The 60,145-nt window shown below is 41.4% G+C and overlaps 3 protein-coding genes across 4 annotated transcripts in view; 1 reads left to right on the top strand and 2 right to left on the bottom strand.

Annotated features, from left to right (window-relative positions):
• The window catches only part of LOC130250821 (cell surface glycoprotein CD200 receptor 1-B-like), a 12,023-nt gene extending 1,372 nt beyond the window's left edge, over positions 1-10,651 (bottom strand). Inside the window, exons 1-7 of the mRNA XM_056486919.1 lie at positions 10,195-10,651; positions 7,975-8,056; positions 6,956-7,264; positions 5,861-6,109; positions 4,744-4,839; positions 3,963-4,000; positions 1-2,740 (exon numbers count right to left, since the gene is read on the bottom strand). The exon at positions 1-2,740 is cut by the window's left edge and continues 1,372 nt beyond it. Coding sequence (XP_056342894.1) covers positions 2,624-2,740; positions 3,963-4,000; positions 4,744-4,839; positions 5,861-6,109; positions 6,956-7,264; positions 7,975-8,035 — 870 coding nt within the window. The 5' untranslated portion in view covers positions 8,036-8,056; positions 10,195-10,651 and the 3' untranslated portion in view covers positions 1-2,623. The remainder of the gene's footprint in view (positions 2,741-3,962; positions 4,001-4,743; positions 4,840-5,860; positions 6,110-6,955; positions 7,265-7,974; positions 8,057-10,194) is intronic.
• An 18,202-nt stretch (positions 10,652-28,853) lies between these two features.
• PDZK1 (PDZ domain containing 1) lies at positions 28,854-38,215 on the top strand. Of its 2 annotated transcripts, none has more exons than XM_056486884.1 (9): positions 28,854-28,940; positions 30,645-30,881; positions 31,653-31,905; positions 32,868-33,004; positions 34,165-34,360; positions 34,581-34,777; positions 35,246-35,440; positions 36,194-36,487; positions 37,445-38,215. In XM_056486884.1, the coding sequence occupies exons 1-9, from the start codon at positions 28,875-28,877 to the stop codon at positions 37,520-37,522; spliced, it is 1,653 nt and encodes a 550-aa protein (XP_056342859.1). In that variant the 5' UTR covers positions 28,854-28,874; the 3' UTR covers positions 37,523-38,215. The 2 variants fall into 2 exon arrangements, with proteins under 2 accessions (XP_056342859.1, XP_056342870.1); XM_056486895.1 differs by having other exon boundaries at positions 28,862-28,940; positions 30,670-30,881.
• GPR89B (G protein-coupled receptor 89B) lies at positions 36,661-55,019 on the bottom strand. Its single transcript, XM_056486908.1, has 14 exons — positions 54,901-55,019; positions 52,531-52,590; positions 51,666-51,769; positions 50,055-50,161; positions 49,198-49,299; positions 46,333-46,453; positions 45,995-46,075; positions 42,867-42,976; positions 41,813-41,901; positions 41,331-41,423; positions 40,894-40,989; positions 40,257-40,346; positions 39,543-39,608; positions 36,661-39,390 (listed from the first exon to the last, which is right to left on the bottom strand). The coding sequence occupies exons 1-14, from the start codon at positions 54,940-54,942 to the stop codon at positions 39,184-39,186; spliced, it is 1,368 nt and encodes a 455-aa protein (XP_056342883.1). The 5' UTR covers positions 54,943-55,019; the 3' UTR covers positions 36,661-39,183.
• Between the last annotated feature and the right edge of the window lie 5,126 nt (positions 55,020-60,145).

Genomic DNA, 60,145 nt, shown 5'->3' with positions numbered 1-60,145 from the left:
CACAAAATCAAGGAGCTGACAACTTATCATTAACAGCAAAGACTACAAAGTCAGAAAGACCAGGTCACAAAGACATCACAGGTGTTACAGTTGCTCGAGGAGAAGCAAGGAAAGCATTATTTTCTCATCAGAGAAGAAAAGCTGTGACAAATTGATGCCAGGAAGGTTAGATAAAATTTATAGCTGCAACTTCAAATTTAGGAACCCTGAGCTTTTCACTGAACTGGCAAATACCCTTTGGACATCTGCTTCATTTCCAGAGTCTGTAGGAAATTTGTTTACTTTCATTTCAATGCTGGTGTTGAAATTTGTTATTTTAAACAAATATTGCTCATAATCTCAAGTCACATTCCAGTTTATGAGGCTCTAAACATAACGCTTTGTCACCATTTTTTTCCATATTCAATGAAGAGAAAGAGGCATCACAACACCTGCTATTTCCAGAAGACAAATTGTTCATAGATTAATCAGAAAGCAGACATCATCATTATAACAAAGAGTGTCCTATGAACAATGTGAGTGAAAATCCACACAATAAACAGGAGCATTTTCATCTATAATCACATCTGGTGCTAAAAAGCTCAAGTGACATTCAGTCAACTGTGCATTTGACTAACAGTCAATCTGAAACAGCAGTGTCATGCTCCCAGGCTTTTAAATATTTTTTTTTCTTGTCACAATGTGCAAATAGTTCACTCCAATTTCCATCACTTTTTAGTAGCTCTCTCACAATGATTATTCAACAAACAGTCAGCATTTTCCTACACATTTTGTCAGTCTAAAATACCTGCCTTGATTAAATTACATTTCAGTGCAAATAAAAAGAGTATAGGGTCACCAAAAGTGTACTTAAAATTAAAGGGGGAGAGGATCATGATAAATATACTCAATAAAAAAATTCAAGTTGTTTATTTTTGAGACACCAAATGCACAATTTGCGTTATTCTTTCAGTTGCAACAAGCCTATTCCATACAAAAGCAGCATGACAGAAAATATTTAAGTGACTTATTTCTGATTCTCAAATATTCAACAGATCAGTTCATCAGCCCAAGGAGCAGGGCACACACAGCTCTGGTCATGGCAGGCAGAGAGAAGCCACCATAGCCCACAGCAGGAGTTCCACATTTGACAAAACCCTGCCCTTCATCACAGCCAACAGTGAAAGGACCTATAGAAGCTTTATTGATGTCCCAGCCTTTCTTACAACCACATTAATTCTCTTTGGCCTGATACTTTTATTAATCATACACAACAAGTCTAAAAAGCATAAGATCCAATTTTATTCTGGGATAGTCCATGTCATTGCCAGAGAACCTTGTTTCAGTACCAAGTCTGCTCAGAATTTCTACATTAATGAAGTGCTGACACATTTTAGGTGACTGGACCAATTCCACCAAACACAAATTAAAAGTGAAAATAAAAGTTTTGAGTGTGAAAACCATAATTTTCAGCCAGGACAAATTATCACAGATAGCTTCAGAGAATTTTCCCCCACACATACCATATCTCCCTGTCTAGGTTCTGTCTTTTCTGTCTCCATTAGATCTCACCCTTCAACATTTCACTTGTTGCAAAGGAATTAAGAAAAGGTCCCACATTACACCCTAATCATCACAGCACACATGCACTGTGATTCCCAGAAGCAGACTGCTCCACAGCCTACCTCTCTTGATTTTAACAGCCCTGTCATCCTTTGGTCTGGCTGCAGTGATTCATCTTCTAACAAAGGCACAGATTGCTGTAGCTGTCCATAAAAACAATCCACGCTCACCACACTAAGAAACACCAGCCCAGAAATCCAAGTTTAGACCTGACTGGGCAGTTCCTTAAGCAACAAGAGATCTTCCCTCTATTTCAGAAGCTTCAAGTCACAAGTGACCCTCAACAGCACCTTGGACTAAGGCACTGCTGCAGATTTCACTAGAGCTACAAAATACTTTCAACCTTTACTTAAAGAGTGTCCAAAAATTGTCCATGATATTTCTCATTTCCATATCCAGTATAATATCAAATTGGTTTTATTTTCCATCAATTATCAATGCAAACAGAGGATTAATTGAAAAATAAATATGTTAAAAATTAAAAAATAAAGATGTCAAATACTAGATCATCATCTGTCATGTGCAACCATCTACCCAGAAAATAAAACAACAAAAAAACTCCTAAAACTCTCCTGGTTTTGCATTTCTGCTAGATGTATTGCTTTGACCTTCTGTGTTTTGAGGTCACTCATGCCACTTTCCAGTTTCCAACACACAACTTTAAAGAGAATTCAGTTGCCAAAATGGAAAGAAAAGTGCTGTCTTTACACCAGCAGTCTTTTACTCTGGCATAGAAATATGTCCATTATTTTTCTGAGGAAAGGCAACACATACATCAGAGTCACTTTCAAACAAAATTAAGGTATTTCCCTAATTCAATCTTTAAAAGTTCCAACTTTTTCTAGAGCTGTACTGATATTTAGAGAAAAAAAACTTACTAAATGGTCCTTTGTGCCCCACCACTGTCAGGTCAGGAAAGACAAAGGCTTTTGTGGGTTAGTTCTGAGGCTTCAGAGTTGAAATACAAGTTCAAGTAGCTGAGCATCATTGGTAGCTGAGCTGGCTACTTGTGCCTACACTGTTATAAGCACATGTAAACAGATCTTGGGCTGTAATTCTCATAGATTTTCTCTGGAAATTGAGGAGGTTGGACTGCTTCTCTTCTCACACGTGAAGGTGGGCACTGGTAGGTTCTAATCTGCAACAGGAAGAAAAACATGTACTGTTGTATTGCATTGTAGAATTTCATGGGACGATCATTCCTGCAAATCCCAAACAAAAAGCAAGAGCAGAAGTAACCTGGTATGTAACATTACTGTTGCTAAAGAAATGTGAAGTGATTTCTCTGAGGAAAAGGGCAGAACACAGAGGATGAAACATGACCTGGCAGGCAGATGCAAGAAAAACCTTCATAAAGCCTCAACAGGACAGCATTTGAAATTTTTTTCTTAATATGATTGAAAACAAATTTTGAAGTGCTGGTATCTACAGCAAAATAGATGAAAATGAGCAACTCTAGCTTCTCTGAGAACAAAAAACCAAAACAAAACAAAAACAAAACAGACAGGCCACAAACAATCCAATTTAGGCAGCTAAAGTCATTGGAAGCCTTTGATCTCTGCAACTCCCCCTCTCATCAGTGAAATTGTCCTGAATGCCACACAAGAGCACATCAGGAAATACAACATTCTAACTTCAGAGCACTCTGACTTGTTTGCAACAAACAAGGCACACAACATTAATTAATTCATGAGCAGAAACCAAAATAGGAAATAATTGGTCTTTCCATGTGCATTACGAGAGGCAGAAGCCCTGAGGAAAAGCAGCACATTTTCATTTTGTTAAATATATATCACAACACACTGGAACTACAGAGTAAGTAAAAGTTGTGGTGGCAGATTTATCACTGCTGACTTCCAAATATATGAACTGCCATGTAAAAAATAGAAGTTTCATAGCTATGTTTGTCTCCAATACAGCTAAACAGAGTGGACCTTTTTCCCTCTTTGTAAAAGGCATGTCTGGTTCCATCCAATCTTTATCAGGCAGGCTTCTGCCATTAAGAATACACATTCTTAAATAAAACATCTCAGTAAAGACTACTCTGTGAAGCAGGAGTATGAAAATATTAAGTTTTGGGAGAGTTAAAATTCAGCATTGTAAATGTAACTTATATACAAGAAATGCACTACTCCACTCTCTATCCAGTGCTTAAACAATTGCTTAAATACTCTGATTATACACAAAGATAGGGCCATCCAAACAACAGACATTCTCACAGATTGTGTGCCCTCATTCCCTCCTCCAAGTGCTCACAGAGTTAAATGGGAGGTTTGTCAGAGGAGATACATTGCAAAGAAATTAAAAGTTTTAGTGAAGAATACACCAAAACCTGCCAAGCACACACACAGCTCACTTACTGTCATGCTCTGCCGTGTCCATTTGCATAACCAGCAAGCTGAAAGGAGAATTTCAGGCAGTTAGAGTTTGATGGTGCAGAGTACACAACTGTTATATCTGGGGTTCTCCTCTAGCTGCCCCCAGCTCTTGAAAGACTTTCCTCAAAATACAGTTAAGTACATGTTAAGTTCTTATTTTTTTACATCCTGCTCTTTAATGGACTCTTGTTTTATTTTCCCTTCACTGAAAATTTTGGTCATGCTAGGTGTTCTGGTTTCTGATAGGGTAGAGTTCTTTTTTTTTATAGTAGCTGTGTTTTGCATTTAGCATGAGAAATGAAAGAAATCAGCTATCTAATATGCCTAATGCACAATTATCTGAAAGATATCAAAGTATGTACATTTGGCCTATTCTTACACTTGCTCAAGGGAAAACTTTTCACTGCTCATGGAAACAGGTAATTTGTGTTCAGTAATGAACAAAATAATAACAAACAAAATAATTCTAAAAACTCAAAGCCTGCCCTATTCTCAGAAAGAACACTTTTCATCCTGAATGAATCTCTGACATGTCTGTAATGCATTAATACCACAATACCTGTGGCTCTTTCCAAACCCCAGATTTATTTTAAATTGCCACGCCTTATTTTATTAGGACTTCTCCAAAAGGACAGTGCATGTATGAACATTCTCCTCAACCCTTGCCTCCCACCTCAGTCTCAGCAGTAAAGTGCATGTCCTTGTACCTGCACATAGCCAGCTAAGGAAATGTAATGTATTTTAGGTTCATCAAAGGACTCACCTCTGCACCTGAAAATCAAGCATAAAGTGACACCAGTGACAGCACTGACACCTGCAGCTGCTCCTATCAGGATGTAGAGAAGCCTATGGGAAGTGTCTGAGAATGAGAAAAGAGAACAAGTTACAGAGCTAGATGTCAGTGTCCATGAATTTGTGACATAACTGCCTACCTTAACTGGAGGAAAAAGCAAATCCTCTGCTTCCAAACAGAGGAACAGATGAGTTGTCTGCATGCCAACCAGCTGTAAGAAGCTGCCTCACACCCCCAGTCATTTGTGTGTACAAACACATTTTCATTTTCAACTCATCTGACTTTTCTTCAAGTATTGTTAGCTCTGAACAACAAAACTGAGCAGCCATCCCTGCAAATGTTGTTATTAATGACTGGTCTACACTGATTCCTGTTCTTCATGCCTTTACTGAGATATTTTGGGGATATGAGCATTTGTTTAGCTGTTCATAGAAATCCTACTGCAATAGATTTCCAATAGGACCACCACAGCCAGAGGAGAAGCTGAATTTTAACCTTTACTACCTTTGGAACACTTGCAAGTGTTACAGACAGACATATTCCAAGGAAATCTTCTCCAGATCTCACTACTGTGGAAAAGATGGACAAAATATTGTAGGGAAGGTCCTTTTAGATTCTCTCTCATTTCTCACTATCCTACTCTGATTGGACTGGCAAGAAATTACTTTCTCTCAAGTCTCTTTTGCCTGTAACAGAAACTGGTGAATGATCTCTCCCTGTCTTCACCTTGACCCACAAGCTGTCCATTGCCTTTTTCTCCATGTCTTGTTGAAGAGGGGGGAGCAATAGGGCAGCTTGGAGGGCACGATGCAGCCAGCCAAGGTGAACCCACTGAAAGCAGAATAAGGAATTCTTGTAAAGCAGAACAGGAATTGAAAGAAAAACACACTGAGAGCTTCTCCATGCAGTTCCACAAAGCATTTGGTTTCAAAATTATCAATTTCTTTCTCAACATGCACTAAGATTTCACCCTACAACCACGTTAACCCAGTTCCAGGGCCCTGGCATTTAGTGGGAACAGCTGCACAGAACAGCAGAGAGGAGCCCAAAGCATGATTAAAAGCAATCACAAAATAACATTATTTACATCTCAGGTCCATCACCAGAGTCTGGTTCACGGCTGGGTGAGTCACCAGGCAGGTGACAGAGGGAAATGAGCTGCTGGTCCAGCCAAAATAGCTCACTCTGGTGACTGTTCCATTGGGGTGATGGAATTCTTCCTCAGAGCTGTGATTGCTTGCAGGGATCCAGGAGATGTCAGCAGCTGGCTTTCCTGCAGATGCCTGACAGACAGCCACCCTGCTCTTGTCATGGGTCAGAGTCACCGTAGGAGGGACTGCAGAAGAAATTTTTAAAAGCCACAACCATTATTTCTATTCATATTTTATATTTCTACTTAATTTTTAGTGTAAAATCACCAACTGAAAAACTGACAAACAGGTGGTATTTTTTAGACTGTATAACCAATTAGTGAGGTTTTAAAATAATTTGAAATATTAGTACATTTTTAAGAAAAACAATACATCAAAAAGTCCAAGGTAGACACCTCAAAAACTATCTGGCTGCATCTAAAGTACTGCTTCCTCCTCTTTTCCAAAAGGTATGACAGGAGATGGGATGACAGAGAGGGATGGATTAAGTAAAGATTTGCAGCTTGACTGCTGAAAAGCAGGTTGCTGAAGCTTCAGGTACAATATTTAGGAAATTCAATATGTAGAATCAAAAATCTGATAGCAGGGAAATAGAAGAAGAATTGGACAAAACTGTTCTGCTTAAAGTCAAAAAACTCATATTCTGCATTTAGCAAAGCAGGGAAAGGCTTGCACAACACTATGTCTTTATCAGAAAGGCAAGATTCTGCAGGGAACAACAAAACCAAAACAAACTAATAAAAAAATCCAACCAAAAAAACCAAAAAATTCAAGTGACTAAAATTAGTAAGAGCAATCATAGACTTGAAAATCTATTTCTTATAAATTTTAGTTATATTGAGATGATTTAACTAATATAGCCAAAACACAAAGTCTTCCTGTGTTTGGTTTGTTGGTTTTTTTTATTTTATGGAAACCTGACTACATGAGGAAGGTGATTTGACGTATTCACTATGCTTCCTAATATTCTTTTACTCCTACCTATGTTGCAAATAAATAATTTAATTTTTACTTTAGTGATGCAGCCTTACCTATCACAGTCAGAGAAGAGAAAAAATGAAAAGTCCCTTCACTGTTGACAGTTTCACAGGTGTAATTTCCCTCATCCTTGAGGTTCACAGGGTAAATACGAAGCACAGGGTCACCATCAGGTGAATATTCCCACATGATCCTCTCACTGCAGTTCTGCCTGCTTGTCTTGTTCTGATCACTTCTGTAGGACAACAGGCAGCAACTGCTGCAATTCCTCTTCCATGTCACCAGCAGAAAATGCACCTTGGAGATGTTGGAGCAACTCAGCACAGCTTCATGGCCAGCCTCTACACTCAGCCTGTTGAGGGCTACGTAAGATTAAAAAAAAAAGACATTAAAAAGACGCTACAGTTGTTGTAAAAGCACAGGAAACTCTTGGCTCCATCACCCTTAAAAATATACTTCCTGACTGTACCAGCAGCTTTGAGGCACATATTAGTATTCAGCTTCCAGATCCAACTTCCTGAAGTTTCTCCTGCAGTGGAGATGGTGCCTTTCTGCTGTGGACAGTGATGCTGATGAGCTGCAAGTCCTCCACCTTTATTTCTATCACTTTAAGACAGGCTTTGAAAAATTAATGGGGTGGGCAAAATTGACTCCTAAGGGACAGGAAACTACTTTTAAAAAAATATATTGTGTTACTAAATTAGATGCCTTGCTTCAAGTGCCAGTAAAACCCGGGATAGCTGTGGAACACACACCTGTGGCACATTGAAACCAACACCACTTGGAGCACAGTTTAGTAAGAAACATATGTGGATCTCTTTTATTCCAGAAATCATAGCTCTCCTGCCATTGTCCCAGCTGAACAGATGTGTGTTTAGATGACCAGTTTTGGATTCCTATCAAATTTATTCTGCGCCACTCAGCAAGGCACTCGATTATTTTACCAGCTGAGGTGACATTACTCTTTCCACTCCCACTAAACAGCAGGCAAAATTTGCTCTGCTGTATAATGAAGTTGGAAATACAGAGTACCAAACAGTGCTACATGTAGTTTTGGATCTTTCTCACTTACCTTCAACCAGATTGATTGGCAAGAAAAGAAGCACAGCCAGAACTGCCCATTTCTGAGCCATCTTTAGCAGAAGGAACCAGCACTGCAGAAAATGAAGGCAAAGAAAATCGCACGCAGTCACAAATTGTTGTGCTCATCCCCTTCAGAGAGAACATGCAGTAAAACCTCTATTTCCTTTGAAAGCAGGAGCTCTAAACAAGACCCCATGCCAACTGTCATTCTTATACTGAAGAAAGTAAGGCAAAAACAGAGTTGAAAAGAAAAAAAAATTTAAGAAGAAAAGACTTTAAAAAATACCAAACAAACCAAAACAAGCTACTATTTACAGTTTTCGAAATTCCTGGATCTCTGGTACTATTCAGGATCTAGACTTCATCAACTATTTGGCAAATAAATTATTCCTAGCCTTTGCATGTTTTTAATTTCTTGAAGAGTAACTTCTCTTTTGGGGCAGAACAAAAAGAGCAACCTTCCTATTGCAAGGGAGCAAAACCATATGAGTTTGTTTCTTGCTTTCATAGGCAGGGTGAACTAAAGAGGCATCTAGTAACTGCTGCTATTCTACAACTGTGTAAACTTTTAAACAAACCATGTCTTACAAATGCTGCCATTTCTACCTCTTTAATAATTTACTTTCTGAATCAGGCACCCACAGCTAGAGATGATTGGAAATCTGTGCTTCCATCCCAAGGGAAATACTGACATGATGTTTATATTCCCAAGTCAAAACCCAAGATGCAGTAGACAAGCAAACATCTCTGTGCAATGGCTGATTCAAAAATATCATATTTGTAGTAACAGGACTTTCCTTGTGGGTTGTTTGGATCACAAACTGCTCACACCCTTACCCAAACACAACCAAGTTTCCAAGCATGTGCTGGGAGGAGAAGGAAAGTGTTCACTCTGCACCCAGTGACCTGAATCCTCATCTGGTACCAAATGCCATGAAAGTAAGAGGCTTCAATTATGCAGCATTAAAGATTTCATTTTAAATGTGAAACAAACCACGTGAGGATCTTGGTGTAGAGGAGAGAAGCCACAGCACTGCCACACGTGTGGCACAGGAAGAACAAACGTTGCCACAGTCACGAGCCAAATGCAAGAGCTGGTGTTTTCCTTAACCCAGTGTGATACAAGTGATATTCAAGTCACTGACTCACAGAATGGTTTGGGTTGGAAGGAACCTTAAAGACCTTCCAGTTCCAACCCCCTGCCATGGACACTTCCACCAGTGCTGCTCAGAGCTCCATCCAACCTGACCCTGAACACTTCCAGGGATGGAGCATCCACAACTTTTCTGGGCAGCCTGTGCCAGCACCTTGCCACCCTCAATAGAATTGTTTTCCTGAAAGAATTGTTTTGCTCACAACTCTAACAAAGAAATGTGATGCATCTGGATGAAAAGCTTTCATGACAACCTGGTAAAAATGCCAATAAAATCACATTGATGGATATTCTGTTACTAATGTGCAAAAAGCAAAGCAACTCTTACATTAAAAACATCTCAAATTTCATTTTCATTCACATAAAATCTTTGCCAGAAAGGAAATATTTAGTCTTGTTTCATTTTATTCAGTGTTGTCAGAAGTTTTGGGATTTTTTTTTTCTTTCCAATTACGCATGCAAAAATTGCTTTCAATCAAAAAAGTTTGAAACTTTAAAGGCTGACATTTTTTTAACAAAAAAAAAAAATACATTTTGACCAGTACGTACTGAACTTGACCCAATTTGCAAAGGATTTCTCCATCTCTTTGAAAAGGAAAGTAAAAGAAAAAACAGCAAAACTTCCACAACTTCTACCAACAAATTCAGCATTCACCAATTTTGATGGGTCCATAAATATTCATAATAGAATATTATCATATTGGAACTTATCCCAGAGAAGTATCTATTTTTTTTTTTAATGCATAACAATCTCATATATGGGGTTTATTTGCTCAAAAGAACAGGCATTAATGATTTTAAAATGGGACCATACAGAAAGAAGAGAATATATGACTCTGTTTAAATATTAATGCATAAAACACAGAATTTAATCTGCAATTTTTAAAACTCACAACCCTTGAACAGTTGCGTCTCTGAGCGAGAAGGAACTCTCAAAATCCAAAAAGGAGAGATGAAGCAAACCCATTTAAAAGCAACAAACTCATACTTGTGTTATTGCCTTTGATGGAATTAAAGTGCCTCAATAGCTGCATTAAAATAAATAAAAATTTTTACTCAGCCTCGGTGGCGGCGGCTGGCACATGTGTCACTCCTCCAGCTGGGGAATGGCATTGCTGCTGCTCAGATTCATCCCAAGGAGCGCTGAGCTGGGGAGATTCACTCAGTTATCCTGCTCAAGAGGAGCCTGGGAGGGAAGCAGCAGCAGCTCCAGCTGCTCTGGGGCTCTGATTCTCCTTCTGGGTGAGCAGGGAGACTTCAGCACATGGTCCCAACGGGGATCCCAGTCCTGGTGGCTGATCCTGCACACCAGGGAACTGCAGGGATGCACCTGGAGCTCCCCTCCCTCTCTGTCCCCAAGAAGGGCCCAAATAGAACTGCAGTGGAACTATCTCAGTTTAGGAGATTCCATCCCAGGCAGCCCCTGTGTTCAGCTGTATGATCCTTCAGTTTCTTTTCGTTGTTGGTTCTGAGACTTGACATGCAGCTGATTTTTTCACAGACAGATAAAGCCTCCACCCCCTCCTCCCAATGACTCAAAAAACCCACTGGTGGAAGTACACTGCCCTGAAGAGGATGTGGCAGAGTTAAATTGAGAGAAACAAGCAGCTTTGTGACACAATGATCTAGTTGCAACCTTAGCTGTCTGTTGTTACACATCACACAGCAGTCGCAAGCCTTGAGCTATGCAAAGCACCAACTTAAAATCAGGCAAATACATGCAAAGTTCAACATGATTTAAATATTTTCTAACACAACCTGAAGGAGGAAAAGGTCAGGTATCCATCAGTGCATCGGTTGTCACCACCAACTTTTTAAAGGATATGCAGTGTGGCACAGAGCCATTCCTGTGTTTAACTCAGCAAAATATGGCTCTGTTTTGAAGTGAAAGCACATTTTAAAGGGTACACAAGACCCTGCATTAGAAATCTGTTCTGTGTAAGAGGTATCTTTAGGCAAGGAAGGGCTGGCAAAAAGGGGAAGCAGTGGCACACATCCATATCAACTCTCTTGCTTCCTCTTATAAGGATAAGGTAACTGCTCTGCAAATGGAGGCTACATTATTTAAAATCCAAACCCACACTTTTGGCAGTCAGAGCAGCACCAGCATCTTCTATGCAGTATTTGATGTTTCTTCCTCATCAACAAGACCACACAGCACCCAACTCAGAAGCCTGCAGCTTTTCTGAAGTGAGAGATGGTGGTTATGCTGTATTTTCAACATCCTCAGGTCAGCCTCTTCTGCTCCCATTTCTCTCTTGCAATGGTCCTCTGCTGGGAATTCCTCAAGTGCCTCCACTGAAAATGAAGAAACAAAATATAGACTTTGAATGCCCTGGGTGGAAGACAAAACATATCAAAAGGGGCAGCAGGTAGATATTCCCAAAGTTGAAACTGAAAAGCTCTGGGGAGAGGAGAGGCTGTGTTCTTTCTCTGTTCTTTGCATCTGCAGCTGGGTCCTGACAGTGCTGCTGGGTCATGGACCTTTGCTTTGCCTTTAGAGCCTCCTGGTGTTTTTATTCTCTGAAAGATATCCTAGACTTGAAAATGGATTCCTGAATTCCTGTACTGGCACAGCAGAAGACTGTTGCACAGTCAGGGACTGATGGATCAGAACCTCCACAGTGCATTTTCTTCTCAGACTCCCTGTTTGTCTCACAGTTGCTGGCATCAGTTGAAGCCAAAGATGATTTGAAATTTAATCCATCCAGTTTTTGAGCTAGTTTCATTCAGCTCCAAACCACAAATATTTTTTTGCAAAATGGGAAATAGAGGGTGGATGGCTTTCTGATAGAGAGAATTAGACTAATAGAACAAGTTCTCAAAGCAATCACAAGCTAGTTATACAAAATAAATGTCAAATTACAGTGTTTAGGTAAATATACCTAAAGGTAAATAGGTTTGAAATTTCCTCCACAGCAAGGCAGAGATTTGTGCTATCTATTGAATTCATCAATATACCAATATTTAGAGTAATACCAACATTACCAAGTGTGGATTTTTCCCCAGGGGAAAGAAGTTTATTATATATAGTAGCTGTAATTCCAGAAAGCAGTTGAGCATCTCCCCTCTTCTCAGATATATTTACCTTTTTATCACTAGCTCATCTGGAAAACAGCTTAGTCCCATGAAGTTCTTGCACAAGCCAAGGCATATTCCTCACATCTGTAGCTGCCTTGCAGCCAGTCCCCTCAGAGAGTAACCCAGTGTTGAGGAAAGGCAGCAGGAGCAAAGGATGAATGAGAACAACACCACCCTGGTAGCTCATTCTCTTCCTCAGAAAGAGAGAAGACATTTTCTTTATATTTTCCATTTTAGATGGAAAAAAAGCCCCAGTTCTTGTACCTAACACCTTGACTTTCCCAGGTATAAACCATCTGTGGCTCTCACCAATGTCAGCAAACAGATGGGGGAAAGCCCTGCTGATAATGAAGGCTGTAAAACCTGACACTTCCATGTTCAAATATCCAGAGGCAATTCTATCACAATTTGCAGAGATCAAGAAAATGTATTTCTTTATTAACTGTAGCTGATTGCACTGGGCCAGCAGGGCCATGCTCAGCCACTTCTACTCCTGGTCCTTGAGAATTCCCTCATCACTTGTAGGCCATTAACCTCAGGAGCTTGTCACTCAATCCCAATATTGCAGCAGACACATCTACCACACATATGTTCATGATCTTAGCTGCTTTAACTCCTGCCCCTTGTGGGCCTACTGCTTTTTGCTCTGATTTCCCAGGGAAAAAAACTGGGAATTAGCAACCCACAAGTGCAATTACTGCTTTCAGGGCTGTGGATAACCAGAGACAAAGTCTTCCATACAAGTGATGTATATTCTTCCATTCAAAGATGAACAGAGAGGAGTTGGTTTATAGCTTGCTGCTGAACTCCTAAAACACTCTGGTAAGCATCACAATGTATCTCAGGTCCCCCAGATGAAAGTTTCCTCCCCATCTTTCAGTCAGAGGTACTGGCCTCAACCTCCACAGCCAAACATGATGGAATTGCACCACAACTACACATAAAGAAGCTACAAACCTCAAGTAACTCCTCCTTTAAAAAGAACAAAAATAGCAGAAGACCTGATGTATAGCAGAAATTAAACCCCAGGTAGTCCTTCCTCACCTGTCAGTCTTGCCTGTAGCATCACTAACCATGGTTTAGGCAGTGCTAAGCAGGGATTGAGACACAGCACTTACCCAGCTTCTCTCCTTCAGATCTTCACTGCTCCTTCTCCTTCACACTTCAGGGAACATAATTTTCTCTGAAATTTACAGTTTCCTCATTCCATGGACAGCTGTGAAGATCCTGCAAGAAGCCCCCATCAGCTGGGAGGCAGCTTCTCCAGCCTCAAGGAGCTGCATTCTCTGCCCTCATTGGAGTCATCACATAGAAGAAGATATGTATTTTACTTATTTATGTATTTAAGGAAGGTAAAAAACTGTCCCCTGTGCTTACAGAGCATTTAGATTAACACTTACAAACATGAAATACATACTGCCATTGTATGGCAAAGGAGGAATAGTTTTCTCTCTTTCTGGGATTTTTTTTTTTACAAGTGGAAGAAACTGGTTGTATAACAAAATGTACCTAAAATAGAAAACCACATCTCTATTGGAAAAAAGCCACACATCCCACCTCTCAACTGCCAAGTAAAGTCATGTCACCAGGGTCAGGATGCCATTTATCACTGCCTACACTCTCTTGGTGCAGCATAATACAACAAAGGGGATGTTTGTCCTTTTTCCTTCCTCACCCTGTAGGTTTCTTTGCTGTCATAGACTCCCTTTCTCAGGAGCCAGTTAGCACCTACAGCTCTGTGTCATAGGTCTAGAAAAATTCTCCCTGGTGGCTTCCAGTGAAATTTCTCACCTCATTTCTTTTCTGGTTAGCAGCACCTCTGGCAGATTTTAAGCTCCATTTAAGGCAGGATGATGCAGGAGAGTGGAGTTGCTGGGAGGAGTCCTACAACATGTCCTTATTCAGGTTTCTGCTAAGCAAACTTCCTCCTCTGTTTTGTAAACCAGTAGTCTGCACATGAAAACCACAGTATAAATTCAGGTCATCACTCACAAATGTTAATGCTGCCGTGTGACTGTGGCCATTGCTGATAAATAATCTTAATTTTCTCCTCTTCCTAGAGTGGCTTAAAGTACAGGCCAGAGGGGAAGCTCCTGAGGATGAGGTGGCAGAGCTTCTCCAGGCTGGGGGAAACATCATCATTGACTCCTGATTCAATGTCCAAAGGAGCTGTGTGAAAGGCTGAGGTGCAGCACTACCACACAAATGAGAGGGAAAACAAAAAGAAAAGTCAACTAGCACACAATGCAGAAGTGCCAGAGACTCAGAAGCCTCTAGCTCCCCACCACAGGGACTTTGCTGAATGCATTCATGCCACAGACCACAGCTTTTGTGTCACCCCTGCCCTCAGCCTGTATAGGCTCTGTACATACACAGGATACACATATGGCTGTGTCTGAGCACAGCTAAGAGCTCACTTAAAATACATGAAAGAACATTTGCTAAAAGTGTCTGTGCTCTGGCCACATCTATATGTAACACTACATACATGAATTTTTTTAAAAAATCATTATATAGAGGTACCATTTTATGCACACACTTGGAGCTGCTGCACTCACAACCTCTGACACAGCAGGAAAAGTTAATTGGCTTGTTTGCAAAGTCCCCATCACTCGAGTTTTGCACATTGTTTCCACGTGGTTTGTTGTCAGAGCTAGTTTATGGCTTTTGTAATGATAGAGTCTCTGGCAAAATGATTTTAAAAATGCATCCAAAGGGATCAACTAGAGGCAACTCTGAGCTATACAGGCTTCCAAGAAACCCAAAGAAGGTAATTCCTCCTGTAAAAGAAGACCTGTAGACAGCTGCATGGGGAGTACCTGCAACTGAACAATGAAGAAAACAACCTCACTCAAAGTCCAGATTCAGTGAGTCCATCATCTCTACTCCAACAGGGTTATTGTACATGTGCTGCAAAACTTCTGCAAGGGAGTTTTTAATGCAGTTAACAAGGGCATGAGGAAGCTTGGGTTTTAGCTTTTACATTTTTCAGATTATCTGCTGCTCGGTGTGTAACTCTGAAACTTCATATTAGGTGTTGGTAAGTTCTCTTCACAGGGTAGTGACAAAACAATCCCTTCCCAGCTGGAGAACCAAGGACAACTGGTACCCAAAAGGTATAAACAGAGAAGGGAAGGGGGCAAGCCAGGGAGCTGAGAATTCACAGCCTGGGGCTGTGGTTGGACAATTAACCCCAATATGTGGATGAACCAAAATTTATAAAAGTGTAAGAGCTCGTGACTGGGATCCATCTTGGATTTGATTTGGGTGTAGCCCTGGCCAGGCTCTTGCACTGCCCAAGGTGAATCCTTTCAATAAATTCCTGCTTTATTTCTTTTGCTCTGCCTAGTCTCTGTTCTGGGTCAGCCTTTCCAGGCATAAATGGGGTGAGGGATCCTGACTGAATGCATGCCTGGACAGTTAGCTTGAAAATCCATTTTCACTGAAAACAACATTTTGATCTGGAAGCTTTGGACTAACAATCTATATTTCTTTATAGGCTCTAGAAACATGTATTGCACAATCTACTCAAAGTTTTATTTTGCTTGTTTAGATTGGGCAGGTCTGAGATGGATAAAGAACTTCCATTTTTTCCTGTGAAACAGGAAACACTGCCCTGGCATGGGACAAAAAATTGATTTCTGAACAGGCCCTGAAAGAAAACCAAGCTCTGGCTCTACCATTGTCAAGGACAAGGAGAGGTCACACTGACTTGTGCAAGAGATTTCTGTTTGGGAAAATAAGTTTTTTCTTACTACTGAAGGACACTCACAGAATGCCTCCCCCACTGTCCTTGGGGTGCACTATGATTTAAAAATGCTCATTAGGCCTTGGCCTTGATTAACTGCATCTGGGCTGAGCTTCTCCTATCATAAACACTCTGTTCACAGGAACTAGTGCTGCCTAACAAGCTTTTGGTTTTTAACAAATAGCTTTGGAAACTTATTTTTCTTGTCCAAATAATAATAACAATCTGAGTTTAGGCCTAAGCTTTTGGCTAAATCCAAGCCTAAGTTTGGCAAGGCAGACCTCTCTGAACATTGGGAGGGCCTTCCTTTATTCCTTTCTGTCCTTATCTTTTCCCATCTTTACCCTTTTTCCTTCCCCAGCATCAGTACAGATCATTTGTGGCTGATTTTATTTGTAGATTGATTGGTTTTACATTTCAGCATGATTTTTCTCTGTGCTTTAACCATCTAGCAAGCAGCAGAGCCTTGCCAAAGCATTTTGTCACTCTTCCACTTCAATATTAAACCTGCTTTTGTCAATTCCTTTGCTTGATTCTTTGACCCACCTAAAACAGTCATTTGTGACAAAAAAAAAAAAAAATTGCATTTTCTTATTACTCATGGCTACTCACATCACAGAATTCCTAGTCTTGATGATGTGTCTTCCCTAGCAGTACCTGCCTCTATAAAAGCTGTTGTGCCTGTCAGACAGAATGCACAGGTGTTGGAGCTGGAATTTCACTGGGTGTGTTCGTGCTGCCAGTTACCATGGATATACACTGATGCTCCCTCCCTCAGTGTAAAGTGTCTCTCTGGTGTCTTACTACTCACAGACCTGCTGCAAGCACCTTGGTTTTACAGCCCTGCACCTCAAGGATTCATGTTCACAGTTGTTGCAAAGCAGGATATATTTGGAACAGCTTCTGTGTTTATACACAGCATAGAATACTGAATGCCAAGGAGTTAAAAATCCCCTTGAGCTCAAGAGAACTGCCTGTTTAAAATTCCTACTTCATCTTCTAGTGCCTTGCAAAAACAACAACAAAAAAAATCTCCTTAGTCTCTCCACAGCTATTCCTCATAGTTGCCAGGAGGTGGAAACATAGCTACACCAACTACAGGAGAAGCATCCTGCTGCTGTGCAGTTGTACAGCACACTGCCTGCTGAAGAATGGTGCTAAAAATACCTGCAGTTTTAATATGAGCAGTTTTTGGCTCATTGGAGCCCAAAACAGAGCATCATACAGTGCTCTCCCTGAGTCTCACCACATCCCCTTCCCCACCTAGCAAGACATCCATGCTGCTTGCTATGGGTGCCCTTAAAGCAGCTGGTTCTGTCAGATGTGACATTTATTTCAACAGGAATCCAAAATCAGGCTGCCTGTGATTGAAAGGCTCCCACAGCAGCAGCCATTGCAGCCCTTCAGAGCTGATAAACAATCAGATCCCTTTGCAAAGTGACAAGGAGATAAATTTTCACTTGGTCTGTGTGTCTGCTCTGACACTCAAATGTTACACACACGTCCAAGTATGAAAAACATGTCAGAGATCAGCAGTGCTCACCAGAGAAGCCTCAGCCACCACAGAAACAGATGCAGGTGTAACCATCTTCCCCTTGTCCTTCGGTACCAAATTTTAAGGCCTAAGAGAGAAGTCCCTTCACAAAAGGCAAATTTACATCAGTACTTGGAAAGGAGGAAGAGGGACACAGCAGTGTTAAAGGCTGTAGACAAAATAAGCTTTCAAAATATCACAGAGTTGGGTAAAGCATCACAACTTTTTTTTGTTTCTGTTTACACAAGGGTGAGTTTGACACTAACTTCATTCCTGCTTCCTGTGCATTCCCCACCTTGAATTCATCCCACTGTGAGAGTGTTCTCAGCTTTCCCAGAGCAAGCTGAAGAGCACAGAGAATGGACTAGAAATGAGCCAGAAGATATTTCAGAAGAGAGAACAACACAGTAAATCCTTCTTTGCACAGAGAGCAGTAGAGATAGGACAAAACCTCCCTGAATGGGAAGCAGGTCCCAGAAAGTACAACAGGAAAAAGAATGGGGAAAAGGTGTCAATAAATATATAGACAATGCCAGAAATCTGCCCAGGAGGCTTGTGATTTTATAAAATCAATCATACATCTTATTTTCAGGGGAAAAAAAAAAAGTATATATCATCTTACCTTTGACATACACAATTATCCAGGATATCATGACCACAGCCCATATCTTTTCCAGCCCAGAATCTGCCCTCAGAGCTTTGCTCTGTTCCTGGTAAACCCCTGCACTCCCTGTGGAATTGGCAATGCCACACCTGATGTAACAACAACAAACATGCAAACAAAAGTCTGCAGAATTGCATTTTTCCTTACTAAAAATTGGTGCCGAAAAGGTGACTGAAGCTGCAATTCTTATTTTCTTTTCAGACAAAGTATTTTGGAGAAAACTTTAAGAAGGAGAAAGGTGAATATATAAATTCTTATGTTTTAACAAAGCTAGTGAACAGCCTGAAAGGACTATGATCTGGATCAAATAACTTTGCTGCCTGTGAATGCAGCTGTGGCTATGACCCCAGAACAGATGCTACCTGAGCTGGTGTAGACCTGCACCTAACCTGAGACTAACACACATTTCCCCACACTGCTTTTTTCACCCAGATCCTTTCAGCTCTGCTAACAGTGCTCAGAGTAGAAATCCCATGGGAAGGTATTTCCATTAGCTCAGAGGAATCCACAGCCAATCTGAAACAAACCCCTGACATTTTTCACGTGTCAGCCTTGCATTTGGCATGCACAGATGAGGAGACAGGAGTATGAAATGTATTGCACATGCCACAGCGTGGCAGCAATCAGTTTCAGTTTCACACCCTAGGAGGGGAGGATACATCTTCATGAACATGGTTTTTATCATGCAGAAATTTCTGCTGAGACACCATCGTGGCACCTCCCAACTCCCTCTACAAGCAAGCCCTGGGCACACAAAGCTTATAAATATACTCACCATACTGAGGTGGCCCACAGCAGTTAGGAAAATATTCTTTATTTTGGCTTTGCACTGATAGCAGACACTGACAGGTTGACTTCCTATATTTTTAGAAGTTTTCAGTGACTTCTGCCATGGAGTCTGCATTTTGTGAGGGGTGCAAGCTTTCCATCCCCTTTCCAAGTCTCCTTTTCCTTATTGGTTCTTTCATGCTGCTGAGCCTCTATTTGTGATTCTGCTGGTGCCTGATAAAGCAATTTCAGTTCAGGTTCTTTCCTTCTTCCAGGTATTTTGTGGTAGATGCATAAATGATTTCCAGCATGCTGTGTTCTGTGGTGGGTGAGTGCAGACTCAAACTGAGCTGAGCTTTGTGTCAGGCCAATCCCTCTCCATTCCTCCCCACTTCTTTATGCACTGTAAAAGGAGGGGCTGTCCTGTGCTTCAGATGTGCACAGAGCACCCAGGATAACAGGCAACACAATGAAAACAATACTTCTTCCTCCACATGAGAGAACAGAAAATCTATTTCCTAATATAGATCTTGCAGCAAAGGCCTTATGCCAAACAGAATATTCTCTATAAGCTTTGCTGTTTTTATAAAAATGGAAGATGAGGAAAGCATCCTCTCTTCAAAAATCACACAAGTGAAAGCATCAGGGGAGAGGGATATTTGGGAGGGCTGTTTGTTTTTATTTCTTCAATTTCAAGGTTTTCCCTTTTATCAAATATTGAGCTGTTCCATTGAAAGATCATCTAAAAATACTGATTGGCTCAAAATAATTCTCTTTTGGGATCAGGTTTCTCCTCCAGCTCTCTGGGCAAAACTGAGTACAGAGAAAAGAAAAGACTGAAATACATCATGCTTCAACAGAAGCTTATTGCAATAGATGCTCTTTCTTTCCCAGAACCAGGCAGCACCTCCTGGCCACACCAAGTAACTCCTAAACTGGACTGAAAAAATGCCAAAAGCAAAATTCCTTTATAATTGTTTCTCCTCCTCAAGAGGGCACCTGTATCAAATTATTTGGTTGGCACAGGTAAGAGCCTGACAATATGAATATACAGAACAATATGGTACTGGCATCTCTTTTTCAATGATGAAAAAAGAAAAATCAATTCTTATTACTGTAATTTGTACTTCAAGTAGGAGAATTCTGATGTGAGCATCAGGAAAAAAATAGAGAAATTCTGAAAGAAAAAAGAATAATGCTTTCTACAATGTCCTCCTGTTTCAGACTAGCATTAAGAGGCAGGAGAGTTTCTTTCTTTACTTCAAAATACATCCTATATGAACAAAGCTGTCTTTTAGAAAGATGCCAGACCAGCAAGTAGAACTTGGTGCACTGCTGGAAAGGAGAAAACAAGAGTTTTGGTTTTTGCTTGGCCTCTATTTTCTAAATGGGTAGGTGGCTTGAGAGGTTTGGTGATTCAATAGGAAACTAAAAATCAAAATAAAGTGTTTGTTTGCTTGGGATTGATGTTTTTTCCCCTCTCACTTTAGCCATGGAAGGATTTCTGGTTGTTCCACATTGCCAGGTCCTCATAAGATTTGTGTTTGTGTGAGTTAAATCAGTTATTTTGGGTATGCCCTGATCTTCTGGTTGGCAGGAGAGGACAGCAAATGGGATTGAAAATTACAAATAAACATTTATCTGCACTTTTCTATACTGCATAGAAATTCCTATGTATGCTGGACTTGCAAGAAGTTAAATGTTTGGTTGGTTTCTGTGTTATTTTAACTACTATATGTATTTTTTACTTATCTTTCAGCTCTCAGTTGGTGTTCTAAAAGGATCCACATTGCACTCTGTGGTGTCAAACTCAGTTTTGGGTCAGCTGCCCAGGACCAGGAGATTTTGTTGGCTTTATCTAAGGCCAGCTTGGCTTAGACTTCCCTGATGGCCCAGTGCCTTTCAGACCCTTAGAAGACACTTCAATTTCAGTCTGCAGGAAACAGGCACAAGTTCATTTTGACAGCTCCAGAGCTGCACAGAGCCCAGTGGTTCATGGATGGGGAATAATGGACCTGCCAGCTCACAGCCTCTGCAAGTCATTGAAGCAATCAAACCCTTACTACTAACAAAAATTAGTAGTTCAGTGTCCCAGACATGCTTATCAAAGATGTAAACCCTCTGTGCAGGAAAGCATTCACTTCCAGAGCTGATCCAAACTTCCTTAAGAAGACATGAAAGGTGTGGCATGAGATCTCAGACACAAGCAGCAGCCATTCACAAAGCATGCACAACTCTGAGAGCAAAGAAAGATGGTTTATTCTCTTCTCCTTCCACTTTCTCTTTCTCATGCCAATCCCAAAGCAATCCCTTCTCCTGCAGAGCCAGCAGTGGACTTAGAAGTCCATTCAGCACAGGGTCTGTCAAGGCAGTGCAATCCCAGTTCCTCAGCCTCCCCAGAGAAACCTCTGGATTCATATTCCCAGCAAACAGCACTGGACATGTCTCTGAGGCTTTCCCCTCAGGAACAGGGTAGTGAACAACCTCTTTATCTGAGAAAATCCTCAACATTCTCAACAGGGAGCTGAGTAACACAGGAAGACAATGTGCTTAGAACTTAAAAGAGGAAAAAAATCTCCTATTTCAACCACACACACACAAAAAAAAGCAAACAGCAAAATAGCAAAGTTTCTCTTGAGTAAATCCAAATATGTGCCATTTATTTTAAGGCAAGCAAGGCCTCCTCAGACAGTCCAGCTTTGGTAAATCCATCAGATGCAATACAACAGTTAACAAATTTCATTACAGGATTGCAAGGCAATCAGGACAAGGGAAAACACAGATTAGATGCTCAGACAATGTGCTCTCCACTGTCCTCCTCTATCCTAGATATGTTCTGCTTTGGAACCTACCCCCTATTGAAAGAGGAGAAAAAACAAAAAGGATGGTTTAACTTCTGTGTGTTTATATTAAAACAAAAGATTAAACAGTGATAAAATTCAGCTATTGAAATCCTGATATTTTTCTCCTAATTTGTTTTTAAAAAATGTATCATCATGGGAAATACCCATTGCCAAACAACTCAGTGATGACAAAAGGCACCTTTTTTACCCTCCTGCTTTACTTCAGTTTCAGACTTAGCTCTCAGTTCTTAGTTCTCTGGGTTTGCTTTTCTACAGTACCACTTCATTATTACCTCTCTTATACACTGGCTTCTAGAAATGACAAATGAGCTGTCGATTTTACTTTCCTACATCAAGATAGAAAAATAAAGTTAAAAAATTTAAAAATTAACATAAAAACCCAAGAGTTTTATATTTAATTAAAACAGGATACCAACTAGTGAAAAGATGCACCTCTTTTTTAAATCAATATAACAAAATTAATTATGTCAATCAAATAAGTATGCGAACCTTGAGAAATCAACACTGCACTGTTAGTTAAATTAATGAAATACATAACTTCACAGTATTACAGTGGAACAACAGAGTAACACTGTCAAGTGATCAAGCCCTCAAACTAAAATAACAGATTATTGCCACTCACTAAAGTAACCCTTGGGGAGTTTAAGACAATGACAAAATCCTTCAGTTTCAATTACCTTACTTAATATAAATGCACTTAGAATGTGCACTAGGTACTTTTTCCTTTTATTAAGAGGAGGGTTCATACTCTATCATTCTCTTTTTCAAAAGGACACAGTAAGCTTTTAAAAAAATGTCCAATAGTTAAGTCAGGCAACAGTTTAAAATGCAACCATTATTATGAGAAAATCTGACTCAGTGATAAGTTGTGGTTTAGGTTTAGGAAATCATTAAAGAACTCTGCTGGGAATCTCTGATGTGCACAGAGACCTTTAAATTCTTATTTTGCTGGATGACCTGCCAAGGAATTAACTTCAATAGTGTCTGTGGATAACAGGATTTTTGTTTTTCTTTCTCTGGTCTTTACTTCATGGAAGAGCATGTCCCACTCACTGCAGCTCTCAATCCAGTTCAGCATTTCAGGATCATTTAGGATCACTTTTTTAGTTCCAGATACAGTCATGTCAGGATGTTCAGGGTGATTTTCAAGGCAGGCAGTAAGCTAAGATGTAGGTGGGTATTTTCTAGAAAGTTTGTGTCATCTTCCAGTTAAATCAGGGGCACAAGTTCTGCTGTTACCAAAACCAGTTTTAGTCTTGCAGTCTAACCAACCTTATTTCCAGATATGCATTTTATTAACATTTATCCTGTCCTTAGTACTTAGGCATGGATCTGTTGCTTACTTGGAGGGAATTTTAAAAGAATAAATATAAGCTTGTACAAATTCTACTGGTTTTTACACTATTTTAAAATAATTTAATATTTATTTTTTTTTAATTTATTAATCTTGGGTTCAAATAGGGTCTAGATTTATATCCCTCCCAAAGCTTATAATAATGGTTTTCAATAGTTACACAGGAAAAGGGCTGCATTCTGCATTTCTGCAGTGCCAAACATTGCAGTAGCCATTTCCTTTTTGTGATAACAGATAACAAGCCTTTCAAAGCCACAAAGTGACAAGAACTAATAAAGACCAGGCATTATCCACCCTCACGTTTCTATTAAAAGTTCTATAAGCATCACAAAAGCCTCATCAGAGCAGAACACAATAGTTCTCCCAACACAAAAGCCAATATACAGTGACCAAGAAGATGGAAGCCTACAGCAAGTTTGTATTTCTCTTTGCCTTCAAGGCTATATTCAGATTTTTCCATTATGTTCCCTGATCTCAGATAGAAAGGCAAATGAATGCTAGTCCAATTTAAATCCTTCTTGCTGCAAGAGTGAACGCACCCAATGACAAATTTGATGCAGAAGTTAGGTCCTAATTAGCTGAGGCTAGAGTGCCCAAGCACTCCAAATATCAGTTCAGCCTGATCTTAGGGTAATGAAATTCCAAACTGAGTCTTTACTGGCAAAGTGAAATTAAACACTGACTGCCACAGAAAGGTTAATGCAGAAATTAGGGGCATTTCCTTGAAGGATTACAGGCTTGGGGGGGTGGGATGAGACAGGACACAGGGAACAGGAATGGAAGATGGGAAGAGAAAGAGAAATCAGTGCCTTAGGCCTGGATACCTCCTGTCCCACTGAGCTGTATTTCTGGAGGAAGAGTATATGCTTTCTCTGGTAATTGTACAAGCACCTTTTCATTGTACTCCTTGAGGAAAAGAGTGAATTAGACATAGTGGTTGATATTTATACATTTCAAAAGCTTAAAAGAAAAGGAATACAGTCTACTGTCAAATTCAGAAATCTATCTCCAATGGGCAAGAAATGCACATGCAACAGAGAGGTAAATAACTTACACTTTTCTTTCACAGGTCAAGGTGAAAAAAACATTTTATAAGGGTACATACTTAGTACATAGGGTACATAGTAAAAAGAGATTCATGAGCTGGATGGGAAAAAAAAATAAAAAAAATAAAAAAAAAAAAAAAAGCCTAGAAAACGTCCAATGGGATGAGCTGGAATGAAAAGTCTTCTCAAGACACCAGGGCCTGAGGGAAGAGGAGAATTCCAAAGGCATTTCCATTCAAGCAGCATTAATCACACCAGCATCAGCTCGTTACCCAAACAGTGCTGCAGTCTTGTTGCTGTGCATGCATGTGAATTTATCCACGTGTGTACTGCCATTTACTAGAACAAACACAGCAGCTCCACCAAAAAAAACTCTGCTTAGCTTGAATAAGTCCTCATTTTTAAGACCTTGGAATTTTTGCTGCAACAGAAATTTCCAGGTTTTTAACACTGATTTCAGTGTTAGCAAAAGACCTTGCAGTTACCTCAGTAATAAATTCTGCACCTAAAAGCCCAAATTCACCATCTATACAAAACATTCTAAAGAAGAAATCATTGTTCAGAGTTTAAATTGTCCAGTAAAAAGGGCACTAGGGAAGACAATTCAATATTTAAAGCACAAAGAGCAAAGCCTGGGGCAAGAGGACTGTCACTGTAGTTCCTTACTGTCCAGGGGATAGAAAAACTCTCTTTGCTGCAAACACAGTGACAGCAAATTATTTTTTTACCTCTCCTACTTTTTAGGAAGTCAAAAGTCCAAAATGCTCCAAGGAGGGGTATTCTCCCCTTCCTCTAGGATTGCAAACCAGTAGGATTGCAACATTTGCTTCCCCTCTTTTTCTTTCTCTGAGTCTCTTTACCATGTCAGAAGCATGTGGTCACCAGAAGAGAAAGAATTAATTACCACTTGGCTTTGTACAGGATGAATATTCATTTGGTAGCTCAAATGGACTTTGCCTCATGATTAAGGAGGACTTCAGTGAACCAAATATTTCTACTGCCAAATCACATGGAGCTTTATACAAAACTTGCCAAACTAAAGTGGAAAAACCATCCCTGGCAAAAGAAGGGGCAAAGGGAAAGGGCTGCAGTGATTTTGAATGGCTTAAATACAGTAATAAATAAAGCATGCTTCCAAATATTTGACAGTGAATTTTCATTAACTGCTTTGTTATGAATCCAAGAAAAGGATGGCACTGCAAGGAGAGAAGTGAGCCTGTGGTCAGCAACTCTACAGTAAGCAACAGGTGAACAAGCACTAGTTAGAAATCCTCATCACATCAATTTTTAAGGGAGGTTCATGCTCCTAGGCAAGAAAGTGAGTCACCATCCTAAAGAAGGAACATTTTTACACCAAAACATCCACATAAACCTTTTGTGAATAGAACAATGTTGGCACTGTTACAGATCATTTGAGCACAACTTTATTTTCAAAACCAAACATCTGAAGTATATTCATTCAATGTTAGGGCTAGACTCCACATAAAAGTGTGTCTATAACAAAAAGCACCTTTTAGTTGACTGAACTTTGTAAATTTACACTACTATTAAAGACATAAAAGATACATTTTACCTGTGAATTTACTGAAGTCAGAGATCCCAGCAAGTACCAAAATTAAAAACAAAGATGCTTCCCTCCATTCATCCAACAACTGAGGAAACTATGTGAACACTTATAACTACTAGAAAATGCTTATTTGTGCTGACACAGGTGAGTTTCAATAGAAATTTTTCTAACCAAACATCAGGAAACTTTGGCAAAAAGAATTACAGAAGATATTTTTATAAATGTTATTCCACAGGATAAAGCCATGACACTAGAAACAAAGGTTCATGAATTACTACAACCAGGCTACAGCTGGAAAGGGACATCATTTGGAGAAAGCAGACACCCTAAATCTAGTCTCTGTGCTGATAGAACCACATCACTTAAGCTACTGCTGCCAACTTCTGCAATATAGGAATATTGTAAATTATGAGGGGTTTTTCACATTCTACTGCTTTTCACAGCGTTAAAATTTTTTTTTTAAGTTATATTCCTCATTTTTGTAGCTGTATGAATATGCTTGAGAACAGTCCTGCAAAAGGCTCAAGAGCCAGAAAAGAACACATTACAAGCTGCCTTTACTCTGATCAATTCTCAAATAATTTTTGTCCTACTTCCTACTGGTGAGAGGACAGAAGTTTTGAATTTCTGCACCTCACTGACATTTTACATCTGTGTAGCACCTTTTTCTTGAAAAAATCCCATTGAGACTCAAAATTACCTCACTTAGCTATGGCAGTGGCACTACAATGGAAAAACAAATCTTGATTAAGGTGCTGGTTCCAAGCAGAGGGCAGGGCAGGTTTGACTTGTCTGGTTCTTAGAACATCAGGGCTCACTTGCTTCACTTTGTAATCTTGAAGTTGTGCCAAAAGGAGTAACTCCAAGCCACAACAGCTTGCAAATCCACTTAGAGTGAGTGGATTACAGTAAGGCTTTTACAACAGCAATGACTGTCATGTTGCAGCACAGTTGGGTTATGATCATTCCTATTACCTTCCCTTTTAATTAAGCAGTTGGAGCAGACAGCCAGGGAAAACACAGGCATTAATTTTAATAATCCAATTCCACAGCAAGTCAATGAGAGAAATAAGTAGTTTTAAAGCTTTTTAAAATTGAATTAGATTTTTTAACGAGAAGTTTACACGGTCAGTTTAGTAATGACCTTGGAATTCTGAGATCTCAAATTTAGAGGCTTTCACCTGCATTATAAACACCATCAGGTCAGTCCATGTCCATAAGTATATCCTGCATATGGATCATGGATTAGATATGTCCTTCTGACAGACTGACCCTAACCAACAGCCAAACACCCACCCTGACCCCCTCTCACTCCTTTCCTGCTGAATGGGGATAAAATAAAAGGAAGGCCAGACTTATGCATTGAGATAAGGATAGTTTGATGGGGAAAGGAAAGCTGCACATGCAAGTAAAGAGAAATTGGACTTCATTCCCTGGTTGCCATCAGCAGGCAGATGTCCAAATCTCTACCTTTGTGGGAAGCTACACCTCAACATGCACAGCAGCTGCTTGGGAAGACCATAAGCACAAACAACTGCCCTTCCTCCTGCTTTTGGCAAGCTTTTAATGCTGAGCACATCAAATGGTGTGGAATATGGAATATCCCTTTGGGAAGTCAGCTGTCACTGCTCTGTCCCCTCCCTGTAGTCTGGCAGGAGTGAAAGGGAGAAGATCCATGAGAGAAAGCAAACACTGTTCCACAGCAGCCAAAAATGTGGTGCAGCATCAACACTCTTAACCACAGATGCAAAGCACAGCACCACTGTGGTGCCAGGGAGAAAGTTCACTCCATTCCAGCCAGACACAGTAAAATCTCAACCCCTTATTCCACACCATTCATATCATGTGTAATCTGAGATATCCAAGGATCCTCTGTCCCACTCATACATTGCTTCATTTCTATACCTTACTCAAACCTTTCCATTCCATCTATCTTTCCTCAAATTGCTTCTTACCAACACTTATAACTTATACTATGTACCTACACCATCTTTGCATCCAACAGTCAGATTTATACATCCTCTATAACCACTACACCTTGTCCCTTGACATACATACAGATATTATTCCCCCATTCCATGGCCTCCCTCCCCCAAATTTCCATAAGAACAGTTGATTACTTGGTCCTATCTGTCAAGGGGATGACTCAGGACAGCACTAAGTTGGATTATTAAGCAGCAAGACCACTTGGAGTGGGTCAGCACTGCACTCACATGGTTCCTGGTGAGGCTCATTCTCTGTTGGTTCAGATGATTCCTGCTGTATTCCTTTTTATGACATACAAGTCAAATAATGGATTCTTTTCTGCCAGGGATGAGTCTCTTTAAGGTACACAGCAGATTTCCACTTTCTTCTGCACCAAGAGCATCTGGGTCCCTGAGCAAAGATAATCCCACAAATGCACTTTCCTTTTCCCAAGGAAGGGCAGCCCACACTGCCTTTCCCAGTGTACCTACAGTGCAGTCAGTTTGCCATGCCTCACCATATTGATATCAGACACCTCCCTCCATCTGCTCCAGGGAGATTTTGCCTACATGGATCACTTGATTACAGTGCATGTTTCACATGTGTTATGGCCTCAATAGTCAGGGCCCATCCCTCAATTCCAAACCCATTTTTTTCAGGGCATCTCTCCCAGTTATGTTCCTTATTCTTCAAGCTTTCTCATCCTATTTTTCCCCATGTCCTGTAGAGGAAGGAGGTGAAAGTGGCTTAGGTGAAGGTTAACCTGCCACAGTATTTTTTTTTTTAATCCAACAATGGGAATACAGATTTTAACCAGTAACTTCCTAACCTGCAAGCAAATGCTGCTGGCCCAGGTCCATCCAGCACAATCCAAACCCACTCCCTTTAAAACATTTCTCAGAGCAGGAGAAGGCTCTTGTCCAGAGCAAAGGTCAGACTTGCCTCAGATGACCTCCTTGAGTGAGTTTTTGAGGATAATTTCAGTAGGACAAAATGCAAAGCTGATGAGAAATGCACGTGGTTAGAACTTCTGCCTACAAGGACAAGACAGCAGCCTATAAGGATATCACACATTCAGTGAAACTTGGTTAAATAAATCATCTTTTAAATCAACCTTTGCCCAATCAAAGTCCAGTCTTACTTACATGTACAGTCACAGGAAGAACAGCAAAAGAGAACTCCAGAGAAGGCTGCTCTACATAGATAAACAGGTAAGAAATTCCTTCTTTCCTAATCCCCTTTCCCTTTGAAAACTCCTTTTGGCAACACAAACAATTTTGCACAGATCAAAAAGTGCTGTATGCAGTGCATTGTAACCTTCCCTCCACTACTAAATATGAAGAAATAATTTTTCCCATAGAAGTCTACTGTTTCTCTATGTAGTACTGGTGTTGCATGTTAATTTCTGGGATTATCACAGATTCCCAGTGTTTGTCAAGAAAAGCTGCTTTGAATTCTACTTGCAATTGATACAGTCTGACGTGTTCTAAACCATGTTGAAATAACAGGGAAGTTCATTCCTTTATTAGTTAATGCCAGTGCAATACACAGAGACTCAAAAATGCTCAAGATACCTGACCATGGACTGCAAGTGAATCATGATCTGCAGGATGCATACCCTTGCAAGCTGAAATTCCTGTGCTCTCCAGCTCCAATGACATCTGTGCCAAACTCACACCACACATCCATGCTGCTCTGTGTACTGCCCACATGATATCAACAGTGCAGCTTCAGCTCCCATAGCTAAGAGTCTGCAGCATGGGTAGCCACAGCAGTGGCTCTGCTCTAAGCTGCTCTCACAGAAGGATTTGACTGCCAGCAGTTCTAAAGAACTGACTTCTGTCAGTAAATGGACAGAAAAAAAGTCTTTCCAGTAAAATTATAGCAAAGGTTCCTAATTACCTGGATTTTTCAACTGGAGGAATTTTTCTTCATCTGCCTCATTTCCCCATCTTCGTGGATCTTTGGCAGAACAACATCTTGAGAGGTGTTCCCTGGTCCCACCTGCTATTTACCTTCCATATGTGGTATTCCTGCATGGCAAGCTTCACTCAAACCAGAGTTTCTTTACATCACAGAGCAGTTTAGATAGGAAGGGACTTTTAGAGGTTGCCTGGTACAATGCCCCATAAAAAACAGGGCCAGCTTAGATCAGGTTGCTCAGGGCCCAATCCAGGTATCTCCAAGAACAGAGACTTCACAGCCTCTCTGGGCACCTCTAGCTGTATCTGACTGCCCCCAAGAGGAAAAGCTGGTTGGAATTTCCCTTGCTGTGCTGCAGCCTCTGTCTGTTGCCTCTCATTCTCCCACTGTTAATTTCCAAGAAGAGTCTTGGCTGTGTTCTCCACACAATTCAGTTATTCAGTGGGAAGATATCAATAAGAACTTCCCTTTACATTTCTTTCCCAAGACTAAACAAATCCAGCTCTATCAGCCTGCCTAAACATGTGCTTCAGAACCAAAATGCCCTCTCTGAACTAGCTCCAATATGTCAATTACTTGGGGAGGTCAGAAGTGGGGACAATACTCATATGTGGCCTCCCGAGGGCCAAGGGGAGGGGAACAATCCCTTCACTCCAGTTATAATTCCTCTTCCCAAAACTTTGTTTCCTCTGTAAGACTTAATCCTCTCCTCAATCCTTACTATGTTTTCACAGACAGACTTTTCTTATTTCTGTTCTGCATTTTGCTTAACATCATTTGAGATACAGAAAAAAGAGCAAGGAGGGTCAGGGCAAAAGGTTTGCTTTCTTCACCCTAGCCTTGTTAACTAAATTCAGCTCTGCAGAGCTGGATTTCCTGGGGCCAAAAAAACCAACTCTACATAAAAAAAAAAAAACACCCCAAGAAGCAAACCCTCTCGACATGTAATTAGAGGGAATACACCCTAGTTAGCTTACTGTTCTCACTCACAGGTACTTTTTCCGTCCTGCCTGGTAGAGATGACTTCAGCTGTGCAGCCCCGAGAGTGCACAGTGACCAAGAAGCCCCAGCAGAAATACGGCTTCTTCCTGCGCGTCGAGCAGGACACCGCCGGGCACGTCATCCGCAGCGTGGGGCACGGCAGCCCCGCTGACAGGGCTGGCCTGAAGGATGGGGACAGAGTCCTCAGGGTTAATGGTGTCTTTGTGGACAAGGAGGAACATGCACAGGTACAGCTCTGTTCAGTCTGGGATCATGCCCTGCTCCCATCACCCAGGCCCACGGCTGCTGCATTGTAGTAATTATGTCAAGATGGACTGGACTGATACCATCATCAGTCCTTTATTAAAAGCTTTACATGCCTTCTTTCAGGCAGTTTTCACTCCTTTCCTTGCAGGCAGCTCCACACAGCACTGACTCCTTCCTCTTTCTCTCTGCAAGTTTCCTTCTTCCTTCTGCATGACTGCCTAACCCCAACCTGTCCCTTACCCAGCCACCCAACCCTGTCTGTCCCTCACACAGCATCTCCTTACCTTGTCTGTGCCTTGCACAGCCACATGTCCCTTCCTCCTCACAGCCAGCAGGCTCCAACCCAAACTGCAGCAAGCCCTGGTACCGCAACTTACTCTTGACCAGCTAACCCACTCTTATAACTCCCATCCTCATTGCACAAGCAAGGCTGTTTTCACTCCTCTCTAATCAGTACAGCTGTAATTCATTGAGGAAAATTGCCTTCTGCACTATCCTTACAAACTATCTTCCCACACGGTGTGAAGCTTTTTCTTCCAGTTTTTATGGCTAGGATATCCAGGAGCAGAGTCAACAGCCCTGAGTATCCCCCTGCATCATTCATTAGGCACCATGGGCATGGAATGTCTTTGGGGTGTCCCCCTAGTGAATGAGCAGGGGGCTGAGACAGCAAAGACAATGGACAATGCAGCTTTTCCTCTTCTAGCTCCATCACTCAAGTACCTGCCTCCATTTCCCCTTGTCCATTACAGGTGGTAGAGATTGTCAGAAACAGTGGGAATTCTGTTGTACTCCTTGTCCTGGATGATGCATCCTATGAAAAGGCACAAAAGGAGGGAGTGAACTTGGAAGAGCTGGGTCAAAAGGCATCCACAGGACAACAGCAGGAGCAGCAGTGCCCACCATCCATGGCCAACAGAGGAACCACTGCAGTTCCACAGCCCAGGCTCTGCTACCTAGTGAAGGAGGAGACAGGCTATGGCTTCTCCCTGAAAAGCACAGAAGGTGAGAGCCTGCAGAGAAGAAACTGGAGATATATGTATTTATATACACATATGTATATATGTGGCAGCAGGGACAGAGACAACCACAGTTAACACGTGGGGGCTAATGGGGACACACAAGCTGTTCTTGCTAACAGAAAGAAAGTGAGAAGTAGCAGGATGAGTTCAGATCCATCTCCAGTATGTTTCTGTTCAGCATATGCAGTGCAAGGTTTTCTGAGGACCATGCTTCTCACAGGGTGGAAAACAGATGAAAAAAAAAAAAAAAAAGAGAGAGAGAGGGAAAAATAATAAGCTATTTTCTGCTTGTTATTTAACCCCACTTGACAAAACCAAATCCTCAAAATCACCTCAGGAATCAGCACATGAGGTTCTAGACAGCTGTAAGAAACACTTTCTCTGATTTGTAAATTAATTCATTTAGAAAGAAAAAGATTTTAAACCTTTTCCATATATGCCTTTTTTCCAAGGCCAGTCAACAGAAGGGGGAGGTCTTCTGGAAAGCACCACCTCTAAAGAGCTCTCTAAAGGGTATTTTGGAATGCAGTATAATTGAAGGACCAAACATAGAATTCTAAACACAGGAAATTATGGAATGTATAGAACAACAGTAAAAGCAGCTTCTCTCTTCAAAATGATGGTGGGAGAGGAAGGTGGGAGGGAGCAGAAATCAAATCCCTTTCAGCTATGTTAATCAGCTGCTTTGCACTCCTGGTGGGGAAATAAACACCAGTTTGAGCTACAGATAGTGAACAAATATCTCCCTCCACCACTGAAGTGATTTTTCCAGGCCAGAGTAAGAGACAGAGGAGTGTCTGTGTGGAAGGTTTGTGGTGCTCCTGCAATCTGTGTGCAGGCAGAGGCCAAGAGTCTCTGAGGACATCAATGCTGAGTTTCCTTAAGCACTATATCCAGGCCTAGTGCAGTGACTTACTCTGTGTAATGAGTTTTCATTTATTTTAGGACAGAAGGGGCTGTTCATAGTAGAGCTTTCACCACAAGGAGCAGCTGCAAAGGCTGGTGTCCAAAATAACGATCGCCTGATTGAAATCAATGGGAAAAATGTGGAAAATGACACACACGAGGAAGTGGTGGAAAAGGTATTGATTTGTCTCCTGTTCTGGCCTGCTTTCACAGCAACCTATCAGGGTTACTGAGGAGGCCAGGCTGGCTGGTTAAAGCACTTCACAGTAAATCTTGGGAGCTGCTGTTCATGTACCATCAACACATCAGGGTAGCCCTCTGCACTGGCTCTGCCTCTCAATAAACACTGCCACCAAGACAGGCCAAAGAATTTTAAATAAAACAATTAAACTGCTGCCAGGAACCCTATTAAATAAATTAATTTCCTAGAAGTCCTGGAAATGCTCCTAATGGCAGGAGGGCAAGTCATCAAATGTGGTTTCCAGGCAGGAGGAGGAAGCCTCTGATGATACAGTCAGAATGGAACAGGGAAGATTTCATGATTTTAGACAGCAGTCCTTTTCTCTGTGAAGTCGGAAACTTATGGAAATTACTGTGCAAGTGATTTCATTAACTGGCTGCAAAGAACATGGCTAATGAGGCTTCCAGCTTTCCACTGTTGGCACTGCTAAAATACAGCTGGAGCTGAAGAGATTTCAGAGAGCCATGAGACTCCAGCATTCCAGCAATTCCAGAAGCATTCAGTGCACATGGCTAACTATGGAATCGTGCAACACCTGTGTTTTGTTGAGCTACTGCAACGCCAGCAGCAGAGTGACACTGGTTAAGATGAGTAAAAAGAGCACTCATTAGAGTAAAAAGGACTAAGAGAAAGAATTGGAGAGGTTGAACAGGCAGAAAAAAAACCCTCACCTCAGAGTCAGTAATACAGTGAGACAGAAGAGTGACAGAAACTTGACTCCTGTCACCTGAAATAGAGGTATAGATGGCACAATAAGTCTATATTCTAGAGTTCTACACCTAGAATAGCAAATACTATCTACTCACACTCCCTGGATTCTGCAGCACTTATGGCCTTCCACAGGTAATTCCATACACATCAGGAACACAGTATGAAATATAAAAATTTTCCTCATATATTACATGCCCCTGATTTTGTTGCGGTCCAAACTTCTGACTGGAGGGCGGGGGGAAAGAAAAATCAATTTATAGTAGCATGGCCTGGACTAACAGCACCCAGACTCTGCTATGTATCAGTGCAGCAGTTACCAAACATCCACAATTCCCACATGCTGTTGAAGGGGTGACATCTGAGACTGTACATGTGCTGTCACAGGTAAAGAAGTCTGAAAATCATGTTATGTTTCTACTTTCAAATGAAGAAACAGACAGCTATTTCACAAGCCAGAGGATGGCACTGAGCAAAGAGAACGCCAGCCTAAGGTTTCTTCCCCTAAAACCACGACTTATTGAGATCCAGAAAGGAAAAAGCGGTTATGGATTTTACCTACGGATGGAACAAAACACTGGTGGTAAGATCCAAGTTAACACACAGTTGTTGTACTATTTCTTTCTAGATGATGTTTGTAGCCCTCATTCTCTTTGGCTTCTTACCAGCCATCTAGGAGAAATCCTCAAGGATAACAGCTTCAACCCAAAGTGAAATTCTGACAATTTACCTTTGCTTTTCAACATCTTTAAAATTCACCAAGCTCTGCCTTCACAGCAATCTTTCTTCCCTTCTTATCTTAGGCCACATAATCAAAGATGTTGATTCTGGAAGCCCAGCAGCCATGGCAGGTCTAAAGGACAATGACATCTTAGTGGCTGTCAATGGTGAGCAAGTGGATGGGCTGGATCATGAAAGTGTAGTGGGAAAAATCAAGCAGTCTGAGGAAAGAACCTCCCTGTTGGTGGTGGATAAGGAAACTGACAGCATGTACAAACTGGTAAGAAAATGCAAACTACTGCTAGGAGTTGATAATTTATCACAATGAAACAGCTAATCTGCTCTGACACTTTTTCAACTCGCAGGAAATGTCTAAGAGATACCTGTAATCCAGCAACTCACACTTGACCAGGAAGTCACTAAACACCCAAATCTTTGGCCTCTTCCTGATTTTTATAGACACTATTAGAACAATTCTAAATTAAAACACATCACAAGAAAGGTTAAGGTTTGCTGTTAAGACATCAAATTCAGAGCTACATGACTGTGTAAGTATTTATGAGTAACAAAGTTCCTTTCTCACATAGATCAACACTGTAGGTTTTCACTGACAGAATAGGGAACAATTCTTCACCACAGCTAAAGTCTGAATAATTAACAAAGTTTGAAACAAAATATATTGAGCATAAGAGCTTGAATCAGATTTCACACCAGAAGTTATTTTAATGTAGTTTTGTCACTTTTTCAGGCTCAAATTTCCCCTTTCTCATACTACTACAAAGCAGAGAATTCAACCCCAGCTAAAATGGAAGAAAGAGTGGAGTTGCACATTGAGCAGAAAGTGAACTATAAGCCAAGGATCTGCAAGATGGTGAAAGGACCAAATGGATTTGGCTTCAGTTTAAACATGATCAAGAACAAACCTGGATTGTTCATTACTGAGGTACTAATGAAGAATGAGGAGGGAGAAGCTCAAATAGTCTGTTGGGCAGCTTCCTCCCCCCCATCCTGCAAACAAATGCAAGAAAATCCTCAAAAGTCTCTTTTCCAATGTTGGATCACAGCTAGAATTATTTAAGTAAGACTGACATTGTTGGGCCAAGATAAAATATGAGCACCAGAAAACATTCCTTTTTCTCTTAGACATCTAGAGGGGAGGAGAAACCAGCTTTTGCCTAATTTTTGCTTTTGTTTATTAATCTGGCACACTAAAATTAATATTTTAGACAGAATTGGTTTTTACTGTAGAACAGTTTAATTACAGGAGAGAAGCCTTTGCCCTACTTCTACCTACCTTCTCTGAAATCCACAGCTGGTAAAAGCCAAACTCCTTCTGTCCCAAATTACATCTGTAACTTCAGCTTTCATGAGAGGAGGGGTCCCACCCATTACTAAGGGATCTGTAAATTGTACTAAACTTTAAAGTTATTGGACAGAGACCTCCAAATAGTTAGAAAATTTGTTTTCCTACCTGTCTTCATGGTTCTGCCATGGTACATTCCTATAATGCAAGTCTATCTAGATCAAGAAACATCTTAAAATCTCAAATTGATGGGCTCCATGTTGATTATGTCTGGGCCCATTGCCCATCCCAGCTCCTTCCTGCCCCATGAACCTCCCCTTCCCCTTGCTTATTTCACCATAACACAGCTGTTGATGCATCTTTCCAAGTTTTATGCAAATATCCCCTCTACAGGTACAAAGCCAGGGCCCAGCTGGCAGAGCAGGTGTGGAAAACAATGACTTCCTGGTGGAGGTGAATGGAGTGAATGTGACCAACGAATCCTATGACAAAGTGGTGGCAAGGATCCAAAGCACTGGGGACAGACTGACACTGCTGGTGTGCAGCAAAGATGCTTACAGGTACTTCCAAGGCCAGAACATTCCCATCACAGCCTCCATGGCAGACTCTGACACCTCTGAGCCTCCTGCTCACACAGAAAACCATCCAGCAGAGCCAGAGAGGAACTCACCTGAGCCAAGGGAAAGGGTGAGTAATCCTGCATTAGGCAGATGCTGAGGAATTGCACAGGGGAGAGGAAAAGAACTTTGTTTTCGGGTAGCAAGTTTTCCAGAGCTAGGATTGTTGACTTGAGCCTGGATTTTTGCAAGTTATTAAAAGGAAAGCTGTTAATTATCATAACAACTCTTTCCCACACATAATACAGGTGAGTATCTTTAATGCAAGATTAAATCACACAAAGAATGCACGTACAAGAGATTTTATGGAACAGGATAATCCAAATAGAGTAACCCAATGATGGAAAACAGGCAATACAATTGTGGAAGTGGAGGGAAAATGCTTAAATACACAAAAAACATAAACAATATTTGTGAAAACCACATGAAATATTTCAAAATTGATCACTTTGAAGAAGGAATAGCAACTGATAGGTTATGATGACATTTTCCAGGCAATGTGATTTGAAATTATTTTACTCACTTCATGCCGCTAGAAAGAATCTGAAGCATGACTAACGTCAGAAAAGCAAGAAAGTATTACTTCTTGAAACACTTTTAACCCTCTGTGTGGTCAGCCTTAACTATTAAAATGCTTATTTTCTGATCATTAAAAAGAGACAGACCTTACCTTACAAAGGTAAGACCAATAGTGTTTCCCATTTATTTTTTATTAGCCTTGTCTGGAAGTTTTTTCAAGAATGTCTTGGTCCCCAAGCTGCATTTTGCAGAAGTTAGCACTACTAACTTGTGTTCAAATTGAGCAGATCTGGGAATTCAACAATAGAAACCCTCTACTGAACAAATTTCTCTCAAAATGTACTTAACCAAAAAAACCCTTCAACAATAATGGTATTTGTTGGTTCATTCTGCCATCTAAACAAGTGTGTGATTTGTGCAGATGAAAACAGGAGTCTGCAACAGTGCAGACTATCAAACATGTTTACAAATTGGAAATAATCACAATGTCTTTGTTACTTCTCTGCAGGCAGACTCATCTTCCTCCTCACAATCAGCTGCCTCCACAAGAGCTGACGATGATAACAGTGATGACACAAAGTTGTGAGGAGACAAAACCATGCCAACAGCAAGAAAGAAACCTGCCTAATCTTTTCTTCAGTTCTTCTTTGCTGTTCCACCTCTCAGAACTTGGCTGCTCCAAGCAGTGCCAGAGCGATAAAGGACTGCAAACTCTTGATGCAATAAACACTTCGGTGTAGCTTGCATCCATTTAACACTCTGCAATTGTGCTCCACTGGCACAATTTCTGCCTTGTGAAGTGGGCACTCAGTCACTTCTGAAAAGGCTTAAAGAACTGCAATTTTATAATTAAGTGTCCTGCAGCAGAAGCTGGAAATGTTTTATAGATTCATAAGCATCTTAGTCTGTTATGGATAAGCTCTTAATAAAGACCAATTGATTTCTGCCCATCCCCCAGGAAAGGCAGCTCTCCCCCTAATCCAAGTCCATCACCTCAATCTCTGTGGCATCTCTTTGCTTATCAGCAGTACAGCTGCTCTAAAATGGCAGCCCAGGTACTCTGTGCATTATGATCCTTTTTCCTGCTCACATTGCAGAAATTTCTTTTAAATATTAAACTAACTTTGTAATTCACAACTCAAGACATTTAATCACTACTCTGTCTCCTCTGCATACAGCTGTGGATTAAAACAGTGAATGTAATTCAGTCATGCACACTTGTCAAACCTCAAGTCACCACCATGTTGTCTTAAATATGTCATAAATAGTTCTGTAATACTGCTGTTGTGTACCTTGCCTCCTTGCTATACACCAAAGACAATACAGAAATAAATTGTTTAGAGCAGTTATTTTCCCCCTCCAAGTCTTATTCTCACCACCTACAATTTACATTCCAGAACAATTATAAAACAAAGCCTCAGAAAGTGGCCATGGGAACCTAAAAGTTTAGGTCACAGGAATAAAATCTGTAACATACAATGTAAACAAGGCATGGCAGTGGTCTTTGACTTAACACTGAACTCTAGCAAAGAAGAACCAAAAACCTCAGTTCCACTTACGCAGAGAGAGAAAAGAAAGTTGACACTCCGTAAGAGAAAGCAAATCTCCAGTTCCTAAGGACAGTGGGAACTAGTGATACACACTACATACAGAAATGGAGTTCTCTCCACTCCACTTCTGCCAAACAGCAAATCCTAGCCACCTTCTGGCTCAAATCCAGCCAAATCTTTGGGACTGACAAAAAACAACTGTGATACTTTCATATTACAAAAGCTTATTTAATTCCACAGACTCAAACATTCAATTCCAGAAGTGCCGTTCTCCAAATCCCAATTATAAATTGATTTTCAAAAGAAAAATCACATTTCTTGGTGCCTTCTGTGAAGATGACGTTCCAACAGCAGGAGGTGTTCCCTCAGCCAGCCCACCACAAGTTCTGATGCCCCTGGATAGTGGTGTACCCCGGATTGCTTTTACTGCCTGGCAGTGAACTGATTCAAGTTTAATATACACACCCCCGTCCCTTCCAGCTGTGGCACTGAACAAAATGAGCCACAGAGCTGGATGATGACATGTGTGAAGGTTCAAGGAGCCAGAACACACAGAGTAGTCCTGTCTCTTCAAGATTTGCAGTTACACTGCCAGAACACACACAGCAGTCCTGTCTCTCCGAGTTCTGCAATCCACAGGAGCTGCAGCAGTGCAGCTGTGACAAGACAGAGAGCAGTGCATGGCTGCAGCTCTGCCTCAGAGGGCCATATGCTTTTCTGGGGCTTGTTTGTGTGCTAAATAGAGAAAGAGGATACTGGAGAGGGCACTAACTAGGAATATGACATCAAACCAGCGGTGGTAGAAGTTGAACTGGAGCTCTCCCAGGACCTCTGTGATAATGGTGCGGTATTCCGGAGGCATGCTCATGCGGATCAGGAGCACTGATGACACAAAGTACATTCCCTGCAAGTGGAAACAGGGACAGCAGTTACTGCTGCACCACAGGCTCTGTGGCTAGCAGGGGCAGCACACAAAGATATTGTCATGTGTGTAAACACACACAAGGGATGCATGCAGAAATGCCCATGAGTGTGCCCACAGTTCTCCATACTCACCATTATCTGTGCTAACAGCAGAACAATAACATTGGAGGACTTGCTGCTGGAAATGGCATAGAAGAACTAGGGGAAAAAACCCAAAAACATTGGAAATAAGCAGATGGCTAAGTTTGATGTGCCTTAGGACAGTGTGAAAAGTACATACTGTTCAATACATTTTCACCTAAAAATACCCAATCAAAACCACACTCTAGAGGGCTACCTGTAGTCTACCTTAATAAACCTTCCATAAACTTTCATAAATCCTAGTCTGAAACATCAATCTCCCCCAGCCAGCTGCACCTTGTGTTAAAAATCACAAAACAATACAGAGAAGTTTAAGCATAGGTACCAAAGGCCAGGTCAAGTCAATGAGTCACATGCCTATTGAGTTAATATCTTTCAGTCCTACCAGCATCTTAAATTAAGTAATCCAAATGCTTTTAATCACCATCTCATCAACCTTACTTAATAAGTTGTGGCTACAGCATCATTTTGAAACCTTGGTTAGATTTAGCATCTTATTTAACATCTAGATCCCTTTCTGACAGAGACTGGGGAAATATCCTGCAAAAAGTTTTCTTTCTACCTTCCTCCCTCTGCAAGAATTTATATTCAGATATTTAAACATAAATGCATATTGAAAGTTTATACAGCACTTGTTAGATCAAAAGGTAAAGATCTGGTAATTAATTTCTCTGTGTAACACCACTTAAGAGTCCTGGCTCTTACCTTTGTAAGTGTGATTAACAACCCTCTAATAGAGGTAACAATGATTATTCCAACAAGAATAAAGGAAATGTGCTGAGACCAGAATTTGACCTGTATCAACAAAAAAACAGTTAAAACTTTAACAGTAACCTCATTTATATCACATTGTTTAACTACCAATTCTTTAAGGTCTTTGTCTCTTCTAATTGTACAGATGTCCACTACAGACAGGTTTATATAACAGACATTTTCTCAAATGTATTAGCAACTGTTTTCTCCAAACACAAAAGAAGGAGATTTAGTCCATACCAACCACAAAGAACCCCATTTTCACAGGGGTATGTTTTTAAAGTGTAAATGACAGAACAACTATTTGCATAAACAACCAAAATTATTTGTAGCTCTGTGGCTGAATGTATTAGTGTAAGCAGATTGTCTAAAGTGCTTCTAATTCTCCTCTCTGGCAAGACCACATCACCATCTCAGCATAAAATCAGTGTGAAAGCAACGTTCATGGTGCATTTTCCTTTCCTCCTCAATAAGTCAAAAGCCAAAGCCACATTCTCAAGGTCTCTCACTTTCTCCCTAGCAGCAGGATGATTTAATTTAGATAAGATATGAATTGCTGAAAAGGCTGTAAGAATTAATAAAGGCTCACATCAAACTGGATTCCCAGGTAATTTACAGTGATCTCAATTCCTCTTGTGACTGGATCAGTCTTCCCCACACGATCAAATACAATATTGATGGTTGCCTGCAAGAGATGGATTTACATTCAAGCAAAAAGGCAAAAGCATTTCTCACTCTCACAGGTGAGGCTCATGCATGACTCTTCTACTGTACTACCAAGGAAAGGGCAGAGGGTATCAGACTGCAAAAGAAGGCACAAAACATATCCATGGTAAGAATTACTGGTCTAATGCTGTACAGAAAAAGCCAGATCCAGAGCTTTATTTCAACCAAGGGCCAGTTTCTTTCAGAATTTCTGGATTTTAAAGAAACTAGAGATTTACTTAATGAACTGCATGTGTAGCATAATCTATGAAAGGTATATCTGCATACATCTACAGAAAATGCAATAAAACATTTACATACCATGAAGATTTTCCAGACACAATAGATGGAGAAAAAATAACCCAAAAAGTTGAAGTATTTTCCCTGAAAAGTTTTGGAATACTCTATTCTCTCCTGGAAACACAAGAAGAGGGAGAGGGAGAATATAGAAAAATACATCATTTTCACCATCACCCACAACATAAAATTGCAACAGAGCATCAACAGTAAGCAAGCACAGCCCTATCTTTCTACATCTTTTAATTCAAATGTTTCTGAACTCCCAGTGTTAATTCATATGTCTGTGAATGGTTATAGGGCCATGGGGCAGACTCAAGGATGGATCTCAACTGGAAGGGAACTGACATCTTAGCCCCAAAGTTAAAGGAACAGATCCTCCCTCCACTGCAATACAACATTTCACCATTTACCTACTGAACAGGTTTCAATTTCTCATAACACATGTACTCTTTCAAACTATTTTGACCTCCCAATACCCATCTGGGCAGTTATTTGCTGTGTACCTTTGTTGCATGCAAGTCAGCAGTTTCCAGAAAAAGCTGCCGACTCAATTCTTCCAGGGCATCCACTTCTTGCTGGATAAGGGACAGATCTGGCAAACCAACATAGTCAAGGCTAGAACACATCATGAACTCCTAATTAAGAACAAAACATTTCCCACCTTCAGCCCAAGGGCCACATCTAATGGTTTGGTCTCTTCTTAGATCCAGATCAGCTTTGTCATTCAGTCTTCATGCTCTTCATGTGTACAGCACAAAAAAAAATCTCAAGGATGTACCAGATGCACACTAATCCAGTTTAAGGAGGTAGGCAGGACACAATGTTTCAGCACTTGTGCAACAAACTCCTTATTTCTTTGCCTGGGAAACACATCACAGAACAGAACCAGAGCTCCCAAAAACTGCTGCTCCACTTTGATCAGTGTCCCTTGCCACTGAAGTGCATCTCACAAGATGTCATCTCAGATCACCTTCATGCACAAAACTGCTGAGTAACTGCTGCAGGAGATTAGTGATTACTATGAAGAGCCTTCCAAATAGCCAAATTCTGATTTTAGAGCTAGTGTGAAAGAGAAGAAGAGTCCTGAGCCTTACATATGCAAAATGTGTACTTCAAGTGGTCTGACAAATCATTGGTAAGCAACACTGTTAGAGAAGTACAGACCCTTGTCACTCCCAACAGATTCCTTCTAGAGGGAAGGCTGAAACTGGATGATCTGTAAGGTCCCTTCTAACCCAAACCATTCTATGATTCTGTGGTAAGCATGCACATCCAGTATTCCATGAACTGCTGTACACCACACCCATGCTGATGCAACAGAACATTTACAGAGCAGGACAGAAACATTAAATTTCTGCCTGTGTCACAGTAGAACTGTGCCCAAGGCCTGGGCAAAACGTCTGAGAGTGCTGGAGAACAAACTTCCCAGTAGACATTAGGCTTCAAATATGTTGAAACACAAATGCTTTGTGACTGTCCCAGCCAACTCTACCTCTCCAAAGAAAGAAAGCTGGATTCACCTCCCAAGGCCGGTGCCAGCATGCAGATGAAGGATACTTTCACTGCCAGGAACAGATGTTGTAACACTTTTTATCATTCCCCAGAAGCCAGTGGGTCTGTTATGCACTTCTCCTCTCTGGAACATTGTCCTGTGAGCCACTGCTATCCTGAAAAAACAGAAAACACAAGTCCTTAGGAATATAATATTTTTATGAAAAATCAAAACAAGGAAAAAGAAAAATCCACCAGTTTCTTAGAACATGCTGTTAAACTAAATTCAATGAAAAGAGATGACCCTTTTTTCTGCCCCCAAACACCAATCCTGCTACATAAAATGATCCTGATTAGCTCTGGAGTAGAGCCCAGATCTAATTAAGTGAGATTCAATAAGACACTTCCCAAAGTCTTCCATTTAGGATCCTGTTTCAATCCTAAAAGGATTAAAACCCAGTTAAAAATTCAGAATTCAAATTAATTTCTCAGCCATATGATTAGTTGCTTTCCTTTCCTCAAACACATGACTCTGTTATCTCGAGCTCAGGAATTAAAAGACTTGTCATGCTCCTCCCTCCCCTTGGACACCTCTTCTTTATCACTGCACATCCGCCTTTTCCATGGAGCTGTGAGATCTGGATGGTGTGCACTCTGTGATATGCTGTCACTCACTGCTGGGCTGCATGACAAGCTGCTATGAAGCAGAAACACACAAATCCATTCTTGGACTGAACCACTGGATGCTTCAGGCAGTCTGAACGTGACTGCTGAAGTTAATTCCAGCAGCAGCTGTGTATCGTCCCTCACACTTCCACTGCACCACGCCATAATCCCCATGAGCAGTGCTGGCTTCTGGTCTTGTTCCCTCACATTTCCACCCACAGAAATTTGTGAGCAAGTTATCCATTCCTAAGCTGAAAACTATTCTCAGGATGATCCATGATTCTGTGGTGTTTAGTTCCTTTCTTGTAGCTGCAGCCAGCATTGCTACATTTGGCACTGAGCTCGCTTCAAGGCTGTTGATAAGCAGAGTAATAAAAAAAAAAAATTTGAGAATCATTCCATCATTCCTTTCACATCAGCAAAAGAAACACCCTTGGGGCACTCTACATACACATAAAAGCACATATGGCCACAGACTACAAATCACAGAGATCTTAGAATCCTGATAGCTGCCACATGTAAGAAATGCATTTTTAATCCTTGCTTTCTTCACAGTACACAGATTCACATGGTCCATCCCAAATGATCCACAGCATTGCAGCAAAAATGCAGCAATGTCAAGGTGAAGCACAAGGCTATAGATACACAAAGGCAAATCTTCTCTTTTGAGAGGTGGCAGGGATCTCTGTATCCATACAGTAGCCAGGAGTTCTGGAGATCTCACAAAAAATATCCACAGGCAAACCCACACACTCATTTTGTGCACTGGTAATGATGTTATGTGATATTTGTGTGTCACATCAGCTGATCTCACATGATCCAAATGAAGCAATGCCAACAGAATGCTGGCATTTCAAACCTGAGGATTAGTTATGTCACACCTGCAAGAAAGAGTAGAAAGAATCTGACAGCCTTAGAGGTGAGTTTCCATAAGGCTTTACTGGATTGTGCTCAGGAAGGAGAGAAAAGTGATTCCTTGCAAAAACCCTCAGGGTAAACAACTTTCACCAACTATCTCCTATTGACTAGAAAGCCAGCATGAATAAGGGTTGGCATGAGAAGAAATGTCAGGATCAGCAAAGAAAACAAAAAGCTTTATGTTCTATTGCCTTACAACTCTTGTGCTCACTGGTAATTCTGAACTATCAGTAGTACTGAGAAGGTGGTCAGCACATCACTGACAATTTATGGGACTGGAGCACTGAAAATATTGCTATTTCCACTTGTTCTGCCAATTACTTGGCTGCATTTGGACTGATACATATCTAACCTTTCAAATTCAGCTTTATATTAGCAAAAAGTCCAATCACACAAGCCACTGTTCCCCATCAAAGCAAAAAAGAGAACAAAATCTACAGAACTGCTTCATTATAATCATCAAGTGATTAATACATGGCTCTTCATAATGGTTAGAAAGTTGCCATATTCAGATTTCCTGGCCAAAGGAAGACAAGAAAGTGCTAGGTAGTTACAAGCCTCTGGCATCCTGACTTTTACTCCAACATCACTCTCCCTGGACCAAAAGTCCAAAAACACCATACAAAACAAAAGAACAGAGTCAGAAGCAGCACTATCTTTTAACTCCAAAGGCAGTCTTTTAGTGTGCTTCCAGTCAATTAAATCAATTAAACCTGAGTAAATAAATTCTGTCACTACTTACCATCTCACACATGACCACAGAGTTCACAGTTGTACACCACTGAACATTTTCAAAGGAGAAGAAGGTTATGCTTTAATTACACTTCCATCAGCTAATACTCATCAACATGGTGATAAATTTGGCAAGGTTAGGCTATCTAAAAGCTCCCCTGCACACCTTAAAAGCTTCCATTGAAACATTAAGGCACCCAAAGTAAAGTTTGGGAGACTTTGGGTCAGACACTCAAACCTTTGAAGTTACTCCAGTAGCTAGATTTTATTCTGCACTACTAGCAGGACATGAAATATGTAATATTGACATGAAATATGCAGACAAAAATGTTTTCAGTGTAAATGAAATTACATTGTTTCTGAAAGTAGGTTGCTTTAGTTCAGAAGACATTTAGTAAGCTAAACCAATGCCAGCACAGTTCTGATGGCACACTTGTGTGCTACAGTATATCCACAGCAATCTCGCTGTTTGCAGGAATACACCTGTGTTCATACCAGCTCACTATCCTGCTTCAGCTTTGACCAGGATCTACCATATCTTCAAACCACTTTCTGCCCTGAAACCACGAGTAAGAGCCAGCTGTAGTGGCCCAAGGGTCCCTGACTCAGCAGGAGAGAAAGGTGCCCATCCTACAGATTAGCTAAGCTGCCAGCAGAGAGTTACAAATGGTCTTGGAAGCCTCATCTGTGCCACTGCAGCCACAAAGGGCACTACTTAGTGTCAAAAACAGTTATGCATCAGGCCAGAAAAACACACCAAACAGCTCAACCCAATTCAGATTTCAAAATCCATCTTATGCCACTTCAAGAACCATTTTATACCACAGTGACTGCAAATCTTTGAGATAAATATTTTCATGCTACTGTTGTCCTCTCACCTTTTTTTCTTGCTAACAATCATGTCCATAGTCTGGAGGAGCCGTCGCTCCAGGGCCAAAATATCTGCATCTGTCACATTCCTGCAAAACAAAAACCCCCAATTAGGCCAGCTACCCCATTTCAGAGGAGATGTGCACATGCCCATGAGACAAAGAAAAGCCTGGATAAGGGAATATGCAGTAGCAGTGGAAATGGCTCTAGCATGCAGACATGACAGCAGCTAGAAATGCTTCTTTTTTCAGAAAAAAAGTAACAAAAAACCTTGAAACAATTTCACAGGAATAGCAAAAAAAAAATCTCCAAAAGCTGGACAAGTACTTCACAAGGCTGCAGTTACCTGAGAAAGTAGGACATGTAAGTGTATGGACAGTTGACAGCCCCAAATCCTGACAGCAAAGCCATGAGTGTCACCCCAATCACACCAACACGGCTGATGAGCTGTTCTATAGACAGGATTCCTGAAGGAGGGAAAAACATGGCATCAGCAACCTTGCTCTCTTCACTCTGCTCCACACTTGGTGCCTTCCTAACACAACACAGAGCTGCTTAATTGATCTGACTGCCTTCCCACTGCAATGGCCCCAGGTAACAGGGATTCAGAGAAGAAAAGGGTAGGAAGCCTCCCTCAGAAATCACATTACCATGATCAGAAGCAGGAATGGAGAGCTGCAGCTGTGAAGAAACTGGAGACAGATATATGGATATGTGGAGAGGACTAAATATCAATATTTTGGTTCCAAACTAATAAAATATGTTTGCCATTTGCTGAAGTGGGAAAACAGATCATCCACCAGGCACTTATAAAGGAGTGTCTTCCATAAAGACACTTCTGCAATTATCACAATTATTACCAAACCAGTTGGTCCTGGCAAACTGGCCTAAAAATGTCTGACCCCTCCAGATCAGACTGTGCTTGTAGAACAGTGGAGTTGGGAAGCTTAAGCTGTTCCTGGCTGTTCAGTGTTCATCTGGTTGACACAAACACATTGTTGAGAAGACCACCAACAAGATCTTCTACTTGAGCACCAAGTGGATTCTAAAACATGTAATTCAACATGAACATCAAGCCTGTGCTGTAACCATCACCAAGCACTGAAGCTGCATTTATTCTTAAACACAGACCTCAACCTGCCTTCCCAGGACACAGTGCCATGTGTAGTAAACACCAGACGCTTTTTAGGGAGCTGGTTATAGAGCAGCTGCCACACACAGCACATTTAGAGCTTACACGATTGCAAAGCTGAGATGGCTGAGCTCCAAGCCACATTTCATGCTTCACAGAAGTGGAATGAATGATGAAAACAAGGCAAAAAGACTTCACAAAGGGAAACCGAGACACCCAGTCATGTGCAGCTGCACAGAGATTTACAGCAGCTACAGAATGTGCTACAATACACTGGCCTTTTGCCCCATACACTGTCAGACTGCAGCACTTAAAATAGAGGTGCCTTCAAAATGACATGACATTCCACTGGTTGGAGCAATGCTTCCCCATGAAACTCACACATCAAGTGAATCAATGTTCAATCAAATCAGATAAAGGTAAGAGCTTTATCAGAATACTGGTGTGTCATTAAGCATAACCTCCCTTCTACCACGAGCTCCCAAACTCAGGTTTGTTAAGTAAGTTGCAATCCAAGGGAGCCTTTGCTTAATGGTGCACTTCTCAGCTGCAGGACACTGCCATCCCCATCTCCACCTGCCTGAATTGGATCACCACTCCTTGATGAAACCCACAGCAACCTTGTCTTTACATGCAGGACAGCAGCACCCCAACAATACAGCAGGGAAAAAACATATCAAATCCTTTGCTCTAACTTCATGTCTACACATGGTAGGATAAGGCACTGTAAAACTTTAAAGTGGAGGTATCACACCCTGTAAAGTACAGTTAAATACAGAGAATATCCTATTATCCATTCTGGAAATCTGCAGGTGTTAAACAGCCTCCCAGAGCTTTTTGGTGACCTAAAGAGGATTACCCAAACACCATGGCTAAGTTTCCACTGGATTATTACACTCTGCCAACTCAAGCACCTTCTGCAGCACACAATGGATACAAGTTTTTCTTGGCAATGGAACACTGGGCAGAGGGATCTGCACTATACATCAGCTGCTTGATTTCACAGGCAAACATTTTCTCTTAGGAACCTTTTAGGATCACAGATGAAAGGGTGAGCAGATCCTACACAATGGTATCCTTCAACTTCTCATGTGAATACAGAGTCAAGCAGCTTCCCACAGAACAGAAGGACTAAACTGAGCATTTTGTATGCAGACAGACATATTCATCAATTTCCACAAAACTGACTCAATTTTACCTGTTGGGAACAATACCCAAACAATTTTCCAGTGGAGGGGAAATAGAAGGGCAATATAAGTTCCACAGATGACAAATAGTCTGGTTCTAATAGTATTAAAATCCTTCAGCACAGTCAGATGTCTCAAGGGTTTAGCACAGCCAGGCACATGCTAACTCTACTGCACCCAAACAAATCCAAATTCATACAGTATCTTCACCCTGTAAATACTCATGACCACAAGAGAGACACCCAAGCTAATTCTGCACACAAACAGCTCTGGCATCCAGCAGGACTCACCAACTCCCAGTCCAGTCCCATGCAACTGCACAGTCTCTGGGCTCAGGCACAGCAGGAATCTGTGCCAAAGCCAGCACAGCTGCCAGGCCCATTGCTGGCTGCAATCTGTGCAGAGGAGTTAAGGCACACTGCTGTCTTATGGACACAACTGGACAGTCACTCATGCTAAACTCATCTGATTTCAGTCACAGGTAAGAGAAACCTGACTGAAAAAAAAGTCATATGAAGGACTGGTTGTTGTCTCCACAATAGAAATAAGTAAGTGAATAAAAATTGTGATCAACTTTTTGTGGAGATAAAATTTCTGTGTCCTCCAAAGTACACCATGTCCTTACATAGTCTAGGTTCAGTTAAGACTTACTTCCTTCAAGTTTTCCTGTGGTACTGAAAGAAAAGTAATGAAAATAATCCAGATGTATCCACCCATTTCTGTCACTCTAACAACCTTCACATTGCAGATTTCAAAGCAGAGCAGACCCTCAGTTGCAGGAACTACTTTCTACAGTCTCAGCTCCAGAGCTGAGATAACAGCTCCAAAATAAAAGTGAAATAACAAAGCCTATTTGCAGGAGGGAAGAAATCAGCAAGAAAATGAAACTCACCATGTTTTGGGCTGAGGATAGGAAACGGATCCCCCAGCTTCCAGAAGAAATACATGAATGTCAACCACACAACACATGCAAAAAGCAGTTTCTGTCTGTGCACTAATAGAGAGGAAAAAGGGATTGTTTAAAATAGGTTCTCCCTTAAGGGAGCTTGCAACATTTTTACACTTATCTAAATGCTGCTTTGAGGACAGGTGGCCAAAGCAGGTGTCAGAGCTACAGCAGTGTGCACCCCTTCACCTCCCACAAGGCTCCACTGTCCACATGGGACCACTTCACTGCTTCTTTCTTGCGTGATTTTGAACATGAATCTTAAATATTTCATCTTCATGGCAAAGCTACACATTTAATATTCCCAACCTACGTGCCTAAGCTTCACACAACAGAGCCATGAGTATCAACAGCTCAAGGGTTAAGTGTCCATTAGCCCATGGAAGAGGCCTCATCCAGACAGTAGAAACAAAAAAAGCAAAAGTAATTTACTGAGCTTTTCTGCTTCAGAAGTGATTTATCGAGGTTCTCTGCCTCATTTCTTTTGCCCTCCAGCAGAACAATACAGCCTTGCCAAGGGTTGCAGAGTTTGGCTGCAAGCTTAAAACTGCAAAGGAACAAATCCCAGTAATATTAGTCTGAAGTGGTCAACTTTGTTGCAACCCATGAAGAAACGCAGCATTTGCTGGGGTCATGTAAAGCATTTCCTGACTGTCAATGAATCATAGCACAGCATAAAGTTCCAAAGAGAAGGTACTTAGCCAGAACAAGGAGGGAGGTACAAGGACAGTGACCAAAATTATTTCTCATTTGTATTCCTATTCTCAAATTATCAGCTCCCCTGCCACAAACCAAGTACTCACATAATCTGATATTGCTCACAACAAAGTAACCAATGTAGAAGGGCACCATGAAGACCAGGATGAGCAAAATGACACACAGGTTCAGCTTCCAGTGAAAGTATCGAGAGCTGGAATAAAGCCAAAATACTGATTAGCACGATATCATAATAGAACAAGTTTCTCAAAGAAAATTAATTGCATGTCAGTGAAATTTTTTCAACTACATCAAGCAATGAAAAATATTGGCTTAGCATACAGAATATTCTGGATTTCTTTTTATTAGGGTAGAGGAGAGGGAGCTGTTTGGTTTGGGGTTTTTTATGTTTTTATTTTTAAATGCAGAAGTCAAGAATGTGTATTTTAAACTAAACAACTGTCTAGAAAACCATGCTGGATATTTTATCAAATACTGTATTTTCTATGATGGCTAATGGCAGTTGCAGAATGATCCATGTGACTGCTCATCTAGTTGAATAGCAAATGAAAACTAAGTATAATCAGTAATTAAATTTCTAATGAACAGCTGAATCAAAAAAGAGCTAATTCATACAGAAAGGACTAAAAATATCTTATGTTGTTAATTCATCATGCTTCACTTAGAATTTTCTCATCTGCAAGACTTTGCAAAGCAAGGTTTTATAAATGCATACATAGATCAACATGATCAATACTCCTCTGACCAAATTAGAGTAGTCAAACACAGGTGAGATCCATCTTGCCTGAACTGACCTTTCACTTTACTTGAACAGAAAAATACATGTTCCCATCCCCAACATTAACATATCCTTTTTATCCTCAGGGAAGAAGAAATTATGAGAATCCTGGTCACCTTTTCCTAACTAATTCAGAGGCAAACATTTTCATCTATACTGAAGTCTAGGCTTTTATTGAAGCTTATAAAGGCATTCTCCTCAGTGATCTCTCTGGCTACCAGCCCCACATATTAACAGCATACAGAACTAACATTACCTTTCATCAGTTCTGTACTTCTTGCCTTTCAACCCCTTTGACTGCTCTCTTATACTTGCATGATTATATAGAATAAGAAGAAACCCAACTTTGCCTTTACATGTTATGGTTCTATCTTCTCTTTCCTACTGACTTCCAAAGAAGAGGGTTTTTAACATCACCTTTATGTCAAAGTCCTCACCCTACTGTCAAGCAGGGATTCACCTTTGATTCACAAATCCTGTATTGTTACAGATGTAGCTTTCACTCCACAATTAGCTTCACATCTTATTCACTCCTCTCACCACCAAAGAAAAACCAGTGCTTGAAGTTTCTGTAGTCTTTAGCACTTGAAAAGCACTCTTAGCATGATCTGAAGAGTTACAATACTTCCTTAAAAGAAATAATTTCTTTTACCTTCACAAAAGGAGAAAGTCAAAGACCTAAGCCTTGCCCTAAGGATCCAGAACAATTGTTAATTGCATGAAAAATTGGAAGCTTATGGGTACTACTTCCATGTTCTGTCAAATAAACAAATGCTGCTGAACAAACATCTTCATTGAGTTGTTAACAGCTTTCTCCCATGATTTCCTCAATCCAAGACCAATCCATTAATTTAGAAGTTAGATTGAAGATGCTGCAGAGCACAAGGCAGGCCAGTCCCCAGTGGGCTCCCATACTCACCTGCTGTTCAGCACTCCCAAAATCTCAAAGATGATGAGCTCAAACATGGTACAAGAGAAGGCAAAAGTCACAGAGAAAATCACCTGGACCACATACTGTCTCACCTGCAATGAAGAGGACAATCCAGAAACATCAGGCATTCACATTTCTGGAATGGCATCCTGATATCCCTCAGATAACAAAACAAATCACAAGGTATGATGGCCCACAACTGGGTCTCTTGCTTAAATGCACCAAGCCCTTTATCTGCTTAGGAGGAAGCCAAAAGCCTCTTGGGAAACAGAGCAGACTCATACACTAAGACAGCTCTTTGATATTAACCTTAGATTTAAAAACAAAATCCACATCAGAAAAAACTGTTGGGGTCTGAATTTGGCTTGCACTTAAACCATCTCAGACTACAATCTCATAGTCCACTATGGATAAGAGAATGGCATCTTTATTCCATCTAAGCTGTCTCACAACCAATTCAGCTGCAATTGACACACCTCACTGAGTTCAAAGTTAACCACTGGACTTGATTTTGTCTCAAAAATTTCACTTTATATAAGGTGGCCTTACTAGGGCAAAAGTCAAAACAGATCCCCCAGTTTCCTATTACTCCTGTATCTCCTTCGTATTTCTTTTTATTTAACAGTAGCCAGTATGGAAATTTTCAGTGGCCACAGGAGGACCCAATTCCTCAGATATCTAGGAGTCTTTAAAATAGAAGCAAGCACAAGAAAAAATTAAAAAGAAAGTAAACATAGATAAGATAAAAGGGATTAAAAAGAGAAATAAGGCTAAATGCCTTATTTTAAAAATATTTCTGTAATTGGGAGCATTTTTTTAAGATACACACTTGCAATGAAAGGTTCCTTCTCACCTCATAATCCTTGAAGAGCTTTCTCATGAAAAAGAGCCACCCAAATCCAAAGAACAGCACCTGAAGAAAAGATGAAGCACTCAACATTTGCATCCTGCAACTTGCCAAACACAGACCCAGTGCACTGTTGACTGTAAACTAAACAAATGGAAGGAAGAGAGCTAAACCAAAGTACCCAAGATCCACAAAAGATTAAAACTCTCCACAGTACCATGGAAAAAATGGTACTTTAAATACCCAAGTGTTGCAGCCACAAAAGGCTATGCCCTTAAGGAAGATCTAATCAATACAGCAGAGTTTGGTGCTCCTAAATTCTGGTAATTCCTCAGTTCCTGGCCTGCCAGAATCCTTTGCACTGCTGATTCTTATTTCACTCTTGTAATCTACAGAATTAAAGCCTATGGGTTTTTTTACAGGAAATACAGAAATGGAGGCAAAGCAAACACTTCAGTGTCCACCACATACATATCTTCTAGGGATGAGTAAATTTTATAAAAATATCTGCTGTTTCTTGTAGACTAGAAGTGCATGTGAATTTTTTGTAGAGGTCTTTAGAGTACAGCTGGTTAGACACTGATACATTGTGGGTGAAAGGTGCTACGAGCATCTCTAAGGTGGGGAAAAGGCAGTGCTGAATGCCTCAAACCACAATCTGGAGCTGCAGAAAGCCACAGGGACAAGGCAGGTGAAGCAGAAAAAGCCAGTAACACTTTGTATTTCAGTGGTTGTGAAAGCACATTACAAAATTTAAAGCTCTCTAAGCTCCTGAAGGGATCAACTTAACATCACAGCTATTCTGCAGATGACTTAAATGAAGTAAAGACAAATTGAACAAGGCAGCCAAAATTGCAATTACCTGTCTTCAGAGAGTTAAAAGGAGGCTGTGTTGTCAGGCCTCCCCTGGGTAGCCCCATCTATTCCTTGTAAGACTGAAAGGGAGTGTAATGATTTAAAAGAAGCCAAGCAAAAAGAGAATTCAGGAAACACTCAGTTTTTTTTACAGAAGTAGCTTTGACCAAGGCAAAGACAAAATTCAGTATGTCAGACATCAAGCAATAAAGTCAGTGTATCTCCTCAGAGCACATGGAAAAGGCCAGATCTTTCTGCCCACCCTGCCATGGAGATGGGAAAGATTAAAAGCCAAAAACAAAGGAATTATTGTGAATTACTTCCCTGCACATCAAGAGCAACCACAGCAGCAAAGGGAACACACTGACATGATTTACAGACAAGGAATACCTGGAATGCTGGGCAAGGAGATCAAACGCAGCTGCCTTGAAAGAACAACTGAAATAGGAATGAGTCAAATGAGTGATTTGTAACAGCTGGCAAAACTTGTTTGAGGAGGACTTCAGACTTTAAAGTAGCTGCTAGCAAAAAGGAAAGATACTCTGTAAGCCTCCTATCTACAGGTCATAAGTTAAAGTATGATAAGCAAAGGAGATCTACATAAACTAATTCCACATTTAACAGTGGGAAGGAGGAAAAAGGTAGAGACAAATTCTTCAATAAGAAGTAAGAGAAAAAGATGAAGAGATAAGTAAGTACAAGAAGAACAGAAAACTCCCCTTGTGTTATGGACTGTACAAAAGCAAAGAAAGACATTTTGGTAAAAGTTCACACTCCAAGACACTGCAGGTGAATGTGACATGTAAACTCAGCAAAATCTTGAGCATTTGACAATTACATGAACATTTAACTTGGTACTACTGAAGATAATAAGAGGATTCAAAGCTGCCATCAGAAATGAAAGAAAAGCTATTAGACAAGTTAGAGCTCAGAACTCAAAGCAAAAAAGTGGCAGGTTTTTTTCTGGGTGAATTATTAACAGTACCAAAGCCACCAAGAGTGAAAAAGCATGTTGCAGGAAAAAATTAAAGCATTATCAAATGGGAGGGCATTATTCTTCTAAGAAATGGCCAAAAGCTGACTTGAAAACTACCAGGAATTAGAGTTGTGCACTTAAGTCTAAGACAACCACCTGCTGCTGAGAGGAGAAAGGTTCCTTTTCCTCAGCTCACCCCTCACCAGCACAGAAGCTTAAATCAGATCCCTCTGAGTGATCCACTTAAACGCATTTTCACCTGGTCCAACTGCCTTGTTGAGAAATACCAGAAATAAACCAAGCACTCAGTAGAGACCAACAAGATGAACTTTTCTATCTGTTCCAACTGGAGAAATTTAAATTTACACTGAAGCGGAGCTCGGCCCGGCCCGGCCGCCCCTGAGGGAGCGCGCGCCCCCGCGCGGGGAGACGCGCACGCGCAGGGAGAGGAAACCCCGGTGACACCGGCACCTCCCCGCTCCCTCGCCCCTCTCCCGGCCGGAGGGGCGGCGCGGCGGGGAAGGGGAAGGGGAAGGGGAGGGTACCTGCGAGGTGAACATGATGCTGGAGTCGATGAGGAAGCTCATGGCGGCGACCGGCGCTGCCCGTCCCGCCCGCCGCGCTTCCGCCTCCGGTGGCGGCGGCGCGCAGGCGCGCGGGAGCGCGCGGCGGGGGCGTGCCCAAGGGGCGTGGTCAGTGTAGAAGCTCCGCCCCCTGGCGGCCCCAGAGGCGGGATCATGGCGGGGCCCTGTGAGGGAATGGAGGGGGTGGGTCAGCCAAGCTCAGCCCTTCGCCTGCCCCTTCCAAACTCAGCGCGGGCGCTGCCCTCAAAAGCCGCGGGGAGGCACCCTGTGCTGGACATGAACCTGGTGGAACAAGTCCGGAGGAAGCCACAGAGATAACTGGAGGGAAGGAGCACCGCTCCTATGACGAAATTCTGAGAAAATTGGGGTTGTTCAGCCTGCAAAAGAGACGGCTTAAGGGGGACCTAATGACAGCCTTACAGTGTCTGAAGGGAGCCCGCAAGAAAAGATGGAAAGGGGCTTTGTGCAAGAGCGTGGGGTGACAGGGCAAGGGGGAATGGAGTCAAACTGAAAGAGAGCAGGTTTAGATTAAACATTGCAAAGAAACTCTTCACTGTGGGGATGGTGAGGCACTGCAACAGGTTTCCCAGAGGCATGAATGCCCCATGTCTGGAAGAGTTTAAGACTAGGTTGGATATAGCTCTGAGCAAGCTGGTCTAGTGGGTGATGTCCCCATCTGTGACAGGGTTGTGCAGCTGGATGATCTTTTAGGTCTGTTAAAGACCCAAACAATTCTGTGATTCTGCCATTTCACCACTGCTGTGACCCCTCTGCAGGAGCTCTCTCCATCCTCCTTCCACACCAGAACTGGGCTGTGATGCCTTTCAGGATTTCCAATTACAATATATCAAGGAGCAGGGCCAGAAGGGAAGCAAAAGTGCAGACTGGGAATTTCCTGATGGCTATCGGTGTGAGATCCAATCCTTCATGTCACAGTCCTGTTCCCACTTGACCTTCATGGCGTCTGAATCTTTTTCTTTTTTTCCTCTTAAAAACACACCTTGAGGAAACAGCCTCAAGTGGCACCAGGGGACATTTAGATTAGACATTAGGGGAAAAAAAAAAGTCACAGAAAAGATTATAAAACATTGTAACAGACTGTGCAGGGAAGTAGTGGAGTGACCATCCCTGGAAATGTTTGAAAAACAAGGACATGGCACTTGAGGACATGGTTTGATGGTGATGCTGGGTTGGCAACTGGACTTGATGATCTTGGAGGCCTTTTCCAACCTAATGATTCCGATTCTGTGATTCTAACCATTGCCACTCAAAACTCTCTGTATTCAGAGTAATAAACAGGAAGAGAAGAATCAAGTTGTGAGTATAACAGCACAGAGCCCCTGCTGACTGAAAACCAGGAAACTTTATTCATTACAACTCCTTTCACTAGGAAAACAAATCTATGTTTGGTTGTGCCGAGTCACCAGATTAGTCCCATAGTCTCTGGTTGTTTGGCTTTCTGTCTTGCTCTCAGACTTCTTGGTTTGAAATTTGTCTCCTTGTCTGCAGCATTGCAAAGAGAAGAAAACATTCAGCTTTCATGGAGAAATGAACTGAGGGAGCAGGTTATTGTGTCTGGTCTGAGACTTTTTATTTTACAGCTTCTAGTATCACTGCCAGTTAATGCAGAGCTGAGATCAGGCCTTGCCTGTTCTTTCTTTCTTTATCTGGTACTTAGAAACTATTCTTTCCTAAAGTGATGGGATTCCTGAATTTGGAGGGATTTGTGGTTGTTTTGTTCTATGTTGGTAGGTTGTGGGGCAAGGTTAGTTGTTGGTTGCCTTTTAGAGACTGAGGTTAACAGGAAATCCTTTAAAAATAAGTTATACAGAGCCAAATTCTGCTCTTGTTTATGTCTTGGCAACTCAACTTCCACACAAGGGTAAAAAACAAGGCAGAGTTTGGTCATAGGTCTTAAACCTTCTTCTTTGCATGTGTTTGGAAACAGGCTTGAAACATACCTCTGCTTAGCTGTAAATTACTGATCCCTGGGCATTGGGAGAAACACACAGGAAAAGATCATTCCTACAGGATAAACCAGCCCCACACCCACCTCTCAGCCCCAGCACTCCTCCTTCAGGGGAGACAAAAAGTGTGAGAAGAAAATGGGAAATTTATTTTGTGGTGTTCCTCCTTAAATAGTTGCTGATGTGCATGTGTGGGGAGAAGAGTCCATGGCCCTCCACAGGTACAAAGGCAGCTTCTCAGCTGTAGGTATTCTTCCACATATTATAGTGAACAAGGCTATTTTATGTTCAGTTTGTAGAGAGAACCAAAATCAAGCCTTTTAAGTAAAGCCGGAAGCTGCAGCATATTGAATTAAATCATGGGGTTTGGCCAAGAGCACGTTTAGAAATCACACAGGTTTCCAGAAGGTGCTATGGGGCATATTTATGACAAATAGCCTTAGCTGGCAGCCAGCCACCCATTTCTTTTTCTCTTCTCTCCAGAGGTTTTCATAAACAAGACCTCTGAAGCTGGAAGCGTTCCCACATCGTTCTGATTTCTGCATTTCTTTTATTTTTTATGAGTTCAGGCGATGATGTTCACTGGCAATTCATGGATTCCTTTACACAGTTGTCTATGACTCTTCTGTGAACTAACATGTATGTATTGAAGAACTTACCTGAGCATTTTTTATATAGCTTTTCCACCTTGGAAGCCAATAAATGGCTGGTTTGCTTTCACTGTACCAAGCTGGATCTAGCAAGGCAAAGGCCAACAGTCTTTGTTTTTTTCAAAATGTTCTGTCAGTAGCTCTGTAATCACCATTTCTATTCAGTGCTGCTTCATCCCAGATCAGCAAGCTTTAAAACACACAGGTTTTTGTTGACAGAATGTTAAAATGCAGTCCTCTGCACTTTCAGATGGATTTAAAGGCACACTTGATGCTGAAGTTAAAATATGGAAAGACCTAAGCTGCTGTATTTCCACGATTTTATCTGTTGACAAGCATACTCTCTTTTTTCTTTTTTTTTTTTTTATTTATAATGCTTTTTCCAAACCAGTTACACAACACAATTCTGGCCTCAAGCAGCTCTCGTAGCTACCAAACATCAGTTCATAGAATCACAGAATCATAGAATAGTTTGGGTTGGGACCTTGAAGATCATCCAGTTCCAACCCCCTGCCATGGGCAGGGACACTTTTCATCAGACCAGGCTGCTCAGAGCTCCATCCAGCCTGGCCTTGAGCACTTGAACAGCTGACTCTGTGTGTGCATTGCCTCTGCTGGTGCCTGGGGAGGTGGTGTGGCCTTTGGGACAGCCTGAACCAGCTCTGCCAGAGCACCCCAGGAGGCAGGAACTGCCCTGCGTGTGTCATTCCACCATGCAGTGGCTGCACTGAGCCTTCAGCTTGGGATATCCCATGGGATAGATAGTTCAGGCTGGAAGGCATCACCTGGCCCAGCCTTCAACTCAATACAGATTAGGATGCTCAATGCTTTTCCCAGCCAAGCTTCATCCCCCAAGGATGAAGATCCCACCATGTCTCTGGGCACCTGCTTTAGTGCTGAACCACTCTCCATTTGAACAATTTTTTTCCTTGTTGGGTTTTTTTTAGTCAAAAATTTTCCTCTGCTGCTCATTGTGATTGTTGTTTCTAGTCTTTTGCTGTGCACCTCTGTCAAGAGTCTGCCTCCATCTTCCCCAGAATTCCTCCCCCTTAGGAACCTGAAGAAAGCTCTTAGGGCTCCCAATGCCCTCAGCCCCTTCCTCTTCAGGCTGAACAAACCTCCTGTGTCTCTTTGTACAGCTGGCTGTTGAGAGGAAAGCTTGAATTGTTGACAGATGCATAAGTCTTGCCTCTGCTACTGAAATAGGTTGTGCCAAGTTGGTGGCAAGGAAAGGATTGTGTGCCAGGCTATGTCTTGGCAAGCCAACACATATTCGCTTGCCATGGTTACTGCTCAGCTGTGTGAGCACATTTGGTGTTGGCAAAAAGCCTTTCCTGAGCCATGTTAAGAGGTACAGCACACAGAGAGCCCAAGTAATGGCAATGTCATTCTGTTGGGGGAAAGAATTATTCCAATACTTCGACAAGTCCCCTGATTTTGGCACATTTATGCAGCCCTGGGCCTCAGGAAATCTGGCACCATATACTGTTTTATCACAGATGCCTTGGGCTTACAGGAAGGCTTTAGTGTAGTACTCATGGATGTTCCTGTCTTTACTAAACAAAACTAAGCCTAGGCTAGGATTACTTTCAGTTGTCAGCCTGAAAAGCCATTTTCTATACAAAACAGCAAACTGCCACCTTTTTTTCAGCATTGTGTGACACAGCCGCTCTTTAAATGTAAAACTGCACAGTCAGTGAGTTACTGAGCAGCAGGAGAGATGGGACTTCCCCTGTCAGTAAGTAGATTTGATGCCCACACAGACCTAGAGAGCAGAGATCCCCCAAATCTCTCCTCTCCTGCAGGAGGAGGAATCTGCACCTTACTGTGTTTCAGCACTGAGAGATTGTGGGTGTTGGTCTCTGTTGCGCTGAGTGGTTTAAAACAGAAGCCCAGCAATATTCTGTGTGCTACAACCCTCTCCCACATGCCTTAAACCTGTCAGAGCTCCACCAGCCTGAACCAAGTGCTCCAGGAACTGCCTTATTCAAGCACAAGTGCTGCCCCAGAGTGGATGCTGGGGATGGAGAAGAGGGGTCCACATCACCACACTATCACCACAGCTTCATGCATGGCCTTGGCTAAGGTGGGAGAGATGGGTGAGGGGATCAATAAAGTCTTTTTTACCCGTGACAAATCCACATCCATGTTAATGGTGTCAGTACAGTGCAGTGTTCACGTCTCCAAACTACTGCCCTTCTGATTGAGGAGTCATATATCACCCAAGTTAGCAGTTCTGCCAAGAAACAACAAGGATACCATGCATTTCAGAAGTGCTTTTCATCAGATCATTCCTACTTACTTTACAAACAGAATTAAGGAAGCCTCACAACATCCCTGTGAGGTAGGTGGAAATTCTTACACCCATTTTACAGGTGGAGAAAACAGGCACTGAGAGGTAAAGTGATTATCACAGCAAGTCAGAAGCAGAGCTGGAAATAAATCTAAGATTATTATCCTAGGTCCACTGCTCTAGACACTAGAGAACACCAACCCCCACATGCTATTGTAAGCTAAGAGACTACCTTGCTCTTCTACTTTCACCTCCTTTGGTGATTTTGACACGTGCATCTTATGCTCCTTGCAGAG

Source organism: Oenanthe melanoleuca, chromosome 1 (assembly GCF_029582105.1).
Source record: "Oenanthe melanoleuca isolate GR-GAL-2019-014 chromosome 1, OMel1.0, whole genome shotgun sequence".
Taxonomy (NCBI): Eukaryota; Metazoa; Chordata; class Aves; order Passeriformes; family Muscicapidae; genus Oenanthe; species Oenanthe melanoleuca.
This window is presented reverse-complemented; position numbering and strand designations above follow the sequence as displayed.

What these genes read in the sequence shown, in the direction of transcription:
- GPR89B (XM_056486908.1), bottom strand. Translation starts at nt 54,942, where the DNA reads ATGAGCTTCCTCATCGACTCCAGCATCATGTTCACCTCGCAG. An exon ending in GCATCATGTTCACCTCGCAG is followed by an intron (nt 52,591 to 54,900) that starts GTACCCTCCCCT and finishes TCTTTTCTTCAG; the next exon opens with GTGCTGTTCTTTGGATTTGG. An exon ending in ATCTGTTCCTGGCAGTGAAA is followed by an intron (nt 41,902 to 42,866) that starts GTATCCTTCATC and finishes TTGGTTTGCCAG; the next exon opens with ATCTGTCCCTTATCCAGCAA.
- PDZK1 (XM_056486884.1), top strand. Translation starts at nt 28,875, where the DNA reads ATGTACAGTCACAGGAAGAACAGCAAAAGAGAACTCCAGAGAAGGCTG. An exon ending in ACAAGGAGGAACATGCACAG is followed by an intron (nt 30,882 to 31,652) that starts GTACAGCTCTGT and finishes TGTCCATTACAG; the next exon opens with GTGGTAGAGATTGTCAGAAA. An exon ending in CTGACAGCATGTACAAACTG is followed by an intron (nt 34,778 to 35,245) that starts GTAAGAAAATGC and finishes TCACTTTTTCAG; the next exon opens with GCTCAAATTTCCCCTTTCTC.